This window comes from Lepus europaeus, chromosome 10 (assembly GCF_033115175.1).
Source record: "Lepus europaeus isolate LE1 chromosome 10, mLepTim1.pri, whole genome shotgun sequence".
Classification (NCBI taxonomy): Eukaryota; Metazoa; Chordata; class Mammalia; order Lagomorpha; family Leporidae; genus Lepus; species Lepus europaeus.
The window spans coordinates 46,296,230-46,368,318 of record NC_084836.1 but is presented as its reverse complement, the minus strand read 5'-3'; the positions used below and the strand labels follow the sequence as shown (position 1 = coordinate 46,368,318).

General features: G+C 37.2%; 1 pseudogene; it reads left to right on the top strand.

Moving 5' to 3' along the window:
• Positions 1 to 14,240: 14,240 nt before the first annotated feature.
• On the top strand, positions 14,241 to 38,469 carry LOC133768025 (small ribosomal subunit protein uS2-like; annotated as a pseudogene).
• Positions 38,470 to 72,089: the final 33,620 nt, after the last annotated feature.

Below are 72,089 nucleotides of genomic sequence, written 5' to 3'. Positions count from 1 at the left end.
AAAGACAGAACATCCTTTGTTTGGTTGAATCTCTGCCGGGCTGACTATTTTAAAAACAAATTCCAAAACACTGGCCTTGGAGAAATCACTGCAAGGAAAGTTAAGGAAACACCATCTGAGAGACCTGGAAAAATACAGACCTTGGAAATTCATTTGCTGTTAAAAAATAAGAAAATTTACCAAAGGTACATCAGTATGATGTAAGAAGACACAGTCCCTATGGTATAGGACTAAGGGATTCATAAATCTGAAATGTGAAAAGATATTCAAGTGAGAGAAAGGAAGGATCTATAATGATATGAAATCATTGAAAATATTCCCTAATACAACAAATTATATCAGTAAGATGAGTAAGGACTCTAAAATAAATGAATGAAAAATTTATTACATATTATTAAATGCCAGGTTTTACAGTTTAAAATCTCAAGTATTATAAATTATATTTTCAGATATTTTATTGACAGATTAGATATATTTTCACATATATATTTTAGCATGATAAAAACTGAGCATGTCAACAATCCCCTTGAACACTTTCACACCTTCCTCTGCTTTTATTTCCTTTGAGTTTCTTTCTCGGGTGTTTTACATTTTTTATCTTTTTTATTTAACAGGTAATATTTAACAGCACCTTCATCTTCACAAACTCCATATACACGAATAGCCTGGCCAGCCAATCATGCTTCTTCAGGCCATCTGGTTGACTTGTGTAATGAAGGGTCTCCATAAGCAGGTATGCTCCTGCACTGATTACTATTGATGACATGAATCATTAGGTATTGTGCCCACCAGGAGTTTGGTGGGGGAGGAGGGAAATGGGGCAAAGGTGAAATCTTAACTTTTCCTTTATTATTCCCTGAAATCCTATTTTCCATAAGAGTCTTTCTGGGAAAAAATCACTCCTGTTCAGCTTTTGCAGAAAATAAACATCTGCTGTTCTGATGTAGGAAAGAGGGAAAGGAAGGAGGATCTTTATTTTCTCCAATAATTCTTTGAACTTGCCAAAAGGGCAAAATACATATGTTAGGAATTTGGACTGTTTAAAAAAAAACAAGAAATATGACATTTTCAGTTTATGAATATCATATTAATTTTTAAATTTATTTTTAATATATGACATAAGCTAATTTTGGCCTCAACATATATAATTCTACAGTTGATTCAGAGCTACATAATAGACTGTTGTTACTACCACTAAGAGGAAGATCTATCTCTTGGATTTCTCCTGTTGGACTGAGGGAACCAATATCCTGAATAATGTTTGTTCTTTCAATTTTTCTTTATATTATCTATATTGCTAGTTTTGCAGATATTTTATATTTATACTCATGGCACATGAGCATTTTTAATTAAATACTTTACATTTCAACAGACATGTAAAATTGTACATATTTATGGGGTACTGTGATATGTTTAGTTACATGTATACATTGTGTGATGTTCAATCAAGGCAAATATCTATCTCTTCAAGCCAATACAATCCCATCAAGGTGGCATGTACCAATGCCATCTCACTAGTCCAAGTGATCAATTTCAGTTCACAATTGATGGCTCTGACAGGTCTAAGAGTCAAAGGGATCACACAAACAAGACAAGTGTCTGCTAATACTAACTGATAGAATCAAAAAGGGAGAGAAGGATCCAACATGAGAAGCGGGATACACAGCAGACTCATAGAATGGCAGATGTCCTAAGTATCTAACATTTCTTTATGGTGAAAATATTCAAATTGTTATCTTCTAGATTTTTTGCTAGAGAAATATTTTTGTGCTTACTACTATGCTTATGAAATTCATAGGTAATGATACAGACAGCTGTGGGCTATTCCTTTTTTATTTTATGTAATATCCCATAACATTAATATTATGAGTTTGTGTTTCATTAAGCTTGTATGTAGATTTTTCCCACACTGATGCATATATGCAACAGTATTTTTTAGGTAATTATCTATCTTAAGAATCTCTAGGGAACAAGCATTGTGGCTGGGTGGGTAGAGCCACAGCCTGTGCATCCCATATAAGCCCTGATTTGAGTCCTGGCTGCTCTGCTTCTGATGCAAATTCCTGCTATTGTGTCTGGCAAAGCAATGGAAGATGGCACATGAGCTTGGACCCCTGCCACGCACACCAGAGACCTGGATGGAGTTCCAGGCTTCTGGCTTTAGCCTGGCCCAGTCTCAGCCCTAACCATTGAAGCCATTTGGGGACTGAACCATCATATGAAAGATCTTTCTCTCTCTATCTCTCTGTCTCTCTATGTGACTCTTTCAAATAAATAAAATGAATCTTACAAGAAAAAGAATGCTTAAACAACAGGAGCAGAAATTTGGGTCAGAAACATTGAATTATACAGAAAGATCACTATCAACTTTTATAAAATTTCCAGAGTTTCTACCAAGTAAGTTATAGTCCTGCCAGCAATGCAACAGTAATGTTCATTGCTTCCTGTCCTTACCAACAGATGTTTTGTTTACACTTTTTAATTATTCTTAATCTAGTGGGTATAGTTACCTCCTTGTCATTGCAATGTGAATATATGTTGTTTCCCAGTTTTATTTTGTTTATATTCTGCATATTAACTTTTTTGTCAAATGTTTTGCAAATAGCATCTATCCCCTCACCTCTTTGTGATTGATGGGCATTTATTTATTTATCATTGAACTTAATGAAAAAGTTTAGTCTTCTATTGTTCATCTATTTTGCATATTGTTTAAGAAATTCTTCCTACAGAAGAGAGGTGTGAGTATCGTGAAGATGTTAGTCAAAGAACATAAAATTTCAGTTAGGTGGGAAAAATAAGTTCAAAAGATCTGCTGTACAACATGGTGACCACAGTTAATGTTGCTTGGAAATTGGTGACCATAGTTAATATATGCTTGGGAATTGCTAAGAAAATATAGTTTAAGCACTTCACAAATAAACAACTATTTGAAGTAATACATATTTTAATTAGCTTGATTTAGCCATTTACAATGTGCATATTTCCAAACATCCTGTTGTACACCATAAATATGTACAATGTTCTCAATTTAAAAATTATGAAAAATGAAAACAAAAATTCCTTGCATCCAGTATTATTCTATGTATTTTTAAAAATTATGTTTTAACGAATTGCATTGATGTGGGGTCAATTTTGTATATAATATATAAATATATATGACTAAGATATAATTATATTTTATTTTATATATAAGTAAAATTCCAGCACAATCTAATGAATGATTCATTCTTTCTTCAATGATCTGGAATGCCCATTCTGTTCTACATATCAGGATCCTGTATAATTTTTTACTCTGTTCTGTCCTCAATGCTTATGTTTGCCTTCACTGCTTTTATTTTATTTTTGTTTTTGTCTGACTTTCAGATCAGCTATGGGTTTAACTGATCAGATGAACTGCTTTTATGTTTCCTTAAATTTAATCATCTCTGATGTATTGCTATTACTTTCTAATAATGCATTTTAATTTTGCTATTGTTACAGTTTCTTGTGTTTAGTGCTCTAAATATGTTTTCAACTGATCATTGTTCCTAATAAATTCATTTAGTCAGGCTTATTTATTAATATTTTAATCTAGTTGAGCTATGTTAAATTCTCCTAATATTATCTGTTGTAGAATTTTCCCCATGTTAATTACAATTTTATTTTATGGATTTGTACTATGTTTTTCTAGGTACAAATTTAGAAGACCAATATGTTTTCTAAATTTAAGTCTTACATACTTAGAACTTTTTAACTGAAAATAGATTTTCTCGGAGCCGAATTTGAAGTGTAGTGGGTTAAGCTGCCACTAGTTATGTCTCATCCTATATCAGAATGCCCATTTGAGTCCAAGCTGCTCCACTTCCAGTCCAGCCCCTACTAATGTGCCTGGGGAGGCAGCAGGTGATAGCCCAAAGGCTTGGGCCCCTGTATCCACATGGGAGACCTAGATGGTGTTCCTGGTTCCTGTGTTTGGCCTGGCCCAGTCCTGGGTGTTGCAGCCTTTTGGGTAGTGAACAAGCAGATGGAAATTTCTCTGCAGTGTCCTAACTACTGTAACCAAATGTCCGCCCCTAACATGTGTTTCTTCACCTCAAATGCCTTTAGAAAAAAGGTTCTGGTCTAACCCTCTCATTCTGTAGATAAGGATGTTTTTCTTCACCAAATGTCAGGAACTATTAGTCAGAATCTTAATGTGAGCCTACTCATTGTCACTCCTGATCTAATGACTGGTATTAATGCTGCTGAATACACACACATGCACACACACACACACTGCAGAACAATGAAATAGAACCAAGCTTCTTTTGGAGTAAACAGATGTAATGCTCAGATACTTACATATGAACTCTCTGAACGTCAGATTTGCTATCTATAAAATAGGAATATCGCATGCCCTTCATGACCCAAGGACTTTCTGCCCAAATCAGGTGAGATCATGTGGACAAATGTAAGTTATCAACATAAAACTGTTTTTCAGCTATAAATGATTTTTCTTAGAATCACAAAAATTATGGAAAAAAAGTTGAGAAAGAACAAGAAAGAAGAATGTACTAAGAAAACCTTTTTTATAAGGTAATTATAGTTAAAATAATTTTATAATTACCTATTTTCTTGATTTGTTTGAGTTTATATATTTAAATTACATATACCTTACATTCTGTCATATTTCCAGCCAGGCAAAATTCTAGGTCCAAAGACTGAATGGCATTCTTTGGCATTTACAGCTAGAAGCTCCCACTATCATATGGCTTACTAAATTCCTACCAACAGTATAAGGGACTCAGACTTGCAGAACATCAAACCTCATCTACATCTGAATCTTCCCAGGATGGTTGAGGCACCAGCAAGCTTTTACACCACATTCTCCTGGTAGTCTTTAAAGCCATTGTTACTTGTGTATCCATTTCTCACTGAGGAAACAAAGTGTAGAAGCAAGATACCCCCAAGTAGTTTTTCATAAAAAAGTACAAGATTTTTTCTTAAATGATTTATATTATGGCCAGATAAACTAGGAATTAATATGCCTATCTCTCCTCTCCCTCAGTCGGTAGCAAAGGAAGAGGAAACAATAAGAAATTATATGCAATCTCTCATTCCATCCACAATAATTAAATCTACCATTTATTAAGTGCAATACTCATGCCAAGCACTGAATCAAGAGCTTTAGATATTTATTTAACTTATTTTAATTCTAAAAGTTATCCTTTGAAATAGGTGGTATTAAGAGGTCTGGTAAATGCCACATAGACATTATTGGTAGAAAAAAATTTTTAAAGATATATTTATTTATTTGAAAATCAGGGTAACACACACAGAGAAAGAAAGGTAGAGAGAGGTCTTCCATCCACTGTTTCACTCCCCAAATGGCCGCAATGGCCAGAACTGCACCGTTCTGAAGCCAGGAGCCAGGTGCTTCTCCTGGTCTCCCATGCAGGTTCAGGGCCCAAGGACTTGGGTCATCCTCTACTGCTTTTTCTGGCCATAGCAGAGAGCTGGATTGGAAGTTAAACATCCAGAACTCAAACTGGTGTCCATATGGAATGCGGGCACTGCCGGCGGCAGCTTTACCCACTATACCACAGCACCAGCCCCAGGTAGAGAAGTTTTAAATGTAATTTTATATGAATCTCCAATCCATTTTTCTCCCATACTCTTTTTTAGCATTTTTTTTTTTAATTTGGCAGCTGTAGGAAAAATTTTTGGAAAAGCCATGGTAATGAGTCCATGGCACTCTCTTCTTCAAACCCTCCAGATTTCTCAGCTGGGATCACTTAATTCCCATCTGCAAACTCTACCCCTTCTCAGAAGCTGGTAACCTCTAATAAGGCAATTTATTCTTCTGCTTTTCATCTTGTCATACCTGCTGGTTGGCTGGGTTTCATTCCCTCTATCTCTTCCTTCATGTTGGAGGCATATTATACTGTTCTACTGTTCTCTCCAATACTTCTGGGACCTGTGGTCTTTTTTTTTTTTTTTTTTAAGCTTTTATTGCCTTTTGATGCCTGCTAATTTCTTCCAGGTTTATATGACATATCCCATCTGTCAGTCTGGAGGCCTAGAAATTGCTTGTTCTCTCACTCCCCATAGCTTTGTATAGTTACTTTTTTAGAATCCTTTCCCTTATTCTGCTTTTTAGGTTTTTAAATTTTAAAATTTAAAAGATTTATTATTTATTTTGAAATTCAGAGTTACAGAGAGAGAAGGAAAGACAGAAAGAGAGAGAGAGAGAGAGAGAGAGAGAGCAAGCGAACCATCTTCCATCTCCTGGTTCCCTCCTCAGATGGCTGCAACAGCCAGTGCTGGGCAAAGCCAAAGCTAGGAGCTGGGAACCTCATTCAGGTCTACCATAGGGGATAACAAGTGCCCAAGTACTTGGGCTATCTTATGGTTCTCTTCCCAGGGCATTAGCAGGGAGCAGGATCAGAAGTAGAACAGTCAGGACACAGATTGTCACCTACATGAGATGCTAGCATTGCAGGTTGTGGTTTTACCTGCTATACCACAATACCAGCCCTATCTTATTTTTATTTCTTTTTTAAAGACCTGAGATAAGTTCAACCTAATGAAGTACCAAAGACTGATCTGAATATTTCCCCCTTCCCCACAACGTGCTAAACTTAATAGAAAGACAGGAAATATTACCTGATTGTGTACTTCAGCAATTCTCTTATTTATGCATAATTTAGCAGCCTTCAGCCTGGAATTGTCTAGGGTGTTGGCTGCCATGATTGGCTGAGGCTCAGTTGCTTAACTACAAGATATACCCCTGGGTAATGTTTCAAACTGCTTGGACATTTAGCTAGGTTGTACTTTACCAGAATTGGGGTCCCTTTGCTAACCTCATTGTTCCAAGGCAGAGGGTAGTTTAGGCCAATTTGTTCCAGTTCCAAAACAATCCTATGCTGGATTTCCTTGTAATGATTTACTTTCATTTCTGTATCACCAGAAAACTGGATTGTCATCTATTTTCTTCTGCAAGTCTTTATTACTAGTTTAGGTTTGGCCCACTCTGTAACAGAGACCAGTATCTATTCTAATAAAGGATGCTTTTATTCAGTATCCTCCCATGGTCATATTAGTGATAATTTCCATCTTAAAGTGGACATCCAGCTGTGCATAATTTGATTCAGCTTGCTAAATGAACTATTTCTAGACCTTCTATTTACTTATCAAATTCAGTTAAGATGTAGAAAGCTCAGATAACAAATTCATTTTAAGTTAACTATACATACACAACCCTTTGCAGAGGTTTCTATTTCAATGTTGCATTTTGATATAATCTTAAGCTTATAGAAAACTTGCAAGAATACATACCTTTTATGCAAATTCATCAGTTATTAATATGTGAACAAATTTGCTTTATTTTTCTTTCTAATCATGGCTATAAATCTGTGTGTGTGTATGTATCTGTGTGTGTGTATGTATCTGTGTGTGTGTGTTAAACCATTTGATAGTAGATCATGGTCATCCTGTTGGTTGGTATTTCTCAAGACAAAGATCTCCTGCACATAAGTTATCAAATTCAAGAATGTAAACATTAATGTAATTTTTTTACTAATTTGCAGTTCGTATTATAGTTTATTAATTTGTAGTTCATATCATAATTTCAACAATTGTTTTCATAATGTCCTTCATAGAAAATTTTTCAAGTTTAGAAACTCTGTCAGAGGTTCCCAAGACTTCATTATTCCAGAGTATTCACAGAACACAGAAATGTAGTTATATCCATGATTTATTAGAATGAAAATGTGAGGCATCACAGGGTTAACAGGCAGTCAGGTTGGTTCCAGTGGAAATTGTGGGTGCAAATGCTTGCTTCCTCCAAAAGTTATCTTTAGTAAGGTAAAAGTGCCTGCCCCACTCCTTGGGAACTTCCATTTTTACCACAGAGTAACAGTGGAGTGGAGATTCAACCTTCTGAGCTCACAGTTTACTGTAAACACAGGCTACCTATCCCACCCCTTGGCAAATAAGATTACAGATCAGGTTTTTTGATGGGTGTTGTTTTGTAACTGAATATCAAGCTGATAAGTTTTTTCTTCCCCAAAATTGTGCTTAAGAACCCCAGTATTACCAGCCCCTTTGGGTTTTGCCCCCCTCCTGGCCACTCTGCCAGGAAGTCTCTGACTTCAATAAATCTTGCTTTTAAATACATCTTGCTTTTCTCTCTCTTTTCTGCATGATAATAATTCTTTTGATCTGCCTTTTTTGTGTGACAATACTTTTGTGTGAGACAAAAAACCGGGGTAATTCTTTTTTCTGCTGTTTCACCTGTAGCAAAATGATGCTCTTTAAAATCAGGACAGAGAAAAGGCACATCTGACAAACTCCAAAAGAAACCAGATTTGGGGCTAGCACTGTGGTGTGGAGGGTTAAACCTCCTGCAGTGCTGGCATCCCATATGGGCACCAGTTCTAGTCCTGGCTGCTCCACTTCCAATCCAGCTACCTGATAATGTGTCTAGGAAAGCTGTGGGGGATGGCCCAAGCAACCACATAGGAGACCCAGATGAAGCTCCTGGTTCCTGGCTTCAGTTTGGTCCAGCCTTAGCCATTGCAGCCATTTAGGGAGTAAACCAGTGGATGGAAGATCTCTCCCCCCCACACACACACATTCTCTCTCTGTATCTCTGACTTTAATAATTAATTTAATAAATTAATTAATTTTAAAAAAGAAACCAGATCCAAGCTTCTAAGTGTATCCTCCCATTTCAATCATATATTGACACACTTAATTCTTGTGGTTATGGAAATACATGAAAAGTGTTGCCAATCAGGGAAACTGACTTGAGCTTTGGAGCGCCAGGGTTTTGACTGAGGGTGAGTCTCATAGGCATTTACTATCTGCCTGGCTGATGTCAGTTACTCAGATTCTGGTCTCCATTTTGAACTGCAAATAAGAAAAGGTGTTCGCCATATATAATGTTATTAGGATATTCTTGTCTGGTCAAATTGACACAGTGTGTCTCCCAGTCTCTTATCTTATAAGCAGATAAGATAACACTCATATCAAGCAGAATATTTTATGGGCTCAGAGGTAATTTCTCAGGAGCCAAACAATGATTAATCTTGGAGACAGTCATTTTTTGAATGTGCAGATTTCAAGCAAATTGATAAATGAGAAATAAGTAATCAAACAAAATAAGATGTAGTGTTCCCAAGAAGATTTTGCACAAGGTGAGAATTATGGGGATAGAAAAAATAACAAACCTGAGCTGCTTATTTGATACAACTTAAACACACTGGCCTATACTACTAGTCCTTTGCTCATTCTGGTCCTTCCTCATAAGTGCAATCTCTCACATATTCCTTCTCCATTAAATGTGTACTGTTCCTTCTAAGTCTGGAATTTGTCTGCTTTCTAAAAACACAAACTAATCTGTATATTGAGAGCTATGTCTTACTCTGTACTGAATGCATTATTGCCAGTTGTTTGCTACCCTTATTACCATGGCTATACGATGAATCTTATGATGATGGGGATTTTTACTACTTAATCATTAGGGCTTTTCAGATCTGCCAAGATGCTTTGAGCATGGCAAGTAGAAAAAAAGTCTTAAGGTGATTAAATAAATGAAAAAGCAATTAGCAAAATTAGAAAAATATTATATTTTCCAGAAACTTATTTAAAAAGGTAGGTATCTTTGTTCTGTTTCCAGTTTAGTTAGACTAGGCTTCTCAGAACAAAATGGTATACAGTAGGGGAAAATGTGAGTCTGACCTAGAGGAAATTAGCATGATTTTTAGGCTTTAGGTTATTTATATTATTTTATAAATATAATATCTGCCATACAATAAAAACAGTAATGCATACAGTAATAAAAGATATTATGAGTTAAAATCAAGAAATAAAATGAATAAAAGCATATAATTCAAAGAAATATAGAGAGCTGTATATGTTAATGTTGTTAGTAAAAGATTGTAACTAGCTATGCAAACAACATCCAGAAAGATAAAAAAGAAAATGAAATTATAACTCTAGCACAGAATTGAAAATAAATGCCTAAAACATGTGCTAATTTTTTTAAAAAGTTAGCAATTTATATTAAAGTCAAGCTAGGGATATAAACACAGATTAAATACAGATGAAGAGAAAATTATCAAATGTTAGTAAAATAGTATAGTGTTACCTATTGCTCTGTTACCTATAGGCTCTGGCCCTGTCGCCATTTTGTACAATAAATTTCATTCTAAGTTAAGGCTGGCTTACTAGAAGTCAGGTGACCAAATGGCCCATTCACAAGCATTGGCTCCACCCCAACTCTAACATGATTTGCTGCTCCCACTTCCTTACCTATGCAAATCTATATAAGACCTGTTTTCCCAGTACAGCTTGTTCTTTCTGTGCATGGGGAGGCAGCCTATCAGGTTCCCCCACCCTACAATAAACCTTTTCCCTTACTCCAGTGTTTGGTGTGTTTTGTGGTGGCCTTTGCTTTCACTGGGGAAACCTGGGATCCAGGTTCTCCCATTGACTTTGCTCTACTTGAGCTGTGTTGGGATCCTGAACTGCTGCCAACCACAACTCACCGCTAGACCTTCTTTGCCACCGAATGCTCTGTGATCTCCATCCACACACCCTCCCTTCAAAATTCCTGAGGTAAGACAGGGCAGGTGGAGGATCCTTTCATTGTGACTCTCTACAGGTTGTGGTTCTACATGACTTTGCCCCAAAGGCCTGGTACCAGGCACCACAACTCTCTATGGCCTCATGCCTCTATGAACTCTGTATCCAGGCAACAGTGGGTGTGGGTGATGACTCAGCCCCTTGTCTCCCTTCTACTGGCTATGCCTTGGACTCCACCAGGTGCATGAGTGATGACCCCACCCTCTGTTCCCATATCCTCCCATCAGATGGCCGTGATCTTGAGGATGCCCGATATCCGCCAGTCCAATGCTACAGGTTGCCATGAGAGCTTCTTCATCCTGCTTTCCATCTGATCCTCCTCAGTTGTCTCCTACCTCAACAACCTGTTAAAACAGCACGTTTAACCCCAACATTATTAAGATCTCTACCACTTCTATGAGCCTGGTAATGGAAAAATGGAAGATTTCCTATATCTAAGCCTTCTATCTCCGCTCATGTTTTCTGGCTCAAACACTCTTAATTTTGAAAGGTCTTGCTAAAAAGCCAAAACTCTGGCTCTCACTGTCTTGCTCATTGCACTTCTCCTACCTGCCCAGGAATCCTAAGCTCCTCCTCACCCTTATCTCAGAACCATCCCTTGTCCAAAGTCTACTCCCTCCGCCTTAACTATGATCCTCTCTGACACCCTCCTCCCAGAGAAGCAAAGGCAAGTTTGGGAATGGGCTGTCTCCATGCCTTTCCCCTCATTCTCCAATTGGTCTTTGCCCCTCTTCTTCCTGTTCCAATTTTAACATAAGAGTAACAAGGGAGTGGTGATTCCATCCCTCAGAGCTCCCTGTTTACTGCAAAACAAATTAGGTATCCCACCCTTTTTATGGCTCTTTTGTTTTATCATGAGCAACCCAGACAGGATAATCAGGTCTTTTGATGGGTTTTGTTCCTGCCTTGTAACTGAATGTCAAACTGACCTTACCAGGACTCTTCAGTTCCTACAAACTCAATTTCCTGGTCACATTAGTAAGCATTTCCTAGACTGACCCATCAAACCAGCCAGTTCACCAGGTTAATTACTATTTCCAGACGTATCTCCTTTTCCCTAATTGCCCCTTGTTCTGTCATCTATCAGATTCTCTTCCTTAAAAATCTCTCTCCAACCAGAGGGCTGTCCATCTATCTATTCTGATGGATGCTCTCCCCCATTAAACCTAACATAATGGTGAACAATCTCCAGTGGACTTCTTGTCCCTGGAACATTTGCCCCTGGCCCACAGTCACTTTGGGGATCTGTCTAGCAGCTGCCTGAACATTTTGTTTCAGAGGCAGTCCCAAATGGCCGACTGCTGACTAGGGCATCATTGGCCTAAAGTGTGCTTAGGGTGAAAAAGCAACTGTAACTAGACATTGGACTTAAAGGAATTTCTCTCTTTTGAATCTAGGAAGCTCACTGCCTTTAAAAATATCACTTTTTAACTTGCCAAACTTATTTTGCAGTTTGGTTTACTAGGTTTCTGTTGATATAGCATTGGGTAATCAGTACACATTATAGCCACTAAGGTAGATTTTTCAGCCTCTGGTTTAATGTCACTGATTTATAGCTAGAGTTCTATAAAAGGAGTAGAATTCCATATGAATGCAATTTTGACTGTAATTCAGATAGAGATATGATATAATACCAGCAGCCTCAATCATCCAGGTGTAATTGCTAAATGTAAATTGGATAAAGGCAAATGAGATAAATGTGTCTAAATGTAAACTTTGGTATGTTAACATCTTATATTTTATAGAAAAACTACTTGAATGTGCTAACATGTTTTCATAGACTGTACATATGAAAATAGTACAACACCACTTGAAAGTAACTAGGGTTGAAATTTGACATGTTACCTCACTTAAAAATGTCTTAATTTGGAGATTTTTAATAGGTTATTTCAAAATGTAAATCAAGGAAATTAGCAGATTGAAAAGGTCACAAGTATAGAAATGTGTGCTTGGTAAGAAAACTTAAGAAGGAGTTTTTTGAGTAAAGAAAGGACATGGTTTGGGGCCAGTGCTGTGGCTCACTTGGTTAATCCTCTGCCTGAGGCACCAGCATCCCATATGGGCACCAGGTTCTAGTCCTGGTTGTTCCTCTTCCAGTCCAGCTCTCTGCTGTGGCCCAAGAGGGCAGTGGAGGATGGCCCAAGTGCTTGGGCCCTTACACCTGCATGGGAGACCAGGAGAAGTACCTGGCTCCTGGCTTCAGATCAGCACAGCGCCGGCTACCGTGGCCATTTGGGGAGTAAACCAATGGAAAAAAGACCTTTCCCTCTGTCTCTCTCTCTCACTGTCTGCAACTCTACCTGTCAAATAAATATTTAAAAAAAGAAAAAAAAAAGAAGGACATGGTTTGTAAGAATTACTTTATCTTGATGGCTGGTTTACTCTAGACTGGAATGAAAATGATAGAAAGCTTTAAGGAAGTTGAAGAAGGTGCGTGGAAGTCATAGAAGGTTATGAAAGAAAATTTTTGACTTGGTAAGAAAGGTTAAGAAGGAAAGAGTTTTTGAATAAGGGAAGGACATGGTTTCTAAGAATTACTTTATCCAGATGGATAGTTTATTCTAAACTGGAATGAAAATGATAGAAAGCTTCAAGTAAGTTGAAGAAGATGTGTGAAAATCACAGATTATGAAAGAAAGAAAGAACTTGAGCCATCCTCTACTGCTTTCCCAGGCCATAGCAGAGAGCTGGATTGGAAGAGGAGCAGCAGAACTAAAATTGGTGCCTATATGGTTTGGCAGTACTTCAGCTCAGGGCTTTAACCAACTATGCCACAGCGCCATTCCCAGAGCTATCGCTTATTGAGGTCTCAGAGCTGTCTTATAAACTATGGGCAACAACTCTGCATCCAAGATTATAATAATTGAAGGATCCAGGAATTCTCACATATTTACAACAATTCTACAGCAAAGAACTGAAAGAATGTAGGTAATGCATGAATATTGACCAAAAAAGTGACAGTTAAAATATTTTTACTTTTTTCTATATCTAGTTGTTCTTTTTTTTTGGGTGGGGGGGGGGACAGGTAGAGTTAGACAGTGAGAGAGAGAGACAGAGAGAAAGGTCTTCCTTTTTCCATTGGTTCACGCCCTAAATGGCCACCACAGCCAGCACACTGTGCCGATCTGAAGCCAGGAGCCAGGAGCTTCCTTCTGGTCTCCCATGTAGGTGCAGGGCCCAAGCACTTGGGCCATCCTCCACTGCACTCCTGGGCCACAGCACAGAGATGGACTGGTAAAGAAGCAACTGGGACAGAATCTGGCATCCCAACCAGGACTAGAACCCTGGGGTGCTAGCACTGCAGGAAGAGGGTTAGCCAAGTGAGCCACGGCGCCAGCCTATATCTAGTTGTTCTAAGGTTTTTCACATTGTGTTTGGGAAAAAAAATGCAAAAAGTCCTCACCCAGAAAAGGATAATATATAATTCTAGTAAGTCAGATATGCTGTATGAATAAACCTTGTATTTATCATGAATGTACCTATAAAACATAAACCTGTGATGTCACTGGTACATTTGTGAAGTTGGAGTTCATGTCTGTCTGGGTATTATGGACCCCAGTCTCTGGCTCACTAGCAAATAGAAATCAACAAGAGACCAATGTACAACCCAGGTAAGATTTACTGGGGACTCAATGCTTGAACATAATGGAGATAGCAAGGTGGGAAGCAGTTTTCCTGACTGGCTCTCCATGGCAACTGAACAGGTACATTTATGGGTTGGGGAGATGTGGCACACAGCACTTTCATCTCCACCCAGCTGGGAATTCTGGCTCATCTCCCTTGTCATACAACACTTCAATTTGTATCTAGCTCAGTGTTATATGCAGGTGCTATTGTTCTTTGTTTTTGGTTTTTAGCACACAACACACTCAAAATGATAGTGCTGCTTATTATTACCAGCCCTCAGGAAGGTCATATATAGGCCACATTGGAGTATTCTGGCAATGTGTGCTGGTTGGGGACATCCCTTCAAGGAAGTAAGTGGTCTTTTGTGATTCAGGTCTGGGCGTTTCTTGCCCCCTGATTGGTTTGGAGCTGGAGATGGATGCACAAGAGTACAGGAGGGACCTTGATTCAGTGAGTCTTGTGTCTGTCAGTCTCATGGGTAGGGATTATTGTGTAGGATGTAAAACACTTTAAATATCACTAACAATAGGTCAAGGAAAATCATTGTTTTGTTTTGATATTTCAATTCAGATCTAGTATGCTTCTGAAAATTTCATTTTGATTTAAACTTAATTAAAACTTAATTAGTGGTGAAATTAAAAACAAGATAATTATAAAGTTAAAGAGAACAAATTTCATACATCAAAGAGATTTAAAAATAATAAAAATAAAACATTTTCAGGCATAAACGATATTTTCTGAAAGGATACTAAGGTTGTTTACTGTGGTTATTTTGTAAGAACTAATTAAATTAATGTTGAATACTTATAATAATTTCAACTCGTGGAGTTTCTTATTAGGTGGTTCATGTTCAGGATTTTTAACCAAGTGCATACCAGAATCACCAGGACATTCAGTTTGGACACCAGCCGTATTTTCAGTCACTTCAGGTGATTCTAAAATAGAGAAGTTCAGGACAATTAGCCTATCAGAACTTCTGCCTCCCAGGAGATTCTTAAGTACACATACAATTGCTTTCTTCTAATTTACTACTTCAGCCAGTACCACTGTGGTGATAATTCTAAACTATATACATAGGCCTCCAATATTCTCCTGAGCTCAAAGTAATAATTACAAGCTTTGCAAATATCTTTCCACCACAGTTATACAGTCATGCCTCTTTCACATTTTAGTGTCTGGGATCATCATTTCATTAAGGGTGCCATGGCACAATCTAGGGAGCTCTTTCTGATACATTTTCTGTCTCTGACCCTTCATAAATTGGTCCCCATGTTCTTTGATTTCTACTTCCCTATTATTTATTAAATATATTTACTTCATATTTTAGTTACCTGTTACTTTGAAACAAACCACATCAAAATGCAGTGGCTCAGAAACAGTGGTCCTTTATTTGCCTGTGATTCTGTAACATGGGTAGGCTCCTCAGATAGGACCCCTCTGCTCCAGGTAGTGTCAGGCAGGCTCCCACTCTGGGTGTTGCTTAGTTGGAACGTCTAAGATGTCTTCACTCACATATCTGGTACTTCGGCTGAGATGACTAGAAAGGCTGAGAGCAGGCTGCAAACCGCTCTTGCCCAACCTGGTCCCTCTTTCCAGTCTGATAGCTGCAATACTTTACATGGACTAGGTTTCCAAAAATGCAAACAGGTCTTCTTTGTCCTAGAATACCCATGGATAGTGTCATTTGTGCCACATTTTGTTTATCAAACAAATCATTACCCAAGACAAAGGAAGGGAAAATTGACACACCTCTTGATGAGAGAGGGTACATAAGAGTCAAAAATATAGAAAGTATTTGGGAGACAGTTTTGCAAATAACTTATTACATTTTATTTCTATTATTTTTGTCTCAGTAAACATCTCTTCTCTGATCTCCAGGCTTGTGTTTTAACAAAGCAACTTCCATCAAAGCAAAAGGTTGATTAGGAAAAAATATTACCATCTCTTGATCTTCTCCCTACTTGCTTTAGCAACACTTAGTCACCTTTTAATTTTCTAAATCAAATTTTCTCCTGAGATCTTGACTACTTAGAAGCCTTTCTCTCTGGTTAAAATGTCATCTGTACTTTACTTGGCTGTGTCATTTTCCATATTCAGAATTCAGCTTTGTTCCATCAACTATACACCCTGACAATAATCAATATGATATATTCATTCCTCCAAACTATGCTGTAACATCCTAAATCAAGTCCATGCCTCAATGATGACACTTTGATTATATTGCAATCATTTGTTTTTCTCAACCCTCAGTTCCTGGGCTTTTAATGAATGGCTTAGAAGGTCTGAATGCTAAGCTATCATTATATTCCCATTTAATATTTTCTGCTTCAATAATCTGTACTTGGCTATTAAGTTGAAAGATTCAATAACCATATCATACATTTAGATGAAATTGAAACTATAAACTATTACAATTTTTCCTTCAAGTCTGTTTCCTTTTCAGTTATTTATTTCTTTGAATTTTTCCTCTGTAATCTAAAATATTTATTATTTACTCAGTCAACCTTCCAGCACCATTGTTTTTTTTTTAATTTTAAATCATAAGGGTTAAAAATCATTTCCAGATGCATACTATATATTTTCTTTCAAAATTTTATTATACTGATGGTCCTTTAAGATTCTTTTCAATTGTTTTTGAAAGCTCACTGCTTGTTTTGGTTTGTTATATTAGATTTTCCCCTTCAAGTCAATAATTCCTACTAAATAATAATTATTTTTAAAGATGTGTCTATTTGAAAGTCAGATTTACAAGGAAAGGGGCACGGCGAGGGGAGAGATTTTCCATGTGCTATTTCTCTACCCAAGCAGCTGCAATGACCAGGACTGGACCAGGCTGAAGCCAGGAGCCTGAAGCTTCATCCAGGTCTTGCACGTGGGCGAAGGAGCCTAAGCACTTGGGCCATCCTCTGCTGCTTTCTTAGGCACATTAGCAGGCAGCTGGATCATAAGCAGAGCAGCTGGGAAGCCAACCAGCACCCTTATGGGATGCCAGCACTGCAGATGATGGCTTAACATGCTGCACTATATTCATTTATATATGGTTTATTTATTTATTTGAAGGCAGAGTTACAGAGAAGCAGAAGCAGAGAGAGAGAGAGAGAGAGAGAGAGAGAGAGGTCTTCCATCCACTTGTTCACTCCCCAGATGGCTGCAATGGCTGGAGCTGCAGCAATCCAAAGCAAGGAGCCAGGAGTTTCTTCCAGGTCTCCCACGTGGGTGCAGGGGCCTAGAGATTTGGGCCATCTTCCACTGCTTTCCCAGGCCATAGCAGAAACCTGGATCGGAAGTAAAGCAGCTGGGACTTGAACCGGTGCCCATAAGGGATGCCAGCACTGTAGGCGGTGGCTTTACCGACTATGCCAGAGAGCCGGCTCTATATTTTTAATCTAGTCACAGGTGCATGGGTCACTGGCAACTGTGTAATTCCAACTTCTAGAATCTCTTGCTGTAATATTGCAGCCAATTAAAAATAACTGTGGTTATTTAATGAACCAAGTAATTATTTTAAAAATAGTGATTCATTCTTTGAGACATGAAATGCAGAGATTGATTAAGACTTCTGTTACCAGTGAGAGACTAGGTACAATTGAGACAGGGAACCATTAACTGTAAGACCAGATGCAATTCAACAAAGTAATTTCTTTGTGAAATAATGTATAATTCCAGAATTCCCATCCAGGACTAGGAGAATCATTGTACTCCCACAGGGTACAAACATTGGAAAACCACATTTCAACATTGCAAAAACATATTTCAGATTGAAAAAAGCATCTGCTAGCTAGGAAGCTCTGTTCACTGCAAAAACTGTAACAATTTCTTTAGAGCCTCTCCAGACAGCACAGCAACAAAGCACCCATGCTGTCTTTTTCAGAGAAATCACAGCATCTGGTGTACATGCTACACTAGCAAATGCATTTTGCTTTGAGCCCTTCCAACTAGGAGTTGGGAATGGCAGGGAAGCTGACATTCTTCTGAACCCCATCTTCTTTGACCTCCCTTGGGGCATTGCAAGTCATAGATGCGCAATAAACAAGCGTAGTTGCTCAACTGAAATAATCTGAGCTATTTTAATGAATGTTAGTTTACATACAGAAATATTTTTTGATTTATCATTTTAAAAATCACACCTTAGGATTATTCATCAGTCTTTTAAATGAGGAATTTATGCCAATAGACCAACAAGTAACACAATTTAATGTCTTCTATAATGGTAATTAAATCCATTTAATCTCTATTTACAATTGTAAGACAATTCTATGCTACTTCCAATATATACTTAAATTAGAAACAAATGAGTTAGTATACAGTGGATACAAAAAGATGCAATTTATGGAACTTTTTTGAAATGTAAATTATTTGCAAACATATGTAGTGAAAAAATAAGTTACTTTTAGGATATGCTACAATAAAGTTCTCAGCTTCTATAAAAGACATGACAGAAAATACACTTCTGCATTATTTTGATATAACCTGGTGGTGTACCAATTTAGAAATTAATGTAGGCATTAAAATATTCAGGGATATGGATGGCATTCAACTTGGAAAATAACTTTAGAAACCGCCAGCATTTATTTGCTATGGAAAAATGAGACAGCTCAGCACACTGTTTAAGAGCACAGTGCTCAGATTTGCATCTCTGACTCTACAATTCATGAGCAGCAGGAAGTCAGGCTACCCCTTAGAGTCTGTGCACCTGCTGATGTTCCCTCATTCCTAAAATATGGATCCTAAGTACCTATCTTGTAACGTGCCATGAAGCATAAATGGAATAATATTTGGAGACTGGCACATGGAAAACATTGTAAAAGTGTTTCCTTTATTCCATTCTAATATCTTGCATGAGGTCTACGATCTGTTACTAATTTATCTGCAATGATTAGAATTATGGCACATGGCAATCACTCAATAGTGTTAACTGAATGAATGTGCTATGTAAAACTTCCTCTTTTTAATGCATATAAAAGATGTATTTTCCTAAGTGAAATATTTCATTATGAAAATAAATTATTCATAACTTCAGAATTGGCCCCATCATAATAGAATTACATACTAACATCTACTGCTACCATGATGTATTCTGGACAACTTTAAAGAAATTCTATGTAAAATAAAATATTCCATTAACATTATGACTCTATTGCTAGGTTTAGGTCTTAGTATGTATATCTGTTTTCAAATCCTCTATTATAAACTGCAAATATTTGCATTCACATGTTATTGGGGTAGGTGTTTGGTGGTTAAGATGCCTCTTGGAATGCCTGCTCCTCAAATCATAGTGCTTGGAATGCAGTCCTAGCTCCATTCTCAAATTCAGCTTCATGCTAATGTGCATCTTGGAGGAAACAGTTGATGGCTGTTGTAGTTGGGTGCCTGACACCCTATGGGAGACTTGGATTGGGTTCCTGGCTCACGATATTGGCCTGATACAGCCCAGACTTTTGTGGCCATTTGGGGGGATTGAACCAGCAGATGGGAACTCTTTCTTTGTCTCTCTGCCTCTCAAATAAATGAAATAAAGAAATAATAAAATGTTATTGAAAAGACCACTTTTTTTTTTTTTTTTTTACAGGCAGAGTGGACAGTGAGAGAGAAAGAGACAGAGAAAGGTCTTCCTTTGCCATTGGTTCACCCTCCAATGGCCGGCGGGGCCGGCACACTGCGCTGATCCCAGGCAGGAGCCAGGTGCTTCTCCTGGTCTCCCATGCGGGTGCAGGGCCCAAGCACTTGGGCCATCCTCCACTGCACTCCCGGGCCATAGCAGAGAGTTGGCCTGGAAGAGGGGCAACCGGAACAGAATCCAGCGCCCCGACCGGGACTAGAACCCAGTGTGCCGGCGCCGCAAGGCAGAGGATTAGCCTAGTGAGCCGCGGTGCAGGCCTGAAAAGACCACATTTAAAAATAATTAGCCACATCTTTAACCAAATGCATTCTGTATTAAAGTTTCAAATATATTTTTATTTATTATATACAGAAAATAAACTTCCTCATTTCCAGTAACATCTCAATTGCTCATTAAGATATTTTAGGTTTGATTAAATATTTTGTAAGCATATAATTTTCTTAATTTTATTGTTCTTTCATTGCAATATATAACACAAAATATAAAGAGGAAAATAATCTTACTTCAATCAATTCAGAATCATTTTAAAATATTTACTTATTTATTTGAAAGGTAGAATTACAGAAAGAGAGGGAAAGACAGAGAAATCTTCCACCCACTGATTCACTCTGCAAATGCCACAACAGCTGGGGCTGAACCAGGCCAAAATCAGGAATCAGGAGCTTTATTTGTGTCTCCTCTGTGGGTAGTAGTGGCCCAGGTGCTTGGGCCATCTTCCACTGCTTTTCTCAGGTACATTGGCAACAAGGTGGATTGGAACTGGAGTGGTCAGGACTTGAACCAGCATTCATTTAGGATGCTGGTGTCACAGGTAGCAGGCCCTGGTCTACAACACTAGCTCCAAATTCAGAAAATTTATAATCATATTTTTATAGAATTGAGATCATTCCATATCTTCAGCCTTAAAGATAAAGAAATAAACTTTTAAAACTATTTAAAAATCACAAAAAGAAAGAAAGTAGGTTATTCAAAATCTAACGCTTCAAAAATTACTTTTGTAGATTTTTTTATTTTTTAAGGAAAAAAGAAACTGATTATTATTTTGATCTGTAGATGTAAATACAAAAGGGAACTTAAAGACAGAAAGAGTAGTTTGTGGTACTCATTACAGATTTTTGTGTATCTATTGACATAGTCAAAAAGGTTTCCCTTTGGTTTATTAATATAATTAATACTAATTACTCTTTCATGATATTAAAAGAAAACTATAAATGAGTGAATTTAAAATATCTTGTATATTGTCTAAGCAACAAAAAATAGTTATATAATCCATGTGAGTTGCCCATGTAAATATATTATAATCAATGAGAATAAGAAGCACAATATTAAATAAAAAGCATAAGTTGGACCACTGAAAATTTTGCAAAAGCGCATCTAAAGAAAAAAGAAAAGGCCCCTACAACTGTTGATCAGGCAAAATCAAGTTTCTTTCTATAGTAACACAGGACAATACCTTGAGGAAATTTTAGTCGGGGGCCAGAAGGCTTGATTGCACCTTTTAAAAAAATTTTGTGCTGGCATTATGTCATGGTGGGTAAAGCTACTTCTTGTGGCACCATCATCCCGTATGGGCACCAGTTCAAGCCCTGACTGCCCCACTTCTGATCGTACTCCCTGCTAATACTCCTGGGAAAGCAGCAGCAGATGACCCAAGTGCTTGGGTCCCTGTGCCCAAGTGGGAGATCCTGAAAAAGCTTCTGGCTCCTGGCTTTAAGGTGGCCCCATTCTATCCATTGCAACCATTTGGGAAATGAACCAGCAGAGGGAGGATATATCTCTCTGTCTCTGTAAGTATGCCTTTCAATTAAATAAATACATTTTTTAAAAAAATTAAAAATATATTTATTTATTTGTTTGAAGGCAAAATAACTAGATGGCAAGGGCCTAAGTACTTCCCAGGCACATTAGCAGGGAGCTGGATTGGAAGTGCAGCAGCTGAGACTGAAACTGGTGCTCTGATATGTGATGCCAGTGTTGCAAGTGGTGACTTAACTGCTGCATCACAATAACAGATGCTAAGCCTGATCTTTTAACTTAGAAGTCTGCCTACTTGAACGATACAGTGACAGTAATAGACAAAAATCTTCTATTCACTGGTTCAACCCCTTCCTAGCCGCCCCCTCCCCTCCCCCCCAGTTCCTCCAATGAGTGCAACAGCAGAGCCTTGGCCAAGTTAAAGCCAGGAGCCAGGAACTCCTTCTGAGTCTCCCAAGCAGATTGGGGGATCACAATCTTGAGCCACCATCCCTTGCTTTCCAAGGCTCATTAGCAGGATTCATGGGATGCAGAGAACTGAGACTCCAGCTGCCACTCAGATGCAGAGTAGCTGCACTCCAGCTGCCATTCAGATACAGGATGGGGACATCCCAAACTGCAGCTTAACCCTCTGGGCCACAAAGCCTGCCCCATAAATCATTATTTGATAAGTAAACAAGTTTTGCCACTTGTCCTCAAAAGGAAGCTGTTTACTCAGATGAGCAAGCTATTATGCTGAGAAGGGAGAAGTTGAGCAAACTATTGTTTGAAGCTAAGGGCGAAGTAATTATTGGTTTACAGTCTTATCTTAGTGAAGAATAATTTCCTGCTGCAAATGGTAAGGTATTCCTTAAGGACTTCTTAGTCCTGACAATTAAGCTATGGAGGATAGCAGCTTCAATTCCAACGATGCTAATTCCAACTCCTATGCTTTCATTAGCAAAAGAGGAAAAATATTGACTTTGCTGCCTTGTGAGATGTCAAGAAGAAAAGTAAAAAGGTCAGTATTTGATTACTATGATGATTTCAGTGGTAGTTAAATACAAGCTTTAAGGTCTCACTTTTATTCTCATTCTGAATTTAGTCATTTAATTATGTGTGTTGGTAGGGATTATCAAACAAGCATTACTTAGTGATTATTACAAAATAATAAACTTAACAAGAAATCCTTGTGATAAATCTTTGAAAATACTGAGGATATGTATGCTTGAAAGGGTAGATGGAATGTATGCTATTCTTTAAAACGAAGGAGAGCTAGTTAATGGAGTTGTGGAAGCAGCAGCCATTTAATTTACATATTATTTTCCACATATAACATAACAATGAAAATTCATTGTGTTTTGAGATACAAAATAGTAAAAAGTTAAACTTTAGAATGTTGAATTTTCATGCACTCTTCTGTTAGAAAGGAATGTGATTTTGACAGATGTGGGTGTGATGATCCAGTCAAGAAAATTTCAGTAGAAACAATGCAAAGTAAACTATAAGTAATATAATTTTTATTATTCTAACATATAACGCACCTTCCACATTTTAGGAAAAAAATGTCCAGAGCAGATGATTACTAATAGACTCATGATTTGTAGTCAGACTTTCAAGGACTTATAGATCAGCTGCAAAGGCAAAACAAAACTCATTAAATCTTTTTCTTTGATTGTGCACAATGTGCGATGAGAATCATAACTAAATAGAGAATTTTGTTTCTGTTCCTGCTATCATTTGGGTTTTTTCAACTTGCAAGGAATTTGATTATTTAATTGCTATGGCATTTTCCTCAATTTAAACAAATGATGCATTAAAATTGACATTTCTTTCTTTAAATAGATTGTCAAAAATCAGGAACTAGTAGGGTCCCAGAGGTCATTTAGCCCCGATGGTTTCTCAAAATATGTTCATCATCAAAATTTCAGCATTGCTAAGAGAGTGAGATGCTTTCTCCCAGATTTCTCTACTGGACGTTCTGATTCAGTAGATCTTAGTTATGCCATAAAACTCAAATTTCTTTCAAAAGTTTCAAGTGAGTTAGCGATTTTTAAAATACAGATTTGGTCCAATGACATAGGGGAAAAGTACTAGATTTGGAATGTAAAATTCTATATGTATTGTAGGTATCTAAGTAATTGAGACTTGGTCTTCATATTAAATGCCTTCTTAAATCTTGTGCCCCTATGCACATTCTAAATTTTAAAGCTTCAATTTAATTTTTAGATGGTGTGTTTATTTTTTTGATGGAGGGTAATGGGGAGAGAGAGAGAGAGAGAGAGAGAGAGAGAGAGAGAGAGAGATTTTCAATATGGAGTTCACTCTCAAATGTTCCTTAACAGCTGGGACTTGGCCAGGCCAAAGCTTAGATGCTGCAATTCCGTGTGGGTTTTCTACTTGGATGCCGAGGATGCGAACACTTGAGGCATCTTCTGCCTCACAGGGACAGAATAGGAAGCAGAGGAGCCAGGACTAGATCCTGGGCACTCCCAAGCAATGGCTTAACCTGCTGTGCTACAACACCTGGCAATCAGTTTTATCTTTGAAACGGTTTCCTCAAATCACTTGTCCAACAGCATCAAGTGTCTTGACCGAGCCAACATCATGGCAGGTAATGATTTGCTTTACAAAAATGCTTTTCATTTTATGAAGGATGAACAGAAAAGTTGTTTAAGTGTTAATTTATCATTCGTAGAACTGCTTTTGTGAAACTTTACTGTAAATGAGAATTTTTCTCTTAATTGATTTATCATCTGCTTGGTGTATTTTATCTTTTGCTGTCTGATCTAAACTATTTCTATCGCGAGTTACATACTTATTACATATATTCTTTTTTAAATATATATATATATATATATTCTTTAAAAACAAAATTTATTTATTTGGAACAGTTACAGAAACAGAGGCATTGTGAGAAGGAGAGAGAGAGAGAGAGAGAGAGAGAGAGAGATCCTCCATTTGCTGGGCCAGGTTGAAGCCAGAAGCCAGGAGCTTTATTTGGGTTTCCCACATGGGTTTAGGAGCCCAGGCACTTGGGACATACTCTGTTGCTTCACTATGCACCTTAACAGGGAGCTAGATTGGAAGTGGAGCAGCTAGGGACTTGAACTCTTGCCCTTATGGGATGCTGGAGCTGCCAACAATGGCTTAACCTGATAAGCTACAGAGGGGACCCCCTATATGTACATTCTTATGCTATAAGAAAAATGCTATTATTCTCATATTTTAGTGACAAACTGAGATAAAAAATGGATGCTACATTGATTGACAAGACATCGCATTTAATAAGAAGTTTGGTCTATATAAATCCAGACAGAATGTCTGCCAAAGCTTTTGATATAATTTTATAGAAATTTAGAAAAAGATTTCCAAAACAAAGCAGAAAGAAAGTGTTAGAGTCTTCAGGGGAACAAAATAGATAATTAGGAAACATTGATAGGATAGGTGAAAATGACATGTATCAACAAATTTTTAGATGTTTTTCCACAGTATATTTTACACAGTGACACCACCACTCACCTCTCCTGCTTTCTTATTTTTCCCATTGCATGAAACTTCATTTCGAACATATGTTCTTTTCCAAAGGATAGAGTGAGTGAAATAGGTGTTTATTTGTAGTATGATACTTTACAAAATTGTCTTAAAAAAGGACTCCAAGTGCAGATTTACTTCATTTACATGGGTCAGTTATTTTTAAACACTATGAATGAACTAATCAACGTTGTCTGCATCTACTTGACGTAAAAATTGATAGAAATTTTGTCAAATACGTGTAAGATTTTTGAAAGAATTTGTGACTGTCCCTAATGTGTTTTCTAAATATTCAGAAGATAAAGCAAACAACAACAAAAAAGTAATAGAGAAGACATTCAAACTAATAATGTATCTCTGAAAAAAGGTTTTCATCAATGACCCTAGTAGACTGGCTGTGAGTAAATTCCTTCCTTACCACACGTAGTCCAACCTTCCAGGCACTATTCACTAAGGCAGATCTTCAGGTCCTGAAATAAGCCTGTGTTCCTGAGGTATACTGCAGATGTTCTAAAGATTCTGAACGAAAGCACACATCATTGGGGTTAAAAATCAGGTGGAAATTAGCATGGTGATAGTATTTTATCTACCTAGTCTATGAATTTTTTTCTTATATTCATAAGAACTAATTTTCATAAATCCATCTGAATCAATAACTCTACACAGTCATAGACAATGAAAAAATTCCCATAAATTCAAAGGCGTGTTTTTGAATTGTCCTTGCTTTTTCATTTCATCATCTCTATTAAAGAGTCTATGCAGTAATTAACACACACAGAATAACTACGTAAGTTAATATATATGTTAATTAGCTTAGCTGTGGCAGTCATTTCACGATGTATCCTTATATCAAAGCATTAAGTAAGACATCTTAAATACAACTTGTGTCAGTGACATCCCAATAAAGCTGTCTAAATAAACAAATGTTTGTTGATTTAGTGATTTAGCCTGTGATATAACATTTCATTGTGCAGAAGTTCTAAAGGTAGAGATTGGATATGCACATTCAATTTCTTCTGCATTCACATAGAAATAATTTAAAAGGTACATTTATTGTCACCTATAAACATAAACAAGGGTATAACAAACTGGGAAATAAGTGAACAGTATTCTAGGAGAACTGCTAAATGCCGTGATGGGAGAATCAAGGATTGAGAATGAGGATGAAGCTAAAATGAGTCAACTGGACAAAAATCTACTTGTACTGAGACTTCAGAAGATATTGTGGAATCCATTAGAGAGAGATCAACTCCATAGCTAACAATTGTATTTCTATAGGGTATACAAACTGTGCCGGGAATATTAGTGTGACAGTGTTCAAAGTCTTGTGGCCTGAAATTCCCTGCCCACTTTTTTTCTCCCACTGCTATATTGTATTGTGTCAATCCCTAAACTCTTACATTATATATTTATTAGGCATAGATGAATAAAGGACAGAAATATGTTTCACTAAAGAGAAAATAGAGCACACAAGAAGTGATTATTTGAGCCAATATATATTATAAAGAACTGATAAAGAAAGGGAGACCAACTGAGGGTAAAATGAGAGAGTGTGTTGTGGGTTTTGTTTGTTTTGTTTTGCTTTTTGTTTGTTTGAAAGAGAGAGAGAGAGAGAGAGAGAGAGAGAGAGATCTTCCATCTGCTAATTGACACTCCGAATGTCTGCTACAGCCAGGGCTGGACCAAACCAAAGCTAAAGCCACTTTGGTAGCAGGAACCCAAGTACTTGAATCATCATCCCTGGGTGCACATTAGAAAGCTGGATGGGAACCAGAAGCGAGATTCAAACCTAGGCACTCCAGTATCGGATTATAAATATCAATACTCAAGGCTCAACCTGCTATGCCTCAATGCCTGGCCCTGCGTCATGGTGAGGGATATGAAACAGTAGAAGAAAAGAGAAAAAGTGATTTAAGAAATGTTGGGGTTTTAACTTTTAACTTTCTTTATTTTATATCTAGATATAGTAACAAAAATTATAAAATATTTTTAATATTAAACTTGAGCTATTATAGTGTTACATTAGACATCATTCACAAATTGAATGATTTAGGAAATAATCATTTTTTGATTGCCAATCCAGGATTTTTAGTGATAGATTTGTTACTCAAAAGCAAAATGTAACATCTGGATTGCTGACATTTGGCAGAAATAAGAATCCTTAAGATAAGAGACATATTGTCTTCTCAGACAGAGCCAAAAATGCAAAAAGGCTGCTGGAGATGTACTTACCTTGGAGATAACAATATTAGCAGGATTTCCTTGGATATGAATGTTTTAGTCTGAGAATCAATCCTACAAGGCCCTAATATAAGTTTGTTTCATGAAAAGATGTTCATTTTGGATATTCTCCAGGGCTATTTAATAACCATTGAGATCGGTTTTCATATTGAAACTAAAAAAATACATCCATTCAATAGCCAGAAAAATGAGTCTTTTAAGCTTAAAAATCATAAACAGAATTCAAAAGAATTAGAAATTAACATAGAATATTTGTCATCACTTTCATACTCAGGAGTGTTGTCATTGCAATTCTAGCTGGTAATGAAATAAACTAAGCCTATAGAAGCACATAGGAAGATCTGATGGTAAATACAGAGCAGGATTAATTCTAAAAGTTAGTCCTACATCTCTGGGGTACAATTAAGATGACAGTGGAGGTATCATATCAATCAGTTGAAACTTGGACCTACTGTGTAGAAAAAAAATGTGAAAAATACACAAAGTATACAAAAAAACAAAATGGCAAAGTGTAGAAAATATACCAAAATAAAAATAATAGACATAAATACGAACGTATCAGTGATGAGAATAAACCTAAAAAGACCCTCTCACTTTAGGGAAAAATAAGGCTAAAATGGAGCTAACAGATATGCCTAAAACATAATAAATACGCTGAAACCATCTACAAACACTTAACTCACATGATTTTATTTGTCTACATTCTGCATTAACATGATTTTCAAATAGAAAATTTTTTCCTGGTAAGGTGATGTTGCAGATAATTTTTACGTTTGTCCCAAGGGCTTGAAAACATACTCATTCATTTATTTAAACAAAAACAATGCAATTAGCCTTTAACGTAATAGAGTCTTCTCCATTCTCAAAGCAGTCATTGGCTGAATTGGGTTTATTAAATGGCTGTTTACTTTCATTTTTTAATTTTTATTTTTTTTAATTTATTTATTTTTTATTTTTGACAGGCAGAGTGGACAGTGAGAGAGAGAGAGAGAGAGAGAAAGGTCTTCCTTTGCCGTTGGTTCACCCTCCAATGGCCGCCGCAGCTGGCGCCCTGCGGCCGGCGCACCGCGCCGATCCGATGGCAGGAGCCAGGTGCTTCTCCTGGTCTCCCGTGGGGTGCAGGGCCCAAGGACCTGGGCCATCCTCCACTGCACTCCCTGGCCACAGCAGAGAGCTGGCCTGGAAGAGGGGCAACCGGGACAGAATCCGGTGCCCCGACTGGGACTAGAACCCGGTGTGCCGGCAACGCAAGGCGGAGGATTAGCCTGTTGAGCCACGGCGCCGGCCTCATTTTTTAATTTTTAAAAATATTTATTTAAAAGGCACAGGGAGAGGGACACACACACACACACACATAAAAAGAGAGAGAGAGAGAGCGCACCACAGAGAGATCGTCTCACTGGTTCTCTCCCCAGAAGGCTGCAGCAGCAAGGGCTGTGCAAGGTCAAAGCCAGGACCCAGGAACCCCATCCTTGCCTCTCACATGAGTGGCAGGAGACCACCTTGGACCATTATTTGTTGCATTCTCAGGCACATTAGCAGGAAACTGGGTTGGAAGAGAGTAGCTGGGCACTCCAAATGGTGTTCCAATGTGGGATCCTGCTGTTGCTAGTAGTGACTTAACCTGCTGTACTAGGGACAGCAGCCCTGACTATTCACTTCAAACCCTTAACCTTGCTGTATACACCAGTCCTAACTACTATATCACAGCAAATAAACTCCACAATTAGTATACATATCCTGATCTCCTCTCCTGTAGCACTAATACAACTCTGTCAAGATGACAATTTCCATTACTGCAATGAAAGTAATAGTACAGTGTACCAAAAAAATTCTAGCCATAAAATTTGGATAAAACACAGGAATATAAATTAACACAAAAAGTGATATTAAGGATAGATTCAATTTATCAGAGAATTATATATCTATCTACTTCTTAGTCTCCCTGTATCTTCCCTCTAAAGGGAAAATCTTGGAGAATTTGATAATAATACCTGCAGAGTAAGAAGTTTCAGCACAGTTATTTAATATGTATGATATAAAAAGACATGTGGAAGATTGACCCTACACAAAAAATCTGGATTTATAGAAATTACACGTATCAATTCACACAAATGTTAGAGAAAAAAAATTCTCAATTTCACATTGTCTTTCACTAAAGCTTGGTTACATTCCAGTTCTAAAGCAAATCGCAATAATTAATTTTGAAATAAACCAAGCATCTTTAACATACAGACCAAGTTCTCTTAATCTAATGCAATTAAATTCAAGACCAATTAAATCAAGTTTTATTGCTGCTGAACACAGCATTAAAATCTGGAAAAATGCAGAGCATCTATGAGAGAAGTCTGGAAGGTAACTACTAAAGGAAAGAGTTGGAAATTTAGGCAGATTCAAAGCACCACTGAAGGGAGGGCAAGTATAACATATCATTTTTTTCATGCTTTCCTGCTACTTAGCCCTGGATGCAGGCACAGCCATAGGGAATGTTCACTAAAATATATATAGAGAGAGCGAGCTTCATGTTTCTCTTTGGAAGAGCTACAACAACAAAAGATAGCTGGGAGAAAGTGGAAAATTACAGTAATGTTAAAAGACTTGGGAAAATGACCCTTTAAATTGTATATGAATTCCTAGGCTTACTCTTGAACATTGCATACATAGACTTGATTGATTTAGATACCTACACAAAGACCTTGAGAACTGATTTCATAAATAGAACAAATTCCAGACTGGTTATTAAGTGATCTACCTGAAGGTCAGATTGTTATAACGAAATGCTCTGAAAATGAACTGACTTTGGAATAACAGTGCAGAGAAGGCAAGGTGAAGTTATAGGCTGAACTTAACCAAGCTAATTGATACTAAGACAAAAGTCAACATTTTCCACGGGATTTAATACAAATCCAGAGTCTCAATATAAATTACAAAATGTTTGAGAAACAATCCAAAAGTATTCAACCTATAAAGACAGAAGAATAACTTCCATTTGAAAAGGCATTCAACAGACCCTAACATCAAGATGACACAAATGATGACACACTGATAAAGACTTTATTTATTTTTTTAAAAAAGATTATTTATTTGAGGTAGAGTTACAGTGAGAGGGAGAGACAGAGAGAAGGGTCTTCTTTCCATTGGCTCACTCCCCAAATGGCTGCAATCAGCTGTGCTGACCCGGAGCCACAAGCCAGATGCCCAAGCACTTGGGCCACCCTCTACTGCTTCTGCAGGCCACAGCCTGGATTGCAAGAGGAGCAGCTGGGACTAGAACCGGCGCCCATATGGGATGCCGGCGCCACAGGCGAAGGATTAACCTACTGAGCCACTGCACCACGGCGCCGGTCCCCATGATAAATACTTCAAAAAGCAGCTTGTTAAAGTGCTCTAACCCTGGCCGGCACTATGATACAGTAGGTTAAACCTCCTCCTGCAGCTGGCATTCCATGTGGGAGCCACCAGCCCAGACTGCCCCACATCTGATCCAGCTCCCTACTGATGGCCTGGGAGGGCAGTGGAAGATGGACCAAGTCTTGGATCCTTACACCCATGTGGGAGACCCAGAAGAAGCTCCTGAATAAAGCCTGTTTCAAAATACCATTGAATATTTCCAGTTTGTTTGAGAGATAGAGAAAATTGTTATCTTCTAGTTCACTCCTCAATACAGCTGGGGGTGGATCAAGGTGAGATGGGAACTGGGAGCAGGAATGCAACGCAGAGTTCTCCCATGTGGGTGTCAGGAATCCAGTTACCTGCGCTATCACTACTGTCTCTGAGTCTGCATTAGCAGGAAGCTGGAGTCAGGAACTGGGGCCAGGTAGAACCTTGGTATTCAGATGTGAGATGCAGAAGGCTTAGCAAGTATCTTACCCTGAAGGCAATGTAGCAACAATTTGTAGCTGGTTATCTGATCCCTTATCCCAAGAGGCCTCCTGTCTACTGTTTAAAACATCTTCCTTGGGACTGGTGTTTAGCCATTAAGATGCCCACATCCAATTTGGGGTCCCTGAGTTCTATGTTTGCCTGTGATCTTTGATTCTAGTTTCTTGCTAATACAAAACCTGGGACACAGTGGTGATGGCTCAAATAATTGGAAGACCATGATTGAGTTCCTGGCTTCAACCTCAGGCCTCTGTATTGCTAAACTGAAGAATAGAAAAAGTAGCTTCTAAATATTACAAAATTCATGAAAAGTTTGAGTAAAATAGCACATTTTCAAAATATTTAGGTAGTACAAATCACTTTTCTGCATTTCAGTTTGGACTTTGTTAGAGGAAAATGCACATGAATGTTAGGCTTGCTACCGCGTAAACCTCTTATGTGCAGAGTACCTATTTGCAGTAGTGATTGTTGCAGATGAGTTGAAGAACATTTCCCAGTAGTTGCTATGGTATCTGACATTGTGTAAAGGAAAGGTAAATGTAACTGGCAAATTAGAAATTGGTACCATTTATTACACATCATTATAATGGAGGTATATAACTGAACTTATTTGATTAACTGATAATGTTTAAGGTTGTTTCCTGATAGACAATATGCCCTTTTTATTACATTCATTTTACCCAATAAATATTTGCATCTGATATTTCAGTTACGAGCGCTAATGCTCTTTTAGTTAACTAAGACATTGCACTTATTTAAATTCTCATTTACCACCAAGAATATTTGCTGATGGAATCTTTTAATCAAAAAAACATTTAAATCTAAATTACCTAAATTAGAAGAATAATTAAGCTCACTTGAGAATATAGCCTATATTGAGCTGAAATGAAAACTCACTTCTGTACCTATTCACATATTTTGCCTTTTCATACTGGAAATAAATAATACAAGTAATTTTTCATCATGGGATAATGGCAACACTGAATATGACTATTTTACATGAGTATAAAATTTTCACTAAATATAAAATCAGAAAATGGTCATACAAAACACAGTAAAGTTAAATGTTATACATTAAAAGCAAGCAAAGGAGGGCTCCTGGTTTGAAAATTCCAACTAAAGGGGAAAAGTATGAATCTGGAAATAAAAATGTAGGGGCTGTGGCACAGTAGATTAATTCTCTGCCAGTGGCACCGGCATCCCATATGGGTGCCAGTTCTGATCCCAGCTGCTCCACTTCTGATCCAGCTCTCTGCTGTGGCCTGGGAAAGCAGTAGAAGATGGTCCAAGTCCTTGGGCTCCTGCACCCATATGGGAGACCCAGAAGAAGCTCCTAGCTCCTGGCTTTGGATCAGCCTAGCTCTACCTGTTGCGGCCATTTGGGAAGTGAATAAGCGGAAGGAAGATCTTTCTCTCTGTCTTTACTGCTTTCTTTCTGTAACTCTACCTCTCAAATAAATAAATAAATAAAAATCTTAAAAAAAAAAAAAGAAATGTAAAGAAAGCTAAACAGCCAAGATGTCCAAATTGAAGTTACCTAGAGGAAAATAAAAGAAGCCTGATAAAAGAGTAGCACATAATTCACATGTAAAGAACATCTCTTCATTTGCTTTTTTTTCTCCACTGATAATCTATAAAGTGTCCATAGCCTACTACACATAAGACATATTAACTATAACTGCTTCACTGCTCCAAGGAAAGCATTATTTGGAAAACAAATCATTGAAACAAGTTTAAAAGTTGAAACTAGGGGAAGAAATGAGAAGAGAAAGAAAAGAAAGGTCTGCTTTGAAAACCAGTAGCTAACAGCTGGGCTGTGATGGTACTGGTGAGTATCACCTAAGTGAAAAATTTACAAAATACCAACAATAATTAGAAAAAAAGAGAAAGCAAGACCACCCAGAACTATGCCTGAGCATAAAACAAAGACAAATATACTATACTACCAGAAAAAACATCAAACAACCCCAACCCCATTTTTTTTTTTTTTTTTTGACAGGCAGAGTGGACAGTGAGAGAGAGGGAGACAGAGAGAAAGGTCTTCCTTTACCGTTGGTTCACCCTCCAATGGCCACTGCCGCTGGTGCACTGCACTGATCCAAAGCCAAGGAGCCAGGTGCTTCTCCTGGTCTCCCATGTGGGTTCAGGGCTCAAGGACCTGGGTCATCCTCCACTGCCCACCCGGGCCACAGCAGAGAACTGGACTGGAAGAGGAGCAACCGGGACAGAATCCGGCGCCCCAACCGGGACTAGAACCCGGGGTGCGGGCGCTGCAGGCGGAGGATTAGCCTATTGAGCCGCAGCACTGGTAACCCCCAGCCCCATAACAAGTGTTACAACTACCTCTTTACCACTAGCAACAACAACCCTGCATGTCCTCCTTCTAGAAACAAGGAAAACTGACTACCTGGTCACTAAACTGAAGCAAGCAAAAAAGGCTTAAAGTACTTTTGAGTAGGACAAGTGAAAGCCAAAGAAATGATTATGTAAGCCTATGGGTCAGTGATCTTTCCTTATTCGGTTTACTTATGGATCCTATGTGCTGTAACAATGCCTAACATATGGTAGACACTTAGGAAATAGGTGTGGAATAATGAACGACTTGTAAGTGGCGTGTGAGGTGACCGTGAAATTTACACCATGTGTTTATGGTGGCACTAATATGCTCTGCTACTCAAGAAGAGTCTTGCACTTACCAAAAAACAGGAGAGAGGGATGCATTTCTGCCAATGGGAGGAGAATAAGGAGGAGTATTTGCAAATTTTTTTATGTGATAGACCATGACATGCACCATAGAAAGAGGGAGGAAATGAAAGCAAGTGGGTCCACCACATATTAATCCACCAACATAGATTTTAATTTAAAAATATATTTGAAGGGGAGAGAAAGAGAGAGCAAGCGAGAACTCACTATCTTCCCATCTGCTGGTTCACACCCATTGGTTCAGGCCAAACCCAGGAAGCCAGAACTGCACCTGAGTCTCCGATGTTGGTGACAGAGACCATGCAGGGGGCCCGAATACTTGGGCTATCCTCCGCTGTTTTCCCAGATGTGTTACCAGGGAGCTGGGTTGGAAGGCAGTAGCTGGAACTTGAACAGGCTCTCTGATAGGGCCCCCTGTCTGAGGAATTCTGTCCAACTCTTCAGAGTTTGTGACAAGATAGAGAAAAAGACTAAATGGTAAACTGTTAAACTTTTAAGATTAAGCTAAGATGAAGGGAAAAGGGAACAAGGTCAGTTTCACCCAGCCTCTAGGAGAAAAGGAATCCCTACCAGCTATTAATCACCATGAGATTCAGGGAAAGAGGTATCTTCCTAATACCCTGAACTGCAGACTTATCTGTCCTGAAACTTCTAATTCTAATAATATGTGAAGAGATTTGCCTGTTACATTTCCTGAAGTTTAGGTAGGAAGAGGCAGGAGAGCACAGATTCAAAATATACCATGAGGGTCTTTTTGCTTTTTACTTGTTAAACTTATTTGGTGAAGTAGTAAGCCTTTGTATGCTAATGTAAATTTAAAATATGTTATCTCAAAAACAAAAAGAATTAAGAAAAGGACTTGCAATGAGGGAAAGAAGGAGAGAGGGGGAAGGAGGGAGGGAGAAAGGAGATGTCATTATGTTCTTAGAATTGTATCTACAAAGCATGTTGAATTTGTTAAAAGCTAATTAAAATTTAAATAGAAAAATTTTAAAAAGAAATATTGAAGCCCTACTCAAAAAACAAAAACATCTGTCTACAATATTTATATTGTTTTTCCATTTTTTCTATTGGGAATCTTAGACAATTATTGTGGAAAGGTAATACAGAAAGTCGAGAGGCACTGGATATTTCCAAGTCTGTCCAAACCGTTTTTTTTCCTAGATAGGCACCAGCCACTCAATAAATAGTTAAGATTAAGCAATCTGTCTTCTGATTCACTTAAAATTTTTAAATAAAAATAAAAAAATTTTTGGTTTTAATTACTTGATAAAACATATTTCTTTATTTGCGGATATGTTCTTTGATATGAACTTTGATATGATGTTGCCTGATTCATAATTGAGAAGAAATGATTTGGGATAGGTGTTATGGTGCAGAGGGTTAAACTGATGCTTGGGAAGTGCCTGGTACAAATTCTGGCTGCTCCACTTTCAATTCAGCTTCCAGCAAATGCCCCAGGGAAGCAACAGATGATGCCTCAAGGTATTAGAATCCCTGCCACCCACTTAGGAAACCCAGTTGGAGATCTTAGCTACTGGCTCTGGGGCCTGGCCCTAGCTCCAGTTGTTACTGTTACGTGAAAACATCTGGCAGAGAAATCAGTTCTTTGTGTCACATGGAAGAAGAATGTCCTAGCAGAAGCAGAGAATTTAAAGTATTTATTAGAGTCAAAGACCTCCAGCCAGAGCAACATGGAGGGGGGCTCCCAAGAGAGGAAAAAAACCCAAAGGGGCTGGTGGTAGTGAGTTTTTTAAGTACAATTTAGAAGGAAAAAAACTGGAGAATCAGATTGGCATTCAGTTACTGGGTGGGGACAAAACCCATCAAAAAGCCAGACTTATAATCCTCTATCCTGTCTGGCCTGCTCCTGATAAAACAAAAAACCATCCAGAAGGGTGGGCTAGGTAACTTGTTCTCTCAATAAGCTGTGAGCTTGGGAAGAGCTCCCTTGCTATTCTCGTGGTAAATTTGGAGATTGGAAGATAGGAGCACTGTCTGTTCTTGCTAAATATAACATTTTGGGGAAGGTAGCAAATATTTTACACCCCAAATTCCACTGGGATCCCCTGACTACCTGTTACCCATTTGACTCCTCACATTATGGATATTTAGAAAGTGAACCAACAGGTGGAAGATTTCTTTCTCTCTCTTTCTCTCTCTGACTCCACCTTTCAAATAAATATTTTTTTAAAAAAAAAAAAAGAATGGAATAACTAAAAGAAGCACATAGACCTTGGAAAAATTCTCAAATTTATTTCTATAGAAAGTGGGACTGCTTAGAACAAAGGCAATTCATTTTCTATATAGTTGTATGAGAGCTAAACACTTTATTATAATATAATATACTTTGTTTTTTGGCATAATAAAGGGTGCAAATATTCTTTAGAGAGTGAGTCATCAAAAAAGATGATTGATTTCAGCATTATGAGTTGACTATTTTCTTTGGTTTCTTTAATCATTTTGAAGAAAAATAATACAAAAGAAATAATTCTTGAAGGAGAAGAAAGACAATCTACACATCCAGATATATCTTCAGTTCTGGCATAGAACAAAGACTTTTAGAGAATTAAAGAACAAAAGCTAGCAGCAAAATAGGAAAACTGAAGTGGTATGCTGAAAGGGTACAATAAATCAGGAAATGAAATTCAAAAAATACCAAGTATGAAGTTAAGAACTCATTTGAAAAAGTAATACATGCTCAAGTCTAGCTGTGGATTTTTTCTGAAGTCATTTATTAGGTTGTAAAAACTATTTAGTTATTTAGTTTATTTAGAAGTTGCTCTGATGCTTGACCTGAAAAAATATCTTTTTTGTATCAGATATTTTATTAGCAGTTATCAGTATATAAAACCTGAAATAGCCTTTTCACAATAGAATAAATATTCAGATATTAGAAAAAAGATTATGTCAATTCTAAATATTTTGAAAAGAAATACTACAGATTGTTCAAAGTTTGAAGACTTTTATGCTAATCTAACTAGAGTTCATTTTTTAAGGACACATTTGAGAGATACTATTGAAATCCTAATGAGCAACTAAGGGAAAATATTTTAAAGACTTAGTGACATTTTTTGAACTTCAAGGCAGGAAGTATAGTTGCAGGATCACAAGGCACCTATAACTGGATAGCCACCAAGAAGTAAAATGATAGTTCTCTTGATTGATTTCCAATTTTAAAGCAGTGCATTAGCTTATAGTTCCCATTTCCTCTTAAAGCATGCTGATTGATTCTGTTGACATTTGAAAACCTTCTGTCTGATAGCCTCCTGCCTGCTGGACCCCAACAATTCTCTCCATCTAAGGCACAGCTTTGTTATTTGTTGTTTTACTAATCTTTTTAAGTCCTACTTTGCCTTTGCTACTACATAATTATTATGCAAATTGATAAAGCACAATGATGCTTAGAGTAATAAAGGCCTTTTCTATGAAATTTAATGTTAATGCTTTGGAATTGCTTAAAAAACACCCTTTACAATCTTCCTGTTAAACTAAATTAGATTCTGAAAGTAAAAAAGATGGGGAAAAGTTGTTTTTCAAAAAGTAGAAAAATTCTTCACTCAGTTTGCCTCCATTTTAAAAACTGAAACTATAAATTACAAATTGTACATTATATATAGATGTATATGCAAGAAATAAGACAATGCACTCCAGTCAGTATGCTGTCATTCATAGAAGAACCTGGACTTTTTTCTGCACGACCCAACAAGGGGTCCATATAGCTTTGTTCTTGATTCCCTGCATAACTTAAAGGGAAGTTGTCACAGTAGTTGGAGACCGATGTCCTGAAAATGAAGGAGGAGGATGTCCTCAAATTCCTTGCAGCAGGAACCCACTTAGGTGACACCAATCTTGACATGTAAATGGAACAGGACATCTATAAAAAGAAAAGTGATGGCATCTACATCATCAGTCTGAAGAGGACCTGGGAGAAGCTTCTGTTGGCAGCTCATGTCACTATTGCCTTTGAAAACTCTGCTGATGTCAGTGTGATATCTCCAGGAACACTGGCCAGAGGGCTGTGCTGAAGTTTGCTGCTGCCACTGGTCTACTCCTATTGCTGGCCGCTTCAAGCCTGGAACCTTCACTAACCAGATCCAGGCAGCTTTCTGGGAGCCATATCTTCTGGTGCTTACTGATCCCAGGGCTGATCACCAGTCTCTCACAGAGATACCTTATGTGAACTTGCCTACCATAGCTCTGTGTAACACAGACTCTCCTGCCATGTGGACATTGCCATCCCATGCAACAACAGGGAGCCCACTCAGTTGGTCAGATCGCTGCTGAAAAAGCTGTAATCATGGAATAATTTGAAGGTTGAATGGAATACCCCAGCTCTTGAGTTTATTGCTGCTCAAGCTGATGGTCCAGACTGATCTGAAGGCATGAAAGAGCCCTCTGTGCCCACTCACTGATTCCCTACCGAAGATCAGGGTACTCAGTCTGCCACTGAAGACTAGTTTGCAGCTCCTACTGCTCAGGCTACCAAATTGGTAGTAACAAATACTGAATGGTCTTAAGTGCTCTTCACAGTCTCTGAAGCAAAAATGGAAATGAAGGACCAGCACTGTGGCATAGTAGGATAAGCCTCTGCCTGCTGTGCCAGCATTCCATACGGACTCCAGTTCCCAGCTGCTCCTCTTCCAATCCAGCTCTGCTATGGCCTAGGAAAGCAGTAGAAGATGGCCCAACACATGAGGGGAAACACTTCAAAACACTGGTATAGGTGATGATTAATTGCGTAAGACCCACACTCCCACCCCCAATACACAGGAATCAAAAACAAAAACTAGAAATTGGGATTGTATAAATGCAGAAGCATCTGTACATCAAAAGAAACAATAGAATGAAGAGACATCCGACAGAATGGGAAAAAATATTCGCAAGCTTCTTATCTGACAAAGGATTAATATCCAGAATATATACACAACTCAAAAAAAGATCTCAACAACAAAAAACAATCAATCCAGTTAAGAAATGAGCGAAGTTCTGAATAGACAGTTCTCTAAAGAATTTCATTGTACGGCCGGCGCCATGGCTTAACAGACTAATCCTCCGCCTTGCGGTGCCAGCACACTGGGTTCTAGTCCTGGTTGGGGCACCGGATTCTGTCCCGGTTGCCCCTCTTCCAGGCCAGCTCTCTGCTATGGCCTGGGAAGGCAGTGGAGGATGGCCCAAGTGCTTGGCCCTGCACCCGCATGGGAGACAGGGAGAAGCTCCTGGCTCCTGGCTCCTGGCTTCAGATCAGCACGATGTGCCAGCCGCAGTGGCCATTGGAGGGTGAACCAATGGCAAAAAGGAAGACCTTTCTCTCTGTCTCTCTGTCTCTCTCTCACTATCCACTCTGCCTGTCAAAAAAAAAAAAAAAAATTTCATTGTCCATCACTCTAATCTCTACTTCCTTTTGGGGGTCAAATAATCACTTGCTCATATTTCTCCTTTTTTCAAATTTTTATTTGAAAAAAGTTTGCCATAATTATTAGTTTACCTGATTTTTATTTTTGTTAAAATTATTTTATATTCATAAAATAGTTATCATGTATAACATGTTGTTTGAAGTATATCTGTACATATATATATATTGTGGTAGAATGTCTACACTGAGCTAATTTACAGAGATACTTCTTCACATACTTATCATTTCTTGGATAAGAACACAAAATCCAATTTTAGTGTTTTCTAAAACAGAATAAATTTTTAATATATTTCTTGAACTTACTCCTCACACCTAACTGAAATTTTACATGTTTTGACCAATATCTCCCCAACCCAGGCCACTTACCATCCTCCTTGATAAAGACCATTCTTTTCTCTGCTTCTATGAGTTAAACATTTTTTTTTTAAAATATTTGTTTATTTAGCTTCATCTACAGGAAAGGCACAGTGACAGGGGAAGGGAGATGGAGAGAGAGAGAAAGAGATCCTCCATTTACCTTTTCATCCTCCAAATGCCAGAAACAGCCAGTGCTGGGTCAGGCCAAAGACAGGAACTAGCATCTCCTTCTGGGTCTCCCATATAAATGGCAGGGTCCCAAGCAGGATGTATGAGCAGGAAGCTGGATTAGAAGCAGAAGAGCCAGTACTTGAACAAGCACACATATCTGGAATATGCATATCTCAAATGGTTTAGCCTTTCATGCCACAATGCCCACCCCAAATTATTAAGTCTCCATATATGAGATTATGTGACATTTTTGTTTCTGTGCCTGACTTAATTTACTTAACATAATAACCTCCTAGTTGATTTATGTTGTAAATGACAGAATTTTGTTCTTTCAGACTCATTAGTATGCCACTACTTAAAAATTTCATATTTTCTTTATCCATGTGTCCATCGATGGACACTTAGGTTGATTCCATATCTTGGGCACTGAATAATGCTGCAATGAACATGGAAGTATATATGTCTGTTTGATATACTGAATTCATATGTGTCCTCTAACCAGCTTTGTAGACTTTTTACTATCCTTTCCTTTTGATGAAGTCTCAGGCAAGCCACATACTTTTTTATTATTATATCATAAAAACGTCCTCTAGGAGCTTTTAGTACTAAGAAAAGATCTTCAATAATAAATGCTCAGTTCAGTGTCATAATCACATAAATTCACACTCTAACTCAAAACTTCTTTCCTGTCCATGCCAAGACTTCATTCTCTTTCTAATCCCCTATCTTTATTCCTAGCTACTTAATGGAAAGGAGGCATACTATAAATCTTATATTTTCTGGAACTCTGTATGTACCAATTACATACATGTTTGGCTAATATGATTTCCCAGGACAGGACATTTAGCTTTCAGCAGTAGAGATTTTCATTTGTAAGTAGGGATGAATTGTATATCCACACCACATCCCATCTCCCATATGCCTTCTCTGCTTTCTCCTCCTTTCAAACTAGTACCACTATACTCTACTACTAAACACAACCATAACCAATAACAATGGAAGAAAACATTCACAACATAAAATATACATATAAAACCATTTGGTCAATAAATTGTGTCATTTTTTTTAAATTTTACCAATAATGATTTGTCTTAGAAGATGTCCCTTTACAAGATCCGGATGTCAAAAAGGACACTAATTTATCTGAATATGTTTTACAAAATCATACTCAGTATATTGTTGTTGGATTTGTAGATTCAGAAATTTAAATATCCTGTTCACATACAGTCATTTTGTCTCCCATGATCTATCTAGGTTTTCTACCTCTACTTCTTCATTCAAAATGATGTAAGCACATGACTATTAATGTGTAGTTACTTGATGGGAAATTTATTTGACTTAAACCATATTATTTGCAGAATTGGTTTCTGCACTTAGCTGTTAGTAAGGACGTCAGTTCAGGAGATAAACTAAAGATAAAGGTTAAACTTGCAGTATAGCCATTGAGTCAAGGTATATGGACTCAAAACTATTTATTGAGCTTTTATGGAATGTCAGGTGCTGTCCTAGGTGCCAGAGGTCAATGATGAACAATGCAGAACTGCTATCTCTGCCCTCATAGAACATTCACTCAAGTTAATTTGAGGAGAATGTGGGTGGGAAACAAATAGGATCATCTTAATATGGTGCATGCTAAGAAGGAAATGTTCAATGGCACATTCAATAGCATGCCAAGGGAGACCTCACTAAATACCTGAGCTCTGAAGATACGACTGCTTAATTTACTCTCTGGACAAGAAGCCCAACTATCTAAGTGTGGAGTCAAATTTTTTTTAGAAAATAATAACAGAACTAGGATTTGTGCACAATTTTTTTTTTTGCTTTCTCTGATTAATTCTCAGATGGTCATAAGATTTAAAATGAAAAAGAACTTTCTGATGCCTTTAGTTCAACAACTGTCTTACCCTTTTGAGTTTTGTATGTACTCAAGACATTTGTTGTTCAAGTTAATTACAGTCTGATGGATGTTTTTCCCTTCTCTAGATTGTGTAATTCGAATAAGTGCACTCCCTCTCTTAGTCATGGCTGGATAAAGATTTACAGATTCCATTCTCATCTTTGATATTTTATATCACTACAAGTGCCACAGAACTCATCCCACAATTATGACAATTGTCCTTTGCATTAAATATAGTTAAGTCCTCAGTTCCTAATATCATGTGTTAGTTTCCTTGATTGAAAATATAAAATAAAAGTTCTTCCTCAGAAGCACTGTATCTTAGTGTTATGATGACAAATTCAGTCATTCTTCCACAGACATTTATGCCAGGCCTGCCATGTGTGAGGCATAAATGAAAGCTGATTTTTAGATGAATAAAACAACTTGCCAGTTTTCCTGTTTTCATGGCCTTGCACTTTAGTTTATAGCTGTTGGTTTTGTTTTTATTTAAAAAAAAAAAAACAGGATTTTTAAAAGTATGCCCCGAGGCCTATAAACATGTTTACATGGTTCATAACTGAGAAGTGACAAATTCATTGTCTTCATAAATAGAATTCTTCAGGGGTCACTGCAAATCACTCACTGAAACTTCCCATTAGAGATCTCTGAAACAAGTTCTTGCTGTGAAAATTCTTTATGCCAGACTAATTTTTTTCCAGCATTTTTAAAACATAGAGCACTGATGATCCAAACAAAAGTTAAACAGTCATAAAATGTGAACAATATTTCTTTCATTAAACAATCCAAAGCACTGACATTACATGGATTATTGGAAAAATGCAAGGAAAATAATCACAGTGTGTTCAAACTCTTAGTACAACTAAACATCAGGAGGGACCTCCTCTGCATCACTATGGGATCAATGAAGCTTAGGTTGCAGTATTGCTACTGTTCATGACAGAAGCTTAATATTAATGTAAACTGAGGGTAAGGTTGGTAAAAATGAGATCACCTAAGGAACTTCAAAGAGTGCTTATATTTAGTCTGAAAATTTTACATTTTGTGAGAAAAGAGTGGTAAAATGAAGGATTCCCACATGGGGAGTTCACAGTGAAATACAACAGACTACTTGACTGAGGGCTTCCTCTGGATACAGTAAACCATCACAAGCCACAGCAAACCATTGCTGGAATAAGATGCATATACATGTAGATCTTTTTGATACCTGATCAAAGGTTGAGAGCAAAATCAATTCAGACAAGGTAGAAAGCATGGCCCCGGAGAGCATGAGAAAGGACAGGAAGGACAGAGCCTCATCCTCTCCCAGGGTCTTCTGATCAGTCCTGTGCCACCTGATAGAAAACAATCAGGCATAAACTACTGAATTCACCTGCATTCTCAACCCTTCGCTGGTGGTCTGGAATAATGTGACTTAACAGGCTGCTGGTGTGAAAGAGCTTTCAGCACCTTACTACAGTTGTAGGCTAAAAAATTTATGATCTCCTGCTTTTCCCTTCCTAGTCTACTTTGATGGGGGTATTTACCCGTTGGCAAATTGTGTCATGTAGTATCTCTAAGTTTCTAAGAAAGATAGCTAACTAGTGTCTTTACTATTTGGTATTTCGCTATCAGAATGATTTTATTTGACAGGCATTTTAGCCAAAAGCAAGGGGACAAAATTGCAAAAGAAGCCTTTGAAATAAAAATGTGTTGAATTTGTTACAAACAGAGGATTAGTAGCAATGTTCTCTATTCCTAAATTCCAGCTATGAATAAAATTCCTCAATATATTTTTTTCATTTTATCTATTCAATCACAAAAGAATAAAACAGAACCAACCCTTTTCCCCCTTTGCCTACCTGATTTGTTATCATCATAATTACTTCTGATAGTTCTGTTTCTCAATTTTCTCTAGTTGAGTCTTTTGTATACAATGGTATAAATACTAATGTCTAGAAATGAAATTCTAAAATAAAAAGCTAAATATCTATTTCAGGCATATTTTCCTGTATTCACAAATTATAATTCAATGACTTTCAAGAGACTTAATAATTTGTGATTTCTTGAGTGCAAATTTTTTTACAAAAGGACACATATATTCTATATTTTTGGGTATTACTCACTCATTCATTTAACTTCAGTATTGTTAGGTATTAATTACTCAAGCACTGAAAATGCTCTTATTTACCTATAATCAAAGGAAAAATGACAATGTACTAACAAAATTTTATATAAATACTCAGCACTCTAATCACTAAGTGAAAATGTGAAGACAGTGGTCTCTTCATTCAGGAGTTTAATACAGAATAAAAATTCATGCTTACGTGTGGTGGAATGAGAAGGCCATGCCAAGATGGCCACTGGAAAGCTAGTGTCAGTTATTCAGGAGTGGCTTCAGAAACCCCCTGGAAAACCATCTGGGAAACCACCTGGCAACAGAGCCTGCCTGGCAACAGGCTGTTATTGGTTAGGGCATAAACCGCCCCTTGACTGGATTGGCTGCCTTCACTATTTAAGCTGCTGTACCAACTGAAATAAATGAGTCTGCGGGCTGCTCACCTCTGGCCCTCTTTCACCCGACTCCTGGGGTCTGTATGGTGACTCCGCACCTCTTGCTCCTCCTCTCAGAATGAATCCACCTCAACAATTAGGGGCTGGCGCTGCATAGAAAGCTAGGCCACTGCCTGCAGTGCCAATATCCCATATGGGCAATACACTCTGCAATTATAGAGTGTATTCTTTACTCTTAACCAATACTTCAAAATACAGCCAAGGAAAGCATCAAAGTCATGATGATGATGGGATAACATCAGTGTCCAAAACTGTCAGTCCCATTTTCATTTTCAAGTCACTGATGATGGACAGCAATCGAGCTGCTAATGGCCAGGATATATCAAAATGTCTGAGGTTCTTATCTATTTAATGAATCTTAACAAACCACCAAAAACATTGACTTTTCAAAGTAAATGAGTATAGATTATAATGTCTCCAAAATTGGTGTAATTGAAGATCTTCTTTGGTATTATAAAAATTGTGCAATGTATCACAGTTTTGAATTTTTTTAATGTAAAAGTGTTAGAAAACACCACTCATGAAAAATAGTATAATAAATCCAATGTAGACATTTTTCTCCAGAGCTCCAGACCATAAGTATATAACTTTCTTATGGACATCTCCAAAGAACATTTCCCAGTAATATCAATCTCAACATGTCCATAACAGAATTCATTATGCTATTTAAAATGTGCTTGTTCTGTTCTGTATCAAATTGCACTGAATGGTTCTCCCATATATCAACTCAAACAAGCCAGAAATTTGGAAATAATTTTGGACTCTTCGGCCACATCCAACCATCAACTTCTATTTGGTCTATGTCATCAATGTCTATGGATTCGCTGTATGTCACTCCTCATGTCTTGATCTCTCACGGGAACACTGCATCCTCTGATTCAGTCTCCACCCCAAAGTTAAATGAATCTTCCTAAAACTCTGTTTAAAGTTTCCCATTGTTCTTAGGAAAAAACAAAGCTATATAACCTGTTTTTTGGTTCCTGAAAATTAGCCTTTTCCTTCATTTCTTGCATCTTCTTTCAATCTATAATGCTTTATCCATCAGGGTTACTTTGATGTTTTTCTAAGGCTCTACACACTGCTTTACACACTCTTATTGGTGATTATACAATGAGTTATGAAATCAAATTAGTGGATCACTCTCAGTAATTTTTATTTACTGTCACTTTTACTAGCTTTTTAATTTTTTTTTTGAAAGGTAGAGACAAAGAGAGAATCCCCAACTGCTGATTCACTCCCCAAATATTTGTAATGGCCAGTGTTAGGTCCAGGCTTGGACCAAATCCAAGAACCAGGAAGTCCATCCAGGTTCCTCATGTGGGTGGCAAGGACCCAAATAGCTGAGCCATCATTGCTGCTTCCAGGGGTTCATATTAGCAGGAAGTTGGAAAAAGGAATGGAGCCAGGATTTGAACATAGGCACTCTGATATGAGATTTAAGTATCCCAGGCAGAGTCTTCGCCATATGCCAAATGTTGGCCCTCCATTCAGTAATTTTATTTAAATGGAATAAAATAATAAAGACATGATATAAAATAGAAATACATTGTGCTACATGTGTATACACAAAAGCTTTTATACATTTTATATTATGCAAAATTTAAAACTCTCTACTAATTAATCCACACTTAATCACCTTGAGCCACATGTAACTGAAGAGCCATCAGTACAACAATCATGACTAAATCCTGCCTTGTAATGTGTCTTCATTTCCACACACTTTTGCTTGTATAAACCATTTTTACCTGTTAAGTCTGAGTTACCTCATATGGGACCTGAAACTATATTAATATTCTGAGGATTCTCAAAGCACCATGTACTTCTAACTCAACAATATTATTTCATACTCTATTTTAGCTCCTTAATGTGGGCAAATGTATCTTCTTATATTTTAATGTACTTTTGGTATGTTTCATAGGACCTGGTACATTGTCAAGTACTTAATAAATATACTTTGAATGAGTAATTAGATGTTTGAAAAATTCTGGCCTACATATTCCTTCTTTTGTTTTTTTTTCATGAATAAAAATGTCACCATCTTTTATGATGTATTCTGTATCTTCCTTCTGTGAGTATCTAGCATAATAGCTTTTTCTTACATTTTAAAGTACAAAATTACCAAAAGATATTGCTAAACTTTTTCAAATTGTTCAATTATTAGAAAATTACTTAACAAATAAAATAATAATATCTAAGATACATTTTTTTTCTGAATTGTATGAGACTTACTGGTGTGTGTATTCATCCTCAGGCTCATATTGAAAGAATTTATGAATTATTAAAAGTACACACACATATGTGGAAAGATAGAAAAAAGGATAAAATATCATATCTGAATATATGATACTGCTAATCACAGATTACTTTCTTAGTGACAAGAATAGGAAAGTTAAAGTACAAAAATTGAACATTTCTGTCATAATATAGTTCAAGGTGACCTTGATATTGCAAGTACAGAACATATTTAGATGATATTTCTATCTGTATACACTTTTTCTAATTCCTGATTGCAAAAGCAGCTGGATAATGTGAAGACTTTATTTTCTGGGAAATCAGACACACAAAAATAGTTCTAAAATATAATCTTGCTTGTTTAGAAATGTGCTCATCTGAGATGTGACCAGAAGGCAAAATTCTTTTGCTGATATTTCAAGCTACTTATTACTCTAAACATGTAAAGTGATGTAAATGGCACTGCCAGATGTGACTAATTGTCACAAAAGCGCTTCCTAATCTAGTATCTGAAAAATTCTGTAGCTAAACAGTTTTTAATATTTGATCCCTGACCCCTGATTTACAGTGGAAGCTGTCACCAAGCAAAAAAACCCATGGATCTAGAATCTAAAGGTAGAAGGACTCTACTTATGAAAATAAAATATACTAAGCTCATTTCATCTATAATTTAACATTGGTTGAAGTTCAAATTGTGACTGAAATCCAAAAAATATTAGTAGTATCAAATTAAAATTTTATATCAAATTATATATTTACTTACAGTTTTTGAACAGACTTTTTTTTAGAAATTAGCCAATTAAAAAATAAGAGATCATACTATATATATATATATTACTATGAATTTAAATTAAATTAATACTTTATTATGGGTCTAGTTGTTACCAGGGAGAAGTCATGGGGTTCTTGTCTTTAAAGACAGGCATGAGACAGAGAGAAAAGTAGAAAGGTTTTATTGGGGACAAGGCATCCATCAGAATGAAAGGGACAGAGAGAGTGCTCAGTCACTCAGATCAAGGAAAGCAAGGTTACCTGGTTGAATGGAAAGAATACACCTCGCAGGCCAGGTGGGTGGCTCATCGGAGAGAGCTGAGCACGCAGTGCTGTCTTTGTTTAGACTGGGACTTATCTGGGAAAAGGTGTCCAGGTTTCTCCTTCCCCTCCTCTAGGACAAAGGGTTTGCTGAGTGTAAATTAGGAAACTCCTCCCCAGGTTTGCTGGCAGACTGGCTTCCCCTAGGGTGCCTGGCTTGGAGGAGAATCTAGAGGTTTTATTGTTCACTGTTATCAGGCCAGGTAACCCATTTGGTGCTGACGGGAGAGCTTTCTCATGGGGGGAGGGCTGAGACCACCTGGGGGATTATAAGGGTCTAGGCAGGACTTTGAAGTGTAGATGCTGGGCTGCTTCCAAGTGGGCTTCTGTATATGCTGATTTCCTCAGGCCCCTCTGACACACATAGGCTGATTTCCAACTTCCTACCTACCACAGTCATCATTGAATCTTTCTCTAAGATTAGAATGGGAGAAGATGGGGAAATGAGGATACCTTGAGAGGGCCTGTGCATTGGGCAGTATATTCTACGGTTTCAGTGACTATATCAAGAGTTTAGATCTTGAGTTCCCATGGGCTCCCTGGTCACTCTCAGTGTAACAGCGGTGGTTCTAACAGTGGCATTTGCAGCAAGTGCTCTCCAGTGGCATCCAGGAGAATCTGGCCCTTACATCCAAGTCATTCCCAAGGGTTATGGCAGCTTCCTGCCATGGTTGTCTCCAGTTTATGCCCCTGTGGTTCTGCCAGCCACTTCAATATATTTACAACCAATTCCCTGCATGGATTTCCACTTTATTTTAACAACTAGATTAGTTTCTATTTACTTAATTAAACAAAAGATGATACACACATACTGACTTGCTAAATCTCTACACACAAATGTCTAAGGTAGTTATTGTTATTAATTGTATTTTACAGATGAAATAGAAGCACAGAGTAATTGAGGAGCTTTCCAAAGGTTATAAAACTAACAAGTAGTAAAGTCAGAACTTGAACTTGGATGTTCTATCTCTAGAATGCAGCTACTTTTTGTTTTTAAGATTTATTTATTTGTTTAAAAACCAAGTTACAAAGAGAGAGGGAGAGACACACAGAGAGAGGGAGAGACACAGCCGGGACTTGAACTAGCACCCATATGGGATGCTGGCACTTCAGGGATAGGCTTTACCTAGCACTGGCCCCCACATTCATTTAAAAACAACAACAACAACAACAAAAACACATTATGGTCAAATAAGCTTCAATAATGCAAAGGACAATATTTAGGTATACTTCCATAAAAAGATATTTAAAGATTATAAATTGCCAAAGATGGATTTAAAGAAAACATCAATCTAAGAAAAAAAAAAAAACAAAGCATTAGCCAATAGTTTGGTAAATATAACTGTTAGTTATAAAATTTATTTCTTTGTCACAACAACCAGAGCATACCTTCAAAACCTACAAATCCCTAATAATGGACAGGCTTTTGGAAATATAGAAAAATATTATCATTAATATTACAATTAAAATTATTATTTGAGAATAAAACAAAACCTAAGTATTCAAGAAAATACAAGATAAATTATCCTTAATTTTGTTGGAAACTGCCTAGCTATTTTGTTGTTAAAATGTCAATTAATTGGCGGCGCCGTGGCTTAACAGGCTAATCCTCCGCCTTGTGGCGCCAGCATACCGGGTTCTAGTCCCGGTTGGGGCACCGGATTCTACCCCGGTTGCCCCTCTTCCAGGCCAGCTCTCTGCTATGGCCTGGGAAAGCAGTGGAGGATGGCCCAAGTCCTTGGGCCCTGCACCCGCATGGGAGAAGCGCCTGGCTCCTGGCTTCGGATCAGCGAGATGCGCCGGCCACAGCGGCCATTGGAGGGTGAACCAATGGCAAAAAGGAAGACCTTGGCCAGCGCCGTGGCTCAGTAGGCTAATCCTCTGCCTTGCGGCGCCGGCACACCGGGTTCTAGTCCTGGTCGGGTCACCGATCCTGCCCCTCTTCCAGGCCAGCTCTCTGCTGTGGCCAGGGAGTGCAGTGGAGGATGGCCCAAGTGCTTGGGCCCTGCACCCCATGGGAGACCAGGAGAAGCATCTGGCTCCTGCCATCGGATCAGCGCGGTGCGCCGGCCGCAGCGCGCCTACCGCGGTGGCCATTGGAGGGTGAACCAATGGCAAAAAGGAAGACCTTTCTCTCTGTCTCCCTCTACTGTCCACTCTGCCTGTCAAAAAAAAAAGGAAGACCTTTGTCTCTCTCTCACTATCCACTCTGCCTGTAAAAAAAAAAAAAAAAAAAAGTCAATTAATTATTTGATAATACCTAAAATATAATGAAATAGAAAATAGAATATAATTGTACACATTAACTCCTATAATCATGTAGAATTAACTATGTGTGGATATTGAAAAGAATTTTTATAACAGTGGTAAGATTAAATAAGTGAAATATATTTTATTCTGTATCAACAAGTATACTAATTTAATGTAAATACACTGCTTTATTGTTTAGTTATCTAATAGGCTTCATTGTAACAAATAAAAGGCAGAAGTCTGAAAGCACTTAAAATTCCTCTTGTGAGACACAGATATTCATTGTTGAAAGGCTATGATGAATATTGAAAAGTCAATCTGTATTTAAGAAGCATACGAATACTTTTATTATGGAAATGGAGTCATTAAAATGATGTGAGGGAGAACTTATCAATGAGCTCTATTTTTCCAGCCTCAGTAACCATTCCTTCATCCTCTCATTTTCCATTGCTGAAAGCCTACAATATGCCTATTAATTATTTAAAAGATTTTAAGTGTCAATGACTTCAAATCCATATTTTTCAGGATGTGGCTCCCTCTAGTATATACTGAAAATATCTGAAAGGAGAACTTTTGTCTCACTGGAGTTGTCCTCTTAGCAAGGGGCCTACAGGGTGTCTGTGCTTCTCTGCTTCCGCGCTCTGTCTTGAACCATTTCTTGCTCAGTTGCCCATTGCTGTCTGATACTCCTGGCAATAGTATATTGGAGTGAAATTGATGTTTTGAGATTGAATAATTGTTTACGATGCTTGTCTCCACTGTTGAAGAACAGTGTTTTTTTCTTCATACTTAGTATAGTATACTTACTTAGTATATTTACTTAGTATACATACTTAATATAGGGTTAATCTTGTGAGTGTAAAGTAAACTGAAAATAGATCTTTGTAAAAATTAAGAGTGGGAATCGGAAAAAGAAGAAGAAGAAGTGTGGGAGCATGGGAGGGAGGATAAGGTGGGCAGTATCACTATGTTCCTAAATCTGTATATGTGAAATACATGAAATTTATATACCTTAAATAAAACTTAAAAATAAAATGAAATACAAAAAAGTCCAAGGCGTGGGTCAGGTGCTTGGTACAGCATAAGGGAGCACCTGGGCCATGCCACCCATGTAGGAGACATGTACTGAGTTCCAGGTTCCTGGCTTCAATCTGGTCCAACCCTGGCTTTTACAGATGTCTAGAGAGTGAACTAATGAATGAGAGATCAATCACTCTCTGTCTCTCTCTCTCCCTTTTAAATAAAAAGTGAAAAATAAAATGAAATTCCAATAAAGATGAAATTACTTTATATGGTAATATGGTGACTAGTAGAATTTTAATGTAAGTAACTGAGAAGCTTAACAGGTGGAACATGTTATTTATTTTCCCTACTAAACAATAATAAATCATTAAATACTAGCATTACATTGTTTTTCATTAATCATGTAGAAGAATACAGTTTTCGTAATGTGCTGTTGCTCTTGCTATATGGGGGCAAACTGTTGAAATCGTTACCTAATATATACTAAACTGATCTTCTGTATATAAAGAGAATTGAAAATGAATCATGATGTGATTGGAAGGGGAGAGGGAGCGGGAAAGGGGAGGGTTGTGGGTGGGAGGGAAGTTTTGGGAGGGGGAAGCCATTGTAACCCATAAGCTGTACTTTGGAAATTTATATTCATTAAATAAAAGTTTAATTAAAAAAAAAACTGGATTTGTGTGAGGAACATGAAATTGTTGACCATAAATGTTATTGTATTCCAGCAAATGGACTTAGGTATTGCTGATGTTTTTGGGATTTCATCCTCAAAGATGATTTCCATTCACTTCAGCTCAGTGTCAGATTTTAGGATACTATAATACTGTGATAGCCTAAATGTTTCTTTGAAAAAATCCCTTAAATGGAGAATAATTAGAAAGCACACGCTTAGAAAAATTAAGCAGAGAGGAAAATCAGCATAAGCACAATCTTCCATTTCATTTGAAAGTTTTAATTGCTTAAAGAAAAATGAAAAAGTAAAACAGAAAGAAATAACATGGTTTCCTTAGTTACAGCCATTATCTTGCATGATTACCTGTACTCTTGCCTGCTGCTTCAATTAATAATTGGAGGGCAATGAGTAAAGAAAGTGTGTAAGATCAAAAGCAAATGACTTCTTTTGGTTTTTCTACGATTATGTCTAATTGATTAACTTCATTATGAACTTAGGAATTCATAGACTTAGAAATTAAATGTTATATTAATTCTAAACATACTTTTGCTTTAAAAATAATTTCAAATTTTAAATAAGGACTTGAATATATCATTAATACTCCTGCGTTTGTAATCCACAATGTTTTTGCCTGCTTCCATTTTGCCACGTATTCAGTTAGGTTATAAAAATGACATACAAAACACTACGTTCATTACCCTTAAAGAAATTGAAATCCAGTAGTAGAGTTTCATAAAATTAACAGTTCCAATATATTGTGATCTTTTTGAGGAAGAAATTAAACATACAGCATGAATAACTACAGACATAGAATACCTCTTATGTGTCCCACATTGTACTACACTATGTGCTTTACATATATTTCATTTGTTGTTATTGATAATCCTATGGATTTCTTGCTATTTCCAATAATTACAGGAAAACTACAGTTAAGAAAGGTTAAACATTATGCTCAAAGACACGCCAGCGTGAGGATGGTGATAGTTTCATTTTATTTTGAAGTCTGTGTGTTTTATATGTACAGGAGACAGCTTTGAGCACAACCCAGGAAGTCATTCATCTATGTCTTGAAAACAGTCAGACCAATGCGCATATACAAGAATGTGAGGTGCACAATGCCCTTGGAGAACTAGTACTATTTTATTAAGGCTCTAAAATGAGATATGTCAGAAAATGGGACTTAGAGAGAGAGGTGGCTGAGTAGCCGTAAGGGGCCATTTTTGCCTTTGTTCTCTATCCACACAGTATCTTTCATAGTTGTACTCAGATGCATGTCTTTTTTAAAACTGTCATTTCTGATGTTTACTCTTTAACCACTGTGGCACAGCTCCAGTCCCTGATCTTTACTCTTTAGACCAATGATATAAATGTTCTCAAGGCAACCTTGATTAATTTAGCTCGAGTCCTTTGTCACTATCCTGACAGTTACTGACTAGACAATGTACCTTTCAGTTGCTGGATGCTAAATTAAATTTGCAACCTTAAATGTTTTATCTTCTTTTGAAAAAGCAATGCATTTATAATTTTTTAAAAAGTATAGACTTTTTTTTGGCCCACATCATGTCCTCATAGTATAACTTTGTGAATATGTAACTGATTTCATTTTTAAAATGGAATCCATACAATTGCTTCCAAACCATAAGAGAATGGATAACTATTTTTCAGCCTAATGTTTTGCTAAATTGCTGAGTATATTATCAACCTTCAACAGAAGAAACTGTTAAGCCATTTAGTACTACATAAACTTCAAATTCTTACTCATATTTATTGTTAGGTTGATTTCTCTGAATATTCAGAAGTTATTTAATTTAGACCTCATGAACAGGTGACAGTTTTCTAAATAACTGACTATCTGGCAACAGCAGAGGGAGCTCACAGTGTATTCTTTTGATTATTGCCAAGTTACATATTTTTATTTCTGTTACTCAATGTCAGGGCCATAAAACTCAAAGGTTTATTTTATCAAGGGAATTTGCCCAAGTATATAATGGCTTATATAATTCATGGATTATATTTTATAGCCACAAAATATAGTGGTAGTGAAATAAATTTGAGAATGTCACTGTACATGTACTTATCAATTGTTTTGAATTTTAAACTTGCTCTACTTCCAAGTGACATCATTATCCTACCTTCACGTATCTTGTTCAAAATTATTTCTGAAACGTTAGACTTTAATATTATTCTACTTAGTATCTCCTCAGATGCCTAACAGACATCTCAGTTGGTCTGAAATTGATTTTCTCTCTCCATGGGCCAACCTCCTCACAGTCTTCCTCATGGCTATCGAGCACATCAGTTTTGCAATGGCACAGGCCAGAAGACTTGGAGTCGTCTTGACTTACCCTTTCTCTTAAGCTTTGGTCTAACATCTCATAATTCTGTTAGCTACTCAAAATATTTCGGAATCCACCTATTTGGCAACACCTCTGTGCTGTCACTCATTAGCATTCCTCATTAGGATTACTACAAGAGACTCTGAGAGAATATTGGTTTTTTTTCCCTCTGCACCTCCCACTACAAGTCTATTCTGTGCATAACAGGATGTTAATCTCCTAAAAGAAAATTATATGTTATGCTCTTCTTTTCTGTAAAACCTTTCACATGTCCTCCATTTTACTGAAAATACAAGTTATCTTTTTTTTTTTTTTCAGTACTCTATTAGGCTTCCTGCCACGTCTCCCTGTTTGCAATGACCTCTCTGATCATATCACCTTCTCTTCTTCCTTGTTAGCTGAAAAGCTGTTAACTCCAGCCTTACCACTTTTCACTAGGAGCACTCCTAATTTAGGATCTTTCTACCATATTCCATTTGTCTGGAAAGTCTTCCAAATATCTGTACAACACCACTAACTTATTATTCCCATATAAAATTTCAATCCATTTTCTCTGCCCTCTCTATCTCACCTATTTACTCTACAAATTTTTACATTTTAAAAAATATGCTACATAATTTATTTACTCAATATATTTAATTTGCTTTCTAAATTTAAATCCAAGAGCATAAGGCTATCTTTTTAATGTGATATATAGCTCTGGCAGGTGGAATGATTCTGAACACATGATTTGTGCTAAAAAATATGTTGTTGGGGAAGTCATTTGCTGTAGCCATTAAGTTGGTGCTTGTGACACAGCATCGTAAGTCAGAAGACCTGTTTGAAGACCCAGAAACTTCATGTGCCAGGTTCTTGATAATGGGCATCCTGGGAGGCATCAGGGGATGGCTCAAGTGCTTGTGCCCCTGCCACTCAGTGGGAGATCTATTTTCAGATCCTTGCCCAGCCTTGGTTGTTGCAGCCATTTAGGAGGTGAACCAGTGAATGGAAGATCTCTCTCCATCTATCTCTGTTTCTCTGCCTTAAAAACTGAAAATCTGGAAGACATCATGCTGAGTGAATTAAGCCAGTCCCAAAGAGACAAATATCATATGTTTTCCCTGATCGGTGACAACTGAGCGCCAAAGGGGAAACCTGTTAAGTGAAATGGACACTATAAGCAACAATGAACTGATCACCTCCTGTCCTGACTTTAGATGTACAATGTAATACTTTATCCTTTTTAGTATTTGTTGTTGTTGTTGTTGTTCTAGTACTATTGGTTGAACTCCGTAATTAACACACAATTATCCTTAAGAGTTTAAATTTTAACAGAAAAGTGATCCCTGTTAAATCTAAGAGTGGAAAAAGAGAGGGAGGAGATGAACAATTTGGAACATGCTCAATCGGACTGGCCGCAAATGGTGTAGTCAGAAAAGTGCCAGGGGATTCCCACACAATCCCACCCAGGTGGCATGTACCAATGCCATCGCACTCGTCCAAGTGATCAATATCAGCTCACAATTGATAGCTCTGATAGGTCTAAGAGTCAAAGAGATCACACAAACAAGACAAGTAACTACTAATACTAACTGATAGAATCAAAAAGGGAGAGAAAGATCCAACATGGGAAGCGGGATACACAGCAGACTCATAGAATGGCAGATGTCCTAAACAACACTCTGGCCTCAGAATCAGCCCTCAAGGCATTCGGATCTGGTGGAAGAACCCATGAGAGTATAGCAGGCATGGAAAGCCAAGATATCATGGAAAAAAAAAAAAAAGACCTAAATGAAGATCTCTGTGAGTGAGATCCCAGTGGAAAGAACGGGGCCATCAAAGAAGGAGGTACCCTTCTCCGAAGGGAGGAGAGAACCTCCACTTTGACTATGACCCTATCGGAATAAGATCAAAGTCAGCGAACCCTAAAGGCTTCCATAGCCCTGGCAACTCATGACTAGAGCCTAGGGAGATTACTGACGCCATGAACAGGAGTGTCAAATTGTTAAATCAGCAACAGGAGTCACTGTGTACTTACACCCCATGTGGGATCTGTCCCTAACGTGTCATCTAAAGCGAAGTGATGCTATAACTAGTACTGAAACAGTATTTTTATACTATGTGTTTCTGTGTGGGCACAAACTGATGAGGTCTTTACTAATTATATACCGAATTGATCTTCTGTACATAAAGAGAATTGGAAATGAAAAAAAAAAAAAAACCTGGTGTTAAAATGGAAATGGCATAGAAAATTAATTAATTTGAAAAAAAAATTATGTAGGATCTCTGTCTTTAATGTGCTGTACATTGCTATTTAATGCTATAATTAGTAATCCAATGGTAGTTTATTCACTTTACGTTGCTCTGGGGACAAAATGTTGAAATCTTTACCTAATATATACTAAACTGATCTTCTGTATATAAAGAGAATTGAAAATGAATCTTTACATGAATGGAAGGGGAGAGGGAGCGGGAAAGGGGAGGGTTGCGGGCGGGAGGGAAGTTATGGGAGGGGGGAAGCCATTGTAACCCACAAGCTATACTTTGGAAATTTATATTCATTAAATAAAAGTTTAATAAAAAAAAAACTGAAAATAAATAAAAATGAAAATTTAAAAACATGTTGGTCAAATGCATATATATATGCTATTATATATCCTTTTTATGTTCATGTATTTATTTTTACTTATTTGAAAGGCAGTGCTAGAGATAGAGACAAAGAGAGAGAGAGAGAGAGAGAAAGAGAGAGAGAATATCTTACATTAGCTGGTTTACTCCCCCAAATGCCCATAACTGCTAGGGCTGGACGAAGTTAAAGCCATAGCCTAGAACTCCTTTCAATCTCCCACATCGCTGGAAGGGTCTCAAACACTTGAACCACCATCTGCTACCACCCAAGATGCATAAAAAAACTGAATCAGATGTAGAGCATGCAGGCCTAAACTGGCACTCAGATATGGGATGCAGGTGACCCAGTGACTTTACCCACTGCACCACGTGCCTCCCCAACATTAATATATTTTCAGTATGATACAATAATATTCATTCATTTTACCTAAGGTTTCGACTTAAAACCTAATCTTGGTGAGAATTATTCATGTATGTGCATATATAATACGCATGAAATAAAGCATAGTTTGCACAAAGTAAAAGAAAACAGATTTATAGTATAAGTACTTTGAGTAGAAGGATGTCAAAGCTTTGTGATAAGTTGCTGCAGACAAAGGCAATGTTGTTCTCTTAATTGAAAGATCTTATAATAGAAATAATTAGTTTACATCTTTGATGTAACCTTTCTTCCAATTTCCTTAAAATAACAATGCTAATGTATTATGTAAATCAGATGAGTCCAATGATATTTAAGCTGGTATTTTCAGCTAATAAGTGTCTCATTGTCTAAATAACTGAAAAATCACAAGTGTTAACTGTTTGGTGGACTTAAGGAACATATTCACCCTGAGATTAAAGTGTGATTTTATCACTTCTATAGGCTTTAATAAAAATGTGATCCAATCTTCACATTACTCAGAATAACTGAAAAACTCTCCTCTACTCTATAACCAACAAAACTGAAAGGATTTTGCATGGCTTCCACCTATCAAGCTACAACTTGTTGCTTTCTAGATTACACCTCAAATCCTCAAGAATCTTCTATTTGGGTGAAATATTTTTTGAGCAAAAAGCCTACTAGCTGTTCCTCAAAATCTAGTCCCTCTCCAGGTCTTTCAGGTAAGGGCACTATGTGACAAAGCCATCTGTTAATGTCCATGAACCTAGGAGATATGTACCATGTCTAAGTCTGACCCACAAATCCCTCCACAAGCACCCTTGCATGTTCTTCTCTTTCAACTATCAGAAGCAATTTTGCCTAGGGGACTGCAGAAGTCCTGTGTTAAAAGCTCCAAGTAGCTGTCTTTGGGTCCCAGAATTGTGTGGAGGAAATTGTTCTGCTGCCTGAAAACCTGGGCTGAGGCTGACATAAGGAGAAAAGAATCCTTTCTCTGCTGTCACTGAAGTAGAGATTAGTTGTACTCGTCACAGGATTTTTAGCCTACCCTAACACACCACTATAAAACACCAGATTTCCTGACTTTTGTTTTTTAAAAGATTTATTTATTTATTTGAAAGTCAGCATTATGCAGAAAGAGAAGGAGAGAGAGAGAGAGAGAGAGAGAGAGAGAGAGAGAGAGAGAGTCTTCCATCCTCTGGTTCACTCCCCAATTGGCTGCAATGGCGCCAATCCTAAACCAGGAGCCAGGAGCTTCTTCTAGGTCTCCCATGTGGGTGCAGGGGCCCAAGGACTTGGGCCATCTTCTCCTGCTTTCCCAGGCCATAGCAGAGAGCTGGACTGGAAGTGGAGCAGCCAGGACACAAACCAGCGCCCATATGGGATGCCAGCACTGCAGGCAGCGGCTTTATCTGCTATGCCACAGTGCCAGCCCCCAGATTCCCTGACAGTTTCCATGGTAGAGTTGGAGTACTCACTTTCCAGTGAAATATTTACTTTATTTTACGGAGAAATTTGGTAGAAAATATTTATTTTTTCTTATACAAGTCTTTTATTTTCATTTTTTAAGATTTATTTATTTATTTTAAAGTCAGAGTTAGAGAAAGAGACAAAAAGAGATCTTCCATCTGCTGGTTCACTCCCCAAATGTCGGCATCATCCAGGAGCTTGGAGCTTCCTTGAGGTTTCCCACATGGGTGCAGGAGTCTGAACACCTGGCCCATCTTCCACTGCTTTTCCCCAGTCATTAGCAAGGAGCTGGATCTTTTTTTAAATTTTTTTCTATTTATTTTATTTTTTTATTATTTTTGACAGGCAGAGTGGACAGTAGAGGGAGATAGAGAGAAAGGTCTTCCTTTTTGCCATTGGTTCATCCTCCAATGGCTGCCGCGGTCGGCGCGCTGCGGCCAGCGCACCGCGCTGTTCCGATGGCAGGAGCCAGGTGCTTCTCCTGGTCTCCCATGGGGTGCAGGGCCCAAGGACCTGGGCCATCCTCCACTGCACTCCCTGGCCACAGCAGAGAGCTGGCCTGGAAGAGGGGCAATCAGAACAGGATCGGTGCCCCGACCGGGACTAGAACCCGGTGTGCCGGCGCCGCAAGGGGGAGGATTAGCCTGTTAAGCCACGGCGCCGGCCAGGAGCTGGATCTTAAGTAGAGCAGCCAGGACAGGAACTGGTGCCCATATGGGATGCTGGCATTGCAAGTAGAGGCTTTACCCAATATGCCGCATGGATGTCCCCTACAATTCAGATCTTAAGGAACATGGATAGAGCTATTCCACCTTTAGAGTCTCAGTTACAGAGTGTCTAGAACAATGTAGAGACTATGCATTGCTTTATTTTATAAATAAATGAAGCAATTACTTTAGAAATCATGCATGCTTCACTCAATACAGTGACACTTCCTTCATTTAAATATTAGGTTCTTCAATATGTCTAAATGCTTAATTTATTTTCATCTACTTGAAAGAAGAGAGAGAGAGAAAGAGGGAGAGAGAGAGAGAAAGAGAGAGAGAGAGAGAGAGAGAGAGAGATATCTTCCATCTGCTGAGTTACTTCCCAAATGTCAGTAATAGCCAGGGCTGAACCAGGCCAAAGTCACAAGACCAGAACTCCACCCTGCTCCTTTGTCACTGGAAGAGACCCAAGCCTTTGAACCATCATATGCTACCTCCCAGAATGTACATTAGCAGCCAGCTGGATTGGAAGTAGAATAGCCAAGAATCAAATTGGCACTCTGTTATGGGATGTGGATGTCCCATAATGTACTGTACCACAAGGCCTGCTTCTTGGATCTGTAAACATTATTAACTGTCTCTCCTATATTTCCTTTTTCTTCCCCAAAACCCCCTTCCTTCTTTAGCCACACAACAAGATTACTGCAGTCAATAACAAAATAGAAACCCTACATCTGTTTGGAACCCTATATGTGGGTATTCACATTATGGATTATGAGGAAATTTCCAAAATTTATCTGGTCAAATAAAGGTTATCCTTTTGGAAAATTTATCATTTTATATAAAACATAAGAGAATTTATTAGAATACAAACTCTTATAAGTGTCATTTTATTCAAACTGCCAATTTTCTCCTTTAGCTACGTATTAGAGATGCTATAAATTTATATTGGAAGCACGGTTTAGTTAGTACAGTAAGGACACAGACTTCAAAAGGTCAATTGTTATCATGTGAGAGGAAATCTTAATAAAATTGCATTGTTCATTCACTGCTAAGGGTTAGTTAAATCTTAGTAATTTTCAGACACAGCACAGTTCAAGTGAACACAATACAAAGCAATTGCACAACAGTGGATATTTGACAAGGAAGAAAAACACAATCAAATTTAGTAATGCTTTCCGTTTCTTCTAAAAATGATATAACTGTATCTGAAAACATAGTCTCCTATCTATTAAACTACTCCACATTGGAAAACAAAGTATCAACAGCAAAGAGAAAAAATGACAGAGTGAGTAGTAGAACTAACAGTTAAGCTCATTGCACAAGAATTATCACCAATTTATAATAGTTTTGGAACAATAAGGTAGTCGAATATGGAGGAAAAAAAATAAGTGGGAAAATAATTTATATTTTCAGTCCTAGGTTTTCAAAACTAAAAAAAAAAATTCAATGGCTTTTTTTTTTTAATCATTGTGCAATATTTTCAATTATTTGTTTTCAAATGTATTTGTAGTAATTGTAGTATTTAGAATCCCAACAATCTAGGCCATTTCATATGAAGTGATAACAGAATTCAAAAACCATTTACATTTTTATTACCACTCTTCATTTTCCCTTTTACAATTGCCTACTTCCTGGCTGTTTGCCAATATTCCATTAAATTGCAGTATTTTAACCAAAAAAGTGCTCTTCCATTTGCTTATTATGAAAGGGAATTTTTACAGGTGCACCTTTCTTAGATGGCAGATTTTCTATGAAATGCACATTTGAAAGAATTGTTTCATAGGTTTGCATAACTATTCTATATTATGATTTTCAACTTGCATAAAAATTAGATTTTAACAAAAGGAGAATAAGTTTTTATTTCATATATGTTTTATAGTAAACTCTGGAGCTTCCATTTCATTAAGAAAAGACTACAGTATGAATAAATCGAATGCTTTTCTACATATTACTAAAGGAGATTGTGTGCTTCAATTCAACAACAGATAATTTTTTTATTTAGTGGAATATGGTAAACTCCATCTGACTTCATATCATTGGTGCGTTAAGATAAGAGTATTTTAGCCTGATTATTGTGTCATCAATGCTCACAGTTGCATTATTTTTTGAATGTTTTCACATCTAACATGTTCCCCAACATAGGAGTAGTACTGTGTAATAAAAATTTTCAAATAGTCCCTGAAATTTCTAGTAATAATCTGAAAATCATCATCTTTGAAGTTAATTACATAAATAATTATTTTCTAACAACGACTTTAACTAGCCTTCAATAAGATTAGGTAAATGAAAAAAAAATCCCTGCGTATTTAAAATAGCAAAACTGAATTGTCTTACCTATAATTTCACATTTGTGACGCCACAATTTCAGTTTTTTCATAGCTGTTTATATTTTCTCTTAGGTAATATTTTACTAACTTTATTCTTTGAATATATATATGTTCATAGTAAGGATTTAAATTCTAAATGCATGTATGTCCGGGGTGAGAAACGACTGGGATTGGAAGTTTGTTTCAGATTATATCTATTTCATCAGTAAAGATATACATTCAATAAATGCATTTAAGACAATTACACATCTATTCAAAATGTAGGAACACAACTAAATCATATGATTTCCAAGATTGTGAACAAAACATTCCATGCAGAATGTGTGTCACAAGAAGACATCTAGAAGAGAATCGCAAAAGTTCAAATGGGTTGGCAGACTATTGGGTCCTATCATGAACGATGAGGAAAGAAATGGAAAGATTAAATATGCATATATAGGATATATATAGATATACAGGGATAAATATTGATATCATTATAGATGTAAATATATATGCAAAGATCTAGAAATAGGTTTTGAAAAACATGCAGATAGAGCTGAAGGTATAGATTCAAATATAAGAGCAGATTTTCAACACATCTCTGTTTTCCAAGGAGAATAGGGATATCTTTGAGTCTTGATAAATTACGGAGGAGACTCTGAGGGTGTTCAAGTGAGTCTTCCTTTTTGGTTTTATTGTTTGGTTGCTTTTGTTTTGGGGATCCTTGCCTACGCATGGGAAAATATGTGTTTCATTTTGCTGTTTTCTATTATTTCTAAGATAGTGACCCTGCCAGGGAAACGTGGATGCACATGTGACTCAGTGCATAAATATATACCACAGTCCAAATATGATAGACTGTACACTTCAGTTCAGTCATTATTACTACTAAAGCTGGTAGTTTGACTTCTATTTTCAGGGAAACTGGTGCTCAACATGCGTTAAACTCAGCTGGATTGGAGGGGTATATTTATTGGACCCATACAACAACCATTTTTTATTTCCATAAAACATACAGTTTTCTTAGCAACAAAATGGAAACACGTATCTTATCAGTTGTTGGCATTCTCACAAAGACAAAATAACTCAATGGGTAAGCAGTTTTCACTTTAATTTGAAAATAGCACTTTTTGGGGGCTGGTGCTGTGGCTCGTTTGGCTAATCCTCCACCTGCAGCGCCAGTATCCCATATGGGCGCCAGTTCTAGTCCTGGTTGCTCCTTTTCCAGTTCAGCTCTCTGCTGTGGCCCGGGAGGGCAGTGGAGGATGGCCCAAATGCTTGGGCCCTGAACCCGCATGGGAGACCAGGAAGAGGCACCTGGCTCCTGGTTTCGGATTGGTGCAGCGCCAGCAGTAGCGGCCATTTATGGGGTGAACCAACAGAAGGAAGACCTTTCTCTCTGTCTCTCTCTCTCTCACTGTCTATAACTCTACCTGTAAAAAAAAAAAAGAAAAAGAAAAAGAAAATAGCACTTTTTTGTTCTTTTTTGTTTTAAAAACTTTGAGAATATTAGAGCATCCTCAACTAACCTTGTTGCTTGGCGCTATTCATGTATTATTTCCTGACATGGAGTAAAGTTTTAGGGAATAAGATTCCTCCACATGAGACTAACAAATGCAAGCTCTGTAAATAGAAGTCTAAATAAAATTTATTTTATTAGTTCCATCTTATATAATCTACACTCTGATTTTTAAAAATAAAAATGTATAATATTGAGAACTAGCAAGATGTGCAAAGCACTTATTAAGTACTGGGGGTTCACAAAAGATAAGGCAAGATTCCTTTGTTCTAAGAGTTGAGAAAATTAAAGCAAAATTATAATAGAATATATAATAGAACATGTATGTTCATTGGGTTGAATACAGTAATAATATATTATTAGCTCTTTAAAAATTGAGGCAAGACTTTGAAAGATACACAAGATTTCAAGGCTATTGGAAGGGAAGTATAGAGATCAGTAAAGCAAAGGCATAGGTCAGGCTTAATTCCAGCAAGCACAAAGACTGAGGGGTTATGTTGGAATGCTATATTGGAAAGACCAGTTGTAATTGTTTCTACACCATCAAGTTCTTTCCTGTATCGTGAATCTGCTTGTTCCATAAACAGATCCCTCAGTGCCTCCTGTCACAAAAATAGTGTAAAGTTAAAGCAATCTAAACTTGTGGATGTGATATGGTTCTTCTCAGCTTGCTCCAGTTTCACTCTATTGTAAAATTTATGTTATCTGAGATCAATTTATGACCAATATTGCTTCATGGAAGTTATACTCCATGAACATCTGATCACATAGACCTCAAACATTTTCCATATAATTTTTTACAAGCATGACTTTCCTTGGTTAAGTACCTCATGGAAGATCTGTCCAGGGTCAAACATTGTAACACAGAGGGTTAAGCTGCCTATTTGGATGCCCACATCCCATATCAATATGCCTGGGATCGAGTTCCCCTTCTGCTTCCAAAATGTCTTCCTGCTAATGCACACCCTGGGAAGCCAGAGGGAATGGCTCAAGTGTTTGAGCCTCTGCCAACCCAGGAGACCCAGATGGAGTTTTTAGCTCCAAGTTGGGACCTGGTCCAGTTCTGGCTGATACAGTAATATGGGAAGTGAACCACCAGATTAAAAATTCTCTTTATTTCTCAATCTCTCTCTCTCCCTCTCTCTCTGCTTTACAAGTAGAAACATGAAACTAAATAAATACTTAAAAATAAAAAATTCTTAAGACAACTTGAATGAATTTGGAGAACATTATGCTTAGGAAAATAACCCAAAGAAAAACAAATATTATGTGGCAACATTTATATGTAATCTAAAAAAGTGAAACCATGAAAACAAAGAGTTGAATGCCACTAACTAGAGTGTGTGGGTGAGGGAAATGCAGAGATGTTGGCCACGGATATAACTTTCAGTTATAAGATGAGTAAATTATAGATGGTAACTGCAATTAATAATAATTATGTTCGATACTTGAAATCTGCTAAGATGGTATGTGTTTTCAACAAACATACACACAATTGTAACTAAGTTAGATGATGGATGTCAGATGATGGATGTATTAATCAGTTTGATTGTGGTAGTCATTTTCCAATACGAAATAATTTATATATATACAAATCAATATTTTGTATACCTTAAATATATATGTATATACACTTATATAATGAACAATATTTCAATAAAGATAGGAAAAAAAAACTTTCAAAGGTAAGTACCCTACTACTTTACACCTCCATTTCATTTTATTAAGATGATAAAGTAAAAATGTTTCTCCTATATTTGTGACATAAATTCTTGATAAAGAATATAACCGAGAATTCTCTCATCCAATCCTTAGAAAAATCCTGGTTATGAGAAGTATTATTAATAGTCTTTAAATTATAGCATATAATTTCTTCTAAATATTCTTATTTTTTTTAGTTGTATCGAGTCATGACATCAGAGAGTATTGATTTATTTTTGGTTATGATATCGAAGTATAGGCAAGAAAACAAAAATATACAATTGAGACTACATCAAAATAAAAGGGTTTCAAAGCAAACAACCAACAAAATGAACAGGCAACCTATGAAGCAAGCTTATGTCTTGGTTACCTTGATGGACTCACAAATGACCTCTCTATGAGATATCCATCTATTGGCCTCTAAAATGTAATGTGTGGAGGCCAGCACCGTGGCTCAATAGGCTAATCCTCTGCCTTGCGGCGCCAGCACACCAGGTTCGAGTCCCGGTTGGGGCACCGATCCTGTCCCGGTTGCCCCTCTTCCAGGCCACTCTCTGCTATGGCCCAGGAGTGCAGTGGAGGATGGCCCAAGTGCTTGGGCTCTTCACCCCATGGGAGACCAGGAGAAGCACCTGGCTCCTGTCTTCAAATCAGCGTGGTGTGCCGGCCACAGTGCGCCTGCCGCGGCGGCCATTGGAGGGTGAACCAACAGCAAAGGAAGACCTTTCTCTCTGTCTCTCTCTCTCTCTCTCTCTCTCTCACTATCCACTCTGCCTGTCAAAAAAAATTAAAAAAAAAAAGAAAAAAGAAAAAAAATGTAATGTGTGGAGAAGACTAAGGCCTGCTTTTTATTTAGATAATTTGTGGTTACTCTTTTTCTCTGCCCAAATACAAAATTTAAAAGATATTATGGGAATTCTAAATGTTTGAATGCCTAGTTTTGAGTCTTTCTGTTCTTTATTCTTAGTACACTATGCACTTTTATACTTATTAATTTGTCTTCAACTTTAGAACATTTTTCTGCTGTAGCATTGATTTTTCAAATTGTGTTTGTTCTTCCTTGTTTTTCTGATATATAGGCAGTTCCTGCAGGTGCTATCCTCTATCTTCTATAACTTCATGTCTCTCCATTTATTTTGTCTTTGTCAAATTCCTCTGCACACTTGGAGAGTTTCCCAGTATTGTCATATACAGCACAACATTTTCCTGGCCATCTTTTTTTCATTCTTGTTTGAAAGAAATGAAACAAGTAATTCTTGGGATAGGAAATTGGAGATTACCTGATTCATGAGCTAAGTAAGATCACAGCTATTTGACAGATAGAGATGATAGATGATAGATAGATAGATACATAGATAGATAGATAGATAGGATATATTCTACATCTAGATAGATCAATATAGCTTTATTCTATGCTGTACAAATATAATAAACCAATAACGTGCTCTGAGAACTGTACTTTCTGTTTCACTTTCCCTACCCTCTATATTTTCTATATTTTAGAAAAGAAAATTTAAGATCACTTAAGATTTGGAACATTTTTCCTCAGAAAAAAAGATATTTATTTGCTTTCAAATCTAAAGCAGAGGCAGTCATGTACGTGGAACAATGGTGTTCATATGGGAGAAGAGTTAAAGAAGGGAGAAAAAGATGGCCAGGCCTCACCTAGTGCAGGAGCCAGTACCAGTGCTAGTCTGAAGACACAAAGGAAAACAGTGGACAAAAAGATGCACACTTGTGGTAACTCATCCATTAGAAACTGGGTCTCATTATTGTTCTCATCTTTGCCATAGTACTTCATTTGTCATTATCAGGAATAAAAAAGATACCTTTTTAAAAAGATAGAGACTTTAAGTTCCTATTCAGAATAGATGCAATGGTTTTAATGCATTTTTTTTTTAAATTTTTTGACAGGCAGAGTGGACAGTGAGAGAGAGACAGAGAGAAAGGTCTTCCTTTTGCCGTTGGTTCACCCTCCAATGGCCGCCGCGGTAGGTGCACTGCAGCCGGCGCACCGCGCTGATCCGATGGCAGGAGCCAGATGCTTCTCCTGGTCTCCCATGGGGTGCAGGGCCCAAGCACTTGGGCCATCCTCCACTGCACTCCCTGGCCACAGCAGAGAGCTGGCCTGGAAGAGGGGCAACCGGGACAGGATCGGTGCCCCGACCGGGACTCGAACCTGGTGTGCCGGTGCCGCAAGGCGGAGGATTAGCCTGTTGAGCCGCGGCGCCGGCCTTAATGCATTTTTAATTGTTTCATTGCCATATTGGTTCTAGTAATCTCTATTCTTGTCTTATATTCCTTTTGTAAAAATATTTTGAATGCCTATCAGATTTCTCATTTCATCTAATTCTAGTTTCTTATCATCTTATCTTGTGTCATTTCATGGAATCTGCATTTTATTAAATTTTTATTTCAATGATATCTCAAATATATTCTAGCACCTAGGAAAATACTTTTAGCAATGTCATCTACCTCTATATCTTTGGTCTGTGTGATCCTTTGTTATGCATGAATATGTACATGTTTATGTGTATTTACTAATCTTTGCATTTTGGAAATTATTCAGGTGATAGTACTGAGTTCTCAAACAGTATAAATATTATTATCTTGGATTTGTTTAATTCCATATTTATCAATCTACTATTCTTTGAGGTTCTATTTTCATACTACAAGAATGCAGTCCATTTGAATGCTAGTGTAATTTCCCTGTCATGTAGCAAATTTATTACTACCAATATGGCTTTCAGCTTTAGGGAATGAGCAAAACTTGCAGAATCCCTTTAACTCTTTGTCAATGTCTTCTTTTGTTTTTCCCCCATTCGTTTCTTAAACTAAATTGGGGCTTATCCTTTATGATCCTTTATAAAATCTGATCTTTAACACAACAGAAAGTACCAGAAAATATGCTAGAAGTTTCTTGCAGGTGGATTATTCCTTGCGCTAATATTAGTACCAATAATTATTTAACTTTTTAACAATAATCATTTTGGGGCCGGCATCGTGGCACAGCGAGTAAAGCCACTGCCTGAGATGCTAGCATCCTATATGGGCACTGATTCGAGTCCTGGCTGTTCCACTTCTGATCCAGATTCCCGCTGATGCACCTGGGTGAGTGTGATGGTGTCCCTCATATCATGAGAGGGGGTGTATTTGTAATGATTTAGTATAATTTGAAAATTTTTGTTTGGATATTGGCTTGCTTTTCAAGGCCCACTCACCCCTTTCTTGAAAGCACTAGAAAGAATTATTTATTTGCATCAGAATTATTTAGAACATCATTGTATAAGTATAAAATCATCGACAAGATAATTCTGTTGGATTGTCTTTAAGGAAAGAAACAAAAGTATTTAACTTTAGACATAATGATAACGTGTACCATTATCTAAGCATAACTGTTCAAATTTTAAAAAAATTCTTTAAATGCATAAATATTTCTGTCTGGATAACTTTTTTCTCACTTTAAGTGTCAGAGTCTACTTCATTCTAAACAAGCAAAAAAAAATTGTTCATTATCAACTGATAACCCAAGTACACTAAGATTAGATGATAAAAACACATTGCAATATCAATTTGGGGAGAAAGTAATTCACTCATTAACATATCCTCATTTCCCAAAGGAAAATGATACCTACAAAATTGATAAATTCTAATAGAATCAATAAAATCTTTCCAGGCTTTCATAATTTACAGTGCTAATAGATGCATACAGTTCTAAAAAACAACCGTGAGAAAGCTGCACTAATGTCTTTGGAAGTCCATATGTTAAGAAAGCCATTTTTACTCATTGTCAAAATTACCAAATATTTGCTTTTCAAATTTTAACTAGTACATTTAGCATTCTTTAATTTCACTTTTGATCTCATCCCATCTTCTCCATACTCGTATTACTCTTGACATGCATTCTCTATCATTGTGAATATTTTACCAATAAAAGACTAGACTTTAAAGACAAAGCACCCCTATACTAACTCTATTATTTGTTCTAACCAAAAATTTCCACCCCTAGTTATTTCTAAAATACCTACAGAAAAATCTATCAAGCAAATCCCACCTTAATGGTACTCAAATATTCTTCTATCAGCATTATGTAAATAGTGACCTGAATCCACTTAAGTGATCTAGCACAAGACAAATTAAAAGGTTAATCTTACATGTGTTAGGTTGTTGTAACATTTTAGGGTTCATTTTAGAGCTGAGGTGACATTAAAATTTAGTTGTACTATTATAATGAAATATTTTATTTTTTAAATGTAAGATTGCATTTTACGAAAATGAGTGTTAACATTTTCTTACTCATTTTCTTTTTATTTACTTATTAGTATACCTTCAGCAAGGACTATAATATGTGGATCATCATAGCACTGAATTGTTTTACCTCCAGTGATGCCACTGATGATTCCAAATGCCTGCTTCAAACTGGAAACTTTATTCTTCCTATTGACTCCTCAATTATTTAGTGCAGCTTATTAAAAATGCATATCATCTTTTATCATAATTTTTAAATTTATTTTATATATTTGAAAAACAGTCATGGAAAGAGGGAAAAGACTATAAAGAGAGATATCAAATCCTCAGATAGACTTTGCAAATGCCCACAAAAGACAAGGCTGGGCCAGGCCAAAGCCATGAGCCTGGTACTCAATTTGGATTACACACATGGGTTACAGGACCCAAGTACTTGAGCCATTGCTGCTGCCTCCCAGGGTGCGCATTAGCAGGAAGCTGGAATTGGAAGTTGAACTGAGACTCAAACTCCATCATTCTGATAAAGAATGAGCATGTCCCAAATGGCGGCTTAATGACTGTGACAACTGCCTGCTCTCTCCCATTATTTCTGATAGTTATAGTTCTTATTTTTTAGTGATTTCTGTAATATGTCTCTAGTGTGCAGTTTTTTGTTTAAATATAAATCTTGGCAAATTCTTTATGTGAAATGATACAAGAAAAATGCTTAACTGCAATGTTAATGTCAAAATATATCAGAGACATCAAATATTCAGGAAACATACTTGGTCCATATATAGTCCAAGATAATTTCAGTGTCAACACTGAAAATAAAGTGGTAAATCTAAGAATTTAAAGAATAGAATGGTGATGTGGAATAATTTTGGACAAATGTATTCTCAAATAAATTGATATTAGGCACTTTGTCAGAATCATGGGTTGAGGCCAAAGCTTAGAATTGTTTTGTGCCTTTGGTCTCTAGGCCCAAAATCTTTGCTTTCTCCCAAGCAATTCTAGTATAACCTTCAACACTTATGCAATAATAATGTTGATTTTAAAAAAATCAACATACTCTGGGTGGCTGCTATTACAAAAGACTCCTTAGCTGAATTAGAAGAAGTACCCCCTCTGGGAAGACTAATTAGAAAAACAAAACTTCACTCTGTGATGATGCAACCTTTCTCAAAGGAGCTTTTTTTTTTGAAAGGAGCTCCTGCCAGTTTTCATTCCCAACATACTCCTTTGGCTTAGCTCCATGCAGGGAACAACTTGGTTATACACCACTAACCTGCATAGTTATATTTTATTTTTCCTGAATTCACTTTCTTTATAAATCAATTACAATAAGTTGTGAAATACAGATAGATACACTATGTTAGGTAAATGCTCTCATCATTATATCTGTTATTTTCCTTCTGTTTTCTGTCAGCCTTGCTCCAGGTATATCTTTTATGTCTTGTGCACTTGAACCAATGGTTAGTTCCACAAGAAGCTGACAGATATTGTAAAAGTTAGTATATGCAACCATTTTTATAAGTGTGCTATCATATGTACATTTATAGATCATCACGGAAAATTGTGCAGGACCTCAGTGATCATAAATGAGCAAAGTAAAATGTTGGCTTAATTTTAGATCGTTTTAACACACATTCTTTATTATTGTTAATCTAGAATGCAAATATAATATTTTCAAATAAATCTTGCAGAATGATAGAAACCCAGAAATGGATTCTGTCATTTAAAATCTCTTGTAAAAATATTTTGATATTTCTTCCTGTTATTTTTCTACAGGAGACTCACGTTCCTTGCTAGGTCTCTCATTTTGTCTAAATAGAGCAGTATAAGTAGATATTATTGGATTTCTTAAGCTTTTAAGGAAATTAAGAACCAGTCAAAATTCACTTAAACTTTTGAAACAGGTTAGTAAAATAGTTTATATAAGACTTTAAAATGGATCAAACACCACATCTAACTCGTAATGTTGTAAGTAGTGAGTGATTTATCAATGTTAATCTCGTATAACTGTACTTGGCACTAGATAGTAAGCACTCAATAAGCAGCTGTTCTTATTAGCTTCCTTGTATTCATACAAAATCTGATATTTGAGAAAATTTTTTGCATGTATTAAGAAGCAATATTTCAATAAAGCTTAAAATCACATGAAGTCAACAGGAATTACATTTCTTACAGTTTTCTCTTAGTAATTAGAATACCTGGAGAAACAGAAGAATAAATTCCACAAGTACATATTTGGTTCAGAATAACCAATTTAGATAGGCTGAAGTTAGAGTGAAAAATCTGTAAAAGAAGAAAAAAATAAAAGTAAAAAATGGGGGCCGGTGCTGTGGCCTAGCGGGTAAAACCACAGCCTGCAATGGCGACATATGGGTGCTGGTTCAAGTCCCGGCTGCTCCACTTCCTATCCAGCTCTCTGGTATGGCCTGGGAAAGCAATAAAAGATGGCCAAAGTCCTGGGGCCTCTGCACCCACGTGGGAGACCCAAAAGAAGCTCCTGGCCCCTGGCTTTGGTTTGGGCCAGCTCCCGCCCTTGTAGCTATTTGGGGGAGAGAACCAGAAAATGGAAGACTTTCTCTCTCTCTCTTTGCATCTGCCTCTCTGTTTCTCTGCCTTTCCAATAAATATATACATCTTTAAAAAAAAGGGGCTGGCACCATGGCTCACTTGGTTAATCCTCTGCCTACGGCACCGGCATCCCATATGAGATCCTCTTCCAGTCCAGCTCTCTGCAGTGGCCCAGGAGGGTAGTGGAGGATGGCCCAAGTGCTTGGGCTCCAGCACCCACATGGGAGACCAGGAAAAAACACCTGACTCCTGGCTTCGGATTGGCGCAGTGCCAGCCATAGCGGCCATTTGGGGGGTGAACCAACGGAAGGAAGACCTTTCTCTCTGTCTCTCTCTTTCTCACTGTCTATAAGTCTACCTGTCAAATAAATAAAAAAATTAAAAATAAAATAAAAAAATCTTTAAAAAAGATAGAGTGAAAATAAATAAATTTAAAAGTAAATGATGATAGCTGGGCATCTGGAAGTAGAAAATGATTATGTTGTTATTATAGGATTCCTTTAAAAAAAATCAGGTTTTCGTGCTGCCTTTTCAGCACTCACACACTTTGAGTGTTAATAAGAAGAGATGTTAACGGTGGAGTAATTATATCAAGGGTGTAATTTCTGTAGGTGGGAGACAATTTATTCCAACGA